Here is a 71,509-nt window from a genome sequence, read left to right as displayed (position 1 = left end):
CAATAGGATGCTGTCAGCTGCTGGGTCAGTTTTTAGGGCACTGAAAAGAAAAGGGCAGCCATCTGCCCATGGCAGCTTTTACATATGCTTCACTGCACAGCTGATGCAATGTTTCTCTTGGGCAAAGTTTCATTGAAGTATGGGATGATTCTTAGAGATAAGTAGATAATAAGATTAAAAGATAAGTGGATATGTTATTTTTATATCCAAAGAAGTAGCTTATTTTCTAGGAGTTGAAAGCTTCATGTTATTTTGGGAGAGAATGTACTTTTACGAATTTCATGAGTTTGAAAGACCAAGTATAGGCAGTGTTAGAAACTTGGCTTTTGAACTTGTATTTAATTATTTTTATCTGCATTTAAATAAGTTAATTTAAATGCCCAAAATGCCTTTTATTTTAAAGTAAGGTTAAGACACTTTAAATTGTGAAAATGACTAAATATAATTGTGGGTAAAAAAAAGTACAGGGATGCAGCTTGTTTGTGTTCTGTCTTAAAAGTAGGGGCATTACTACAGTATTCTTAAGTGTCTGCTTTGCTAAATCAAGTAACAATTGTTAGAAGAAGACTTTTGTTTTTTTGTTTTTCAGGTGAAACCTAAACATTTGTCTTGCATTGGAGTCTGTTGTTTTTTGCTGGCTGCTAGAATAGTTGAAGAAGAATGCAATATTCCATCCACTCATGATGTAATCCGGATTAGTCAATGCAAATGTACTGCCTCTGACATAAAACGGATGGAAAAAATAATTTCAGAAAAATTGCACTATGAATTGGAAGCTACTACTGCCTTAAACTTTTTGCACTTATACCATACTATAGTATTTTGTCAGACTTCAGAAAGGTCAGTGGGATTAAAAATAAAAATTTTATACTTTAGATTGCTATAGCTAACAGTAACGAAGTAGAATGCCAGTGAAGTTTATAGTTTTACTTCCTCCAAACTTTTTAATGGCAAGTCCTTAAAATTGTTTACGTCTTTGGAAGTTTAGTAAATAAATACATTGTTTTTTCTTTTCATTGTATAGGAAAGAAATACTGAATCTTGATAAACTAGAAGCTCAGCTGAAAGCTTGCAACTGCCGGCTTACCTTTTCAAAAGCAAAAGTAAGTCAATTTCTTGCTTACATGATTCACAGTTTCTGTTTTGAATTAAAAAATGTTTATTTTACTTAACACTTTTTTTTTCTTGTAGCCATCTGTATTAGCTTTGTGCCTTCTCAATTTGGAAGTAGAAACTTTGAAATCCATTGAATTATTGGAAATTCTTCTGCTTGTTAAAAAACATTCCAAGGTAAATATATTCAGTTCTTATTATTTAAAGCAAGTTTTCTTCCTAATATTTCACTTTGTTTTTTTTTCCCCTGTGGTGACTTAAACATTAAGTAATACTTTATGGGGCTCTTAACTTTTACACTCATTTTTTAAAACATCTCAAGTGTTGAAGTTCTCAAAATGCAGTTTCGACCCAGACAGTATTAAACTGGAAGGGAATCCTGTCCTTAGCCCAGCTTCTTTCTGCATTCAGATGTCCCTTCTGTAGTATTCTTGCAAATTGGTAATACAGTGGTCTGCTCTAAAATACACACTAGGAAGTAGACTTACTAAATACACTGATGGCATCCCATTACATCTTTAGGGCTGATTCATCCCATTAGTAGCATTTCCAAAATAACATTAGCTTCGTTTTTCTTTTTAAACTCCTTAGGCCAGCCCAGTACATTTTTAGCAGTCATAAAGGTGTAAAACAACTAAAGGCACAGTCCCTTTTCTTAGACTTAGAGTCTAGTTGGAGATATATGGAACTTAACATGTAGTGGTATGTTCTGTCATTTATTCTGTGTCTGAGTGCCAGATAATACTGAACGTAGGGAGTACTTTGGCGTTTTGTTAGCAGAAGAGTAAGGTAAGCCAGGAGAGGCACTATTACTGGGAAGGTGTAGACCAAAAGAATCTTAGTAGTGATAGTTTGGGCAGCAAAGGCTTATTATAGCCAGGAAGCTGATGGACTATAGAAGGTTTGGGAATTACTTTAGGGTAGGCTTGTAGATAGAATGTCTAGGTGATAGTCACAAGAAGCTGTGAGAATATCTAACTTGAGTGGTTTTGGAAGTCAAGCATGGAATATGAGGCAAGGAGCCACAAATGATCAGTATTTGGAACAAATGATAGAATGTTGGTACCATTGGAGGAAATTTGAGAGAAGGTAACTTGTGATCAAAGAAGTATGATTTTTACCTTCCAGGTGGTAGATGTCTAGCAGGTATTTAGCAGTCTGGAATAAAAATTCAAGATAGCCCTGACCGATTTGGCTCAGTGGATAGAGCATCAGCCTGCAGACTGAAAGGTCCCAAGTTTGAGTCTGGTCAAAGGCATGTACCTTGGTTGTGGGCACATCCCCAGTAGGGCGTGTGCAGGAGGCAGCTGATCGATGTTTGTCTCTCATCGATGTTTCTAACTCTCTATCTCTCTCCCTTCCTCTCTGTAAAAAATCAATAAAATATTAAAAAAAAAAAAAACAACCACACAAAAACTCAAGATAAATCATAGTTGGAGATCAAGAGTTGAAATTTCTCATGAAATAATAAAGCCTTAAAGAAACTTGGAGTCTTTTGCTTAGAGGTTGGTTGAAATTATGTTGGTTGGGCTTTCAGTGTTGGCAGTTTCACCATTAGGAGCCAAGTGAAGGAAGGTACACCTGACAGGTAAGAGCACTATCAGGTTGGGAAGAGGTTTTCAAGAAGGAGGTAGCCAAGAGTATTGAATTTTGATGAGAGGCCCATTATAATGGGAATTGAAGGAGGTCATTGGATACCTAGGAGATGATGTTAGTAGAATGAGAAGGGAGTGGTAGAAGCCAGAATGCAGGGGGGTTAAGATGTAGCTGGAATGGTAGCCAAGATGCTATAAAATTGTCTTCTGTTTGTGCTAAAAGTATTTGTGAAGTATTTTGTTTTTAACAGATAACTTCTAGCTTGTGTTTTAGTCAGGAATTTATTAGTTTTAATGTAAACCATTTATAATTTATCTGGAAATATCCTCAGTGAAAATTGATTCCTTGAAATAAAGTGGGGCACTCCCTGGTCGTGGAGAAACTACGCCCTTTTGGGGAAATTCCTCTTCTGTTATACTGCTAACTTCTCCATTAGCATTTATCTGGTATCTTAGTGTAAATGCATATTTTTAGCAATCAAAAAATGCTTTGTTACAGAAACCTAAATTATTAATTTCCTTTGCATTGGGACTGTTAAAGAATATACTTGATAATTGATAGTAACAGATAAGTGTTTTTAGATCAGTGTGTTTTCTTAATAGGCAAAACTTTCTATGTATTGAATCCTATGTAAATTATCTATACCTTTGGTGCTCATCTCCTAAACCAGTGGTTACCCATATTTGACTTCACACTAGTATCACCTGGAGAGCTTTAAACAAATTTTTGATTCCCATGTTACACCCTACATCGATTAAATAAGAACATCTGGGGTGGGAGCCAGGCATCAGTATTCTTTTAAGGAGTGTAGGGTGATTCCAAGGCACAGCAAGGCTTGGGAACCACTATTTAACCTCTTGATTAAAATATTTTTTTCAGGTTAATGACACTGAATTCATTTACTGGAGGGAGTTAGTTTCTAAATGCCTCGCTGAATATTCTTCTCCTGAATGCTGCAAACCAGATCTTAAGAAATTGGTTTGGATTGTTTCAAGGCGCACAGCCCAGAATCTCCACAACAGCTACTATAGTGTCCCTGAGCTGCCAACAATACCAGAGGGGGGTTGTTTTGATGAAAGTGAAAGGTAAGCAGATTCCTTAACTGATTAGACTTGCCAGACAAACTATACTCAAAATGGGACCCGGGAATATTATAAGGCATCAGAGAAAGTCCCTAGTCTAATAGCATCTTTTCTTCAGGTGAGAAAATTAGCCAGAAACAGTTAATTATTAAAATAGGCTAATAATTTAGAAGTGTGCTTCCCCTCCCTCCTTTTTTAATAGTTTACTTACTTTTAGAGAGAGAGGAAGAGAGAAGAGAGTGGAACATCGATGGGCTGCCTCCTGCATACCCCCTACCGGGAATTGAGCCCATATCCTGGGCATGTGCCCTGACCCATGATCGAACCAGCAACCTTTTGGTGCATGGGACAATGCCCAACCGAGCCACACCAGCCAGGGCCCCATTTTTCTTAATAAAAACAAACAAAACACCATGCTGTACATTATATTCCCAAGATTTATAACTGGAAGTTTGTATCTTTTGACCATTTTTACCCACCAGCCCCCTCTTTTTGCCAACTACCAATCTATTCTATTTGTGAATTTATGAGTTCTGTTTTTTTAGGTTCCATGTATTAGGTTAAATAGAATGTTGTCTTTCCACTGACGTTTCGCTCCTCCCCTTTAAAAAACTGGTTGTTTCCCATCTCCTTTGCTCTTTGAAATATAGTTTTAGTTTTTTTAAAAAGTGAAACAGCATTCTGGGCTTTTCAGTGTTAGTATGAATTCCTAATATGGTCTGTGGGAAGAGGCTGTGGTTAAAGTGCCTGGGGGGGGGGGGGGGCGGCAGGGAAGGAACCACCGCCACAAAGGTAGCAGAATTCTGTAGATATTTTTACAGTTTTGTCAAATGCCATTGTCTTCTATTAAGTTAGATTGTTTTACATGGTAGGGATAAAGGACCAGAAGTTCCATTTCATAGTTTATTGGTTTTTTGGTTGGATATTGAAAATATTAGTGATACAATTATTAATGCAAGAAAGATGGCGAAATCATGCCATAGGAGATATGTTGTCCTTAGCCTGCATTTATTGGATCTAACTTACTTAAAATTGTACAATTAATTGATGATAGAGTTATTGGTACAAGAATAATAGCTTGGCAAATAGTAATTTGTTGAAACCTGTTAAGAAAATCTGTATTTTCTAAGGAGATTATAATAGAGTTCAGTTTAGGAAGTCCTTATAAGTTAAATTTTCTCACTGTAAAGCTTAAATTTTGAATATAAAGATTCTGAGACTAGAGATACTTGTTTAGCAGTTTTATTTTGTCTGTAAAACATTTAAGTATATTTAAAATAATGGACTTTGCTTTATCTCTTCTTTTCTCTTTAGTGAGGACTCTTGTGAAGATATGAGTTGTGGAGAAGAGAGTCTCAGTAGCTCTCCTTCCAGTGATCAGGAGTGCACTTTCTTTTTCAACTTCAAAGTGGCACAGACACTGTGCTTTCCATCTTAGAAATCCTGCTGTTCTGTGTCAGAATTTAAAGTGTGTGTACAGGTTTCCAAGCAATAAATGGGGGAGTAGGTAGTTCCCTGGTCCAACCCCCATCTAGGCAGGAACTGCATAGACTGGAATATACCTACTTTCTATTTATTATTCAGATCAGATCTGGCCTATTTTCATATTTAATCCTAAGCCATCAAATGGGTTAGTGCCTCTTGAACAAGTAACAATACTTTAGACATTGGCACTTTATTTTTCTCGTTGATCTTTAGCTACTTGGGGGAGGAGGGAAGGTATTGATACCTTCAATTTTATTACTTTTCAAGAATTTTTGAAGATGAATAGTATAGGTAATCTTAAACTTTTTATAAAGCCTTCAGGTGTCTTTATTTAAACAGATTGGGAGTGGGCCAGTACTTCCTTAGCAGGGAAAATGGATAAACCTTTAATGGTTTATCTTAAATCACTCCCCTACCCCCATTCTCAGAACAGAGAATACTAGTATACTCTTAAATGTCAAACACCTTCTTTGTTTCTTTTTTTAAATAATCACTTACCTGTTGCAGACTCTATAAACTTGGGAATTATAATGTTGCCATATCTAAATTTTAGTATGTAATGTGTTAGTTGAGGTTTCTGCCAAAGCAGAAATAATCAACAGGCTATGGTTATTAGGTAATTGCATTCCTAATGCCTAAGTATTCTGACTGTAGTATTATTTTAATGTTATTAAAACAATCCATAATCTGATAGTTTTGCATGCACCTGTGTTAAAACAGTGCAGAAGGTTGAACAGAACTAGGTAACTGTGGAATTGTTAAATGTTGATCAAGTAGCACATTTTATCTCATTTTCATATATTAAAAAAAGTCTGCATGATTACATTTTACTTCCTTTGTAATTTACATTTCAAAAATAATGGTATTAGTGTATGGGTGCCAAGATTGAATATAAAGTAAAAAAAAAAAAAAAAAGGAAAACTTAAGTGTGTGTAGTGTTACAGTTTTGAGCATATCTGTGTGGTGGTACAGCCATAAGAATAGGGGACTTATAAACTCTGTACACATGGAATTCTGTACAGAGAATTTTTAAATTTTATAAATTGTATATGAAAATGTAAATCTTAAAAAAATGTACATAAAAATACTGTATTTTTTTACCTTGTGTGTGATAGTCTAGTAATTGCATGTAAATATAATTTATTGTGTATTCTGTATTATAAATCAAACATTGATGACCTACTTTTAATGGTAAGTCAACATCCATTGGATGTTTCCTGAAGTGGATCTTAAGTAATAATGGATTACAACTCAAAATAAAAATATTAATGAATTGTACTCCTTGTTTGCAATCATACCTTAATTTTTTGGTAAAAGAAAAAGTGCTTGCCTTATTTCAGTAGGGAGGCTTGAAGTGAGGCTGGTGTGCCTTCAGGATAAGCCCTCTCTCTGTCTGGTAACCAGAAGTCCTCTCGGTAAGACTTCCTTATCACAGTTTGGCCCATAGCCTTGGGAGATACTGAAAGTGAATCTGTCATTTGAGAATTGACCTCTCTCTCAGATGGACTCATATTAAACAAAATGCCTATTACTTTATAGTGAAAGGCAACAGGTATCAAGTAGACCAGAGTACTCAGGTTGGCAGATTAGTATAATCTCTGAAGACAAACCAAATTCTAATCAGGTTTCTTGGTGAATCAGCATGTAGGGGTGGTGGTGGCTGTGACTGAACCCTGCCAGCCTCTGGCTCTGGACATCTTTTTCTAAGCCTTTGGGCTTGGCTTGTGTTGCAAGTGGTGGTTTTGGTTTTGGTTTTGGTTTTGTTTTTGTTTTTGCATAGGTTTCCCATTGAGTTTGACTATAGACCTTTCTTTTCTCTAGTTGATTAGAGAATCATATTCAATGTAGTTTTCCTGTGATACCTCTTCTTTGGAGATATGGGCATGTTTTCCTACTCTGCTAGTGGAGAGTCCCTGCTTACATATTTTGGTAAATAGTAAACAATATATTCTGCTTTCAGGTGTTTTTTTTTAAATTCTCACTTGGAGTTATTTTTCCATTGATTTGTAGAGAGAGTGGAAGAGAGAGGGAAAGACAGAAATATTGATGTGAGAGAAACACATTGATTGGTTGCCCCTAGCATGCACCCTGACCGGGGTTCGGGCCAGGGAGGAGCCTGCAACCAAGGTACATGACCTTGATCGGAATCGAACCCGGGACCTTTGGTCTGCAGGCCGACGCTCTATCCACTGAGCCAAACCAGCTAGGGCTGCTTTCAGATTTTGGTTTGCTGAGATGTAAATGTTATTTGTGACTTTCCAAATTTTGAAACCTTTAGTTCTTCCAGGGTTTTGTTACTTTTCGTACTAAATTCTCTTTCTGTGTGACTCTGTCCACACATAGCTTCATCTGTTCTCCTTTCTGGTTTTTAGTTCATGTTGTCTAGAGCTCTTTACTCTCAACCTGCTTAGTCACAACTGGCCATCCAACTTGGAGGTTCTGATTACTCCCAGACCTGCTCTTCCTGTATAATCTATCTTGGTGGAAATGTATTCTATCTACTCAAGTAGGAAACTTAGATGATATCCTAGTCTCCTCCCACCTGTTTACTGGAGGTCACCATTGGTACGATTTCATTTATACTTTACTGGTATAACTCTGTCTTTTTTCTGCCACAGGTTTGATTTAGACCTGCATACTTTATCAGCAGGGTTGCTACAACTTACTGATCTCAGCCTCCAGGCTTACTCCTGATTCCTTTGCTGCCTGGGTATCATTTAAAAACATGCAAATATGTCTCTCTGAAAAATTGCTCAATAGGTACCTCAGTCAGAATAAAGTCTGTATGATGATAGACAAGTCTTCCTCACCAGAACACTGCACCTGTCTTTGGCCTTTTTGCTTTTCCTCTTCCCATTCCCTTAAATGTGTGTTAAGCAAGGTAACTGAAAGCTCGGTGGAAGATGGATTGGAGCAGGTAGAGGTGAGTAGGAGGGCGACTGGTCAGGAGTTGTGCACAAATCTAAGAGGTGATAAAGGACTGAACTAAGGCAGTGGCAATGGGAATGATGTGAATGATCCCACGTCCCGCGTGGTTCTGGGTTTGGGATCTGGAGAAGGGGCTGCACGCAAATGAAAGAGACAGACAAGAAATAATAATTTAGAAATATTGGGGGCCAGGCGGGGAAGCGCAATGCAAGAGAAAGTACTTCCACTAGTGCCCAGGCCTTGCCAACCTTTTATTCAATTTTGGATACACATCTAGCTCTTAGGTAATTGCGGTAATAGACTATCTGAAAGGTCAGTAAATATTAGAAAGATGTACTCTGAGACTATTTGGTCAGGAAATAGCTTGACCCCCATTGTCTGGACTAAACAATCAGTGCATAGCTTTGGCCCTTGCCATGGGCTCAAGGTTCACCAGCATTCAGGGATCCTTGTTTACACTTCTCTGATAGTGAAGACAGTGGGTGGCTTTCTGCAGAATGAGGAAGAGGAAGGAATTGAGAAGCACTGTCTATTCTCTTGAGGCATTACTGGGAGACTCAGACAAGTCTAGGAGCCTGGTTATGCCCTCCTCGGGCCATTCAACCAAGTGGCTTTCCCATGACTGGTGAATAAAATAGAGATTTCAGACTCCTGCACCATTTAGAGTAGAGAGGGAGCGAAAGCTACCATTTTGGTCTCATGTTTGCTCCTTGACTTGGCAAGAGATTTGGCTTTCCCGGTTTTGATTATGACATTTCCTGGGATGTGGTGTGCACCCTTTGCTGCTTTTGCTCTTGTACACGCCGAAGTATCACTCTGTCTAGTCCAGCCGTGGGCAAACTATGGCCCGCGGGCCGGATGCGGCCCGTTTGAAATGAATAAAACTAAAAAAAAAAGACCGTACCCTTTTATGTAATGATGTTTACTTTGAATTTATATTAGTTCACACAAACACTCCATCCATGCTTTTGTTCCGGCCCTCCGTCCAGTTTAAGAACCCATTGTGGCCCTCGAGTCAAAAAGTTTGCCCACCCCTGGTCTAGTCCTGGTCTCCACCAATTTGACGTTCAGAAAGTGAATTTGGACAAATAATGTGTTTTAATCCCCTGTCACACTCAAGTGAATACTCAGGCGAAGTATAGAGGCATTGGTTGCAGCATACTTCTCACATTTTAAACCATTTTCTTTATCTAGGATCTGACTTTTTCCTTCAATTCCTTTCACTTCAATATTGGGTTTAAAATAGGAAGTTCCCCTCTGCCTTCCACCTTCCCTTGTGCATATGCAAATTGTCAGCTTATTGAGATAACCAACTTATGTGATTCTTATATCGACAAAGACCATGTATTTTTCATTTGTCACTTTTGAACTCAGGTTTTCTAATTATTTGTACCAGAAATGGTCAACAATGTACCATCTTTCTATGTAACAAATCAGGTTGTGTGGTCGTTTTCCCAACCAGTTAATGAGCCTTCCCATCCCAGTGCATGAAGAGTGCGCTTCCCATCAAGAGGCGGAGTCTATTCCCCTTGAGTTTAGTTGGCCCTCTGCCTGCCTTGCCTACTACAGTGCAGTGGAAGACGGTCCGTGCATGCCCAAGCCTCGGCTTTAAGAGGACTGGCAGCTCCCTTTATCCCTCTTGGAAGCCAGCAGAGTTGCTCAGGTTGGATAACTGAGAAGATGAGAGGTCGTGTGGAGAGAGGCTCCTGACATGCGAGGCCATCTCCCATATTAAAGCCTCAGCTAAGCTCCCAGCTGAAGTAACCCGCAGAGCACCCTTAACTACATAACACAGAGCAGAGGAGCCATCAGCTGATCCCAATCAACCCAGAGACTCATGAAAAATAAGTTGTTTTAGGCCACTAGATTTTAGGATGGTTTCTTACACAGCAACAGATAACTGAGACAGGTTGCTTGTTTACAGTCAAATGATGGTCATATCTGAGAGGTAAGATTAACAGGTGATTTTTTTTTCTAATGATGCTCATCTGTGGTCTTCATCCTCCCCTGAAATGGATTTGAATTATTAGTGTATTAACAGAATGTAGAAAGAACTTTTAAAAATACATGATGTCTTTTCCTTAATTAAAATCTTTAATGGCTTCCCAGTGCTCCTAGGCATTAAATTCAAACCCTGTACCATAGCTTACAAGACCCTGTTTGATTTGGTCCCTGCTCCCTTCTCAGGCTCACTCGCATGGCATTCACAGACACACACACTTTCCAGCCTAATTGTATTTTAGCTCCTCCCACTCTCCATGCTTTTGCTCACTACCGGACTTCATGCACACTGTTTCACCTGCCTGGAACATTTTTCCTGTCATCCCCAGTAGGTAAAATCCTACTTATCACCTTAGGAGTTACTTCATTCACTCATTTATTCACTTTTCATTCACTTACCGGATATTTGAGTGCCTTTTCTGTGCCAGGCGCCACACTAAGTGCTTAAAATATAAAACCAAACAGAATGCACAGTGTCCCTGTCCTCATGCAACTTACATTCTGGTGGCAAATAATTAAATTGTCAGGAAATAATAGAATTTGTTAAATCCTCACCCAAGGATATGTTTTTTTTTGGTTTTTTAAAATATATTTTTATTGATTTCAGAGAACAAGGGAGAAGGGAGAGAGAGAGAAACATCAATGATGTGAGAGAATCATTGATTGGCTGCCTCCTGCACGCCCCCTACTGGGGATCAAGCCTGCAACCCAGGCATGTGCCCTGACAGGGAATAGAACCATGACCTCCTGGTTCATAGGTCCACGCTCAACCACTGAGCCATGCCGGTCAGGTGGAAGGATATGTTTTTATTGATTTTAGAGAGAGAGAGAGGAAGGGGGGAGAAAGAAAGAGAAAAAGGGAGAGAAACATTGATCCATTGCCTCTCATGGGAATTGAACCCACAACCTTTTGGTGAACGGGATGACGCTCCAACCAACTGAATCACTTGGCCAGTAAATAATATAATTCTTAAGGTTGTGATGATGTTTTCTTCCAAGAAATCTTCCTGGAACGCCCCAACTTTCCTCTTCTTGTCAGTGCTGCATGTCTTCACATAACTCTATATTTTCCTAGCAGCTAATACCATGTCTGTCTGTCTCCCATGTCTGCTTACCTTACCTGTCTGCTCTGGGAAGGCAGGGGCTGTTTTGTCTTTCTTGTTCATTGTTGAATTCCCAGCTCCCAACATAGTATCTGGCCCAAACTCCTGCAGTTACTGGTAGCAGGTAACTTCACTGACCACTTAATATGTTCCAGGCACCTCACATGAATTGTTTAATTCTCACCACAAGACAAGTACTACTATTAGTTCCATTTCCATATGAAGAAACTAAGAATTAGAGAAACACTTTAACACAGATCTGGTAGGTAACCGGGCTATAATCCAAACCAAGCCTGTCTGCCAAACCCTACACTTAACCACAATGCTAAACTACTACCCGAACTTTGATGGTACTCATTAAACAGTTGTATAATGCATGAAACAGTAAAAGTTCTTATAAAGAACGTCCTACTCATAATACCTGTAAAATAAACCACAGTATTTTCCTGTTCAATTTTCAAGTGCTCTCACTCATAGAAAGAAAAAGTGGCTAAAATTTAGAATTAAATATCTTTAACTACCCAGGAGTCAAATACGCTCATGAGCAAATTCTAGGTAGAGAAGCCCTAACCGGTTTGGCTCAGTGGATAGAGCGTTGGCCTGTGGACTGGGGGGTCCCGGTTTCGATTCTGGTCAAGGGCATGTGCCTTGGTTGTGGGCACATCCCCAGTGGGGGGTGTGCGGGAGGCAGCTGATCGATGTTTCTCACATTGATGTTTCTAACTTTCTGTCCCTCTCCCTTCCTCTGTGTAAAAAATCAATAAAATATATTTTAAAAAAAATTCTAGGTAGAGAAGATGAAGCCTCATCAAAAGCTGGGGATTTTAATTTGCCCTGGGAATGTCTTCGTACTCAGGCTTTTGGGCCCTTCCCAACCCTTGTGTGTCTAATTCCTTTACACTTCGGTAATAGTTTATACTTTATCATTATCTTGGGTCCCAAGGCCCATAGTCATTCAGTGATAAGGAGGGTGGAACTTTGTAACAATAGAGGACTGTTTTGTTGAACCCTTACTTGCCCTTTGCCTGTTTTACTGTTATCCAACATACTCCTTGACTGCTCTGGGATTTTGCCAATAATTATTTCATACGTTTGCAGCTTACCCCTTGTCTAAACTCTGAGCTTCTCATGAGAAGAGACTGTGTCTTCTGCGTCCTCTATATCCTTTAACATGCCTAGCATAATGCTGGGACATATGCCAACATTTTTTTACACGTGTCACGCCTGACTTTCTTTTCCATTCTTGATCTCAGCAATTCATAGTTGGGAAAGGTGAACTTCCATGCATGCAAGGACAAATTCACCCTCTCCAGTGTTAAGATTTCAAATCATTACTAGGGTGTGCAGGGGGACATAACCCACCGCCCCTCTTACGTGTACCTTATTTGAGAGTATGATGTAGAGATCAGGAACACAGGCTCCTAACTGGACTGTCAGGATTTGATCCTGGCTTGGCCACTCACTATCTGACTTGACTGTTAACTAAAGTGTTTCTGCCTCAGTTTCTTCATCTGTAAAAGGGGTCAATAACATTAACAACCTGTGCTGGATACGGAAATGTGCTACCTAAACGCCTGACTACTGGGAATGTGGTTGGCACAGAGCCTTCCACTGACAGCCCCTTTAGAGATGCCCACCTGGGGAGCAGCCTGACCCAAGGTCATGCTCTGTCCAGGAGGGACCACATCTAGTGATCAGTTAAGGTGGGAAGAGGTCTAAAGGCGTGGTCACTTTGATATAACACAGGACCACCTAGATGGGTCATTTTGGTCCCAGAGCTCCCTATGGGGTTGGCTGAGGATGCTTTGTGGCTCAGTTCCCTCCCAACCTTGCTGCCTTCCCCTCCCTGCCATGGCTGTTGATCCTAAAGGCATTTCATAATGAAAATCCTGCACCCTTGCCTTTGTCTCAGAATCTGCTACTCGAAAAACATCAACTGCAGGACTGACTTGTGGGGTCACTGTGTGTATTGAATGACAGGACAATGATTTGGAACAGTGCCTGATATATCACCAATAAATATTAGCTATAATCATTATTACCTCACTTTTGTCTATATCCTCTTACTTCCCTGCTGAGATAAAACTCAATTATTTATTCCACTATTAGTGAGCTACTGTGATATGCTGAGTTTTGTTTGAAGCACTGAGGATGCATCCAGGAATCAAAGCATAGGTCTTACCCTGAGGAAAGGCAGACACATCAATTACCAAGCAGTGGAAGAAGCACAATAATAGAAATACGTCCATGGCCCTGCGCTAGTGTCCTGGCCGTGTTTCTGCACGGATTCTCTGATCTTCCAGGAGGAACTAGAAAACCATTTGGTGTGATGTCGGTCAGTACAGGGAGGTCCTCTTCACAGTGCTCCTCACATCCCTGTCCCCCCTGGTTCATTCTGTCATTCCCATTTCTTTTAGCTAAAGATGTTGAGTCTGGATAAAAGGTAAATATCTCCAACAGGGTTTCAGAAACTGTGGTTTGGGGCTGAGCACCCATTCGCTGTGAATGTAGTTTTTTTGTTTTTTTTGTTTTTGTTTTTTTAAATATATTTTATTGATTTTTTACAGAGAAGAAGGGAGAGGGATAGAGAGCTAGAAACATCGATGAGAGAGAAACATTGATCAGCTGCCTCCCGCACACACCCCACTGGGTATGTGCCCACAACCAAGGTACATGCCCTTGACTGGAATCGAACCCGGGACCCTTGAGTCTGCAGGCCGACGCTCTATCCACAGAGCCAAACCGGTCAGGGCTGTGAATGTAGTTTTGGGCAAGCACATGTGTTATTTTGGATACTCCAGAAAGCAGATGGAGTCAGAGTGCAATAGATGTATCAGGGGTGACACCTGTGAATGAGAAAGGAGGAGGAAGGAGGGTTGGGTAGGGAGAGCCTGGGGCTGTGATGCAGGTCTGACAAGACTCAGCCAATCTGAGCACAAGTCGCCTGTTAGGAGAACCCCATGTGGATGGAAATGGCGAGGCCCACCCGCCCCAGTGCTCAGGCGCTGCCTGCAGATTACTCAGGAAGAGTGTGGCTTCAGCTGGAATGCTGAGGTGGCTCTTGCAGGGCTGCAGCTGGAGGCTGATGGCTGCTGCCCTCTGGTGAAATGGCAGGTTCTCTCTGGAGAGGAATTCCGTGCGGGGATCCTTGTGGTGCACCTCCATAAGCCCTCTGAGAACTCGATTTTTAATCCGAGAAGGGGAGATACTAAGAGCTGCAAAAACTCTTGACAAGAACACTCCATTCAACCCCTTGCACTAATGGACTTGACCAAACGTTTACACGGCTTCTAGCAGCCTAAGGTGTTAACCCTGGGGCAACCCAGCCTCCTTCTGAGTTCCTGTCTGGGAAAGTTCAGGGCTGTCAACAGAATTGACTGTTTGTTCTAGCCAATACCTGATAGCCCTTTCCTAGAGCATTTACAAAAAGGGCTTACAATTGTGAAACCTTTTTCTGTCCCTTACTGATGAACATGCAGTTCCTGTAACTTGGGGTATCTTTCTTGAGGATCTGAAAGCCATGCCTTTGAAATATAATCATCAGGAAGGACAGGGCCTCTGTCTCCTAGTCTCCGTGGGAAGATAGAATTCCAACTTCCATAATTGCCAGCTTGTAGACACAGCTGGCCTATCACATTGACACTCACTGGCGCTGTAATTTTTCATGGAGCCTCCGCTTGCTTCCCCTCCCTTAGCTCTCATTTCATCCTCTTTATGTTCCTTTGAAACACCCAGTCATCTCTGCCCCAAATCTGAAAGGAGCTCAGCTCTCTCCTTTGGTCTTTGACAATTCTAAGACCTGCCTTTCCTACCTCCCGGGGCTAGGAGGACTGAACAAGTTAATGCAGAAGATAAAAGTATTTTGTAAACTGCAAAGCTTTTTACAAATACAAGTGGTTGTCTGTGCAAAGACATTGCATATATTTTCCCGAGAGAGTGTTTTGAAAAATACATCAAAATATTTTTCTGGCCCTGGCTGGTTTGCTTAGTGGTTAGAGAGTTGGTCCGAGGACCCAAGGATCTTGGGTTCAATTCCTGGTCAAGGGCGCATATCTTGGTTGCAGGTTCAATCCCCAACCCCGGTTGTGGCTTGAGCAGGAGGCAACCAATCAATCTCAGTTGATCGCTCGCTCTCTCTCTCTCTCTCTCTCTCTCCTCTTTCTTCCTCTCCCCCCTCCCTTCCATGCTCTCTAAAAATCAATGGAAAAAATATCCTTACTCTGTGAGGATTAAAAAAATTTTTTTGTTAATATATCTTTCCTCTAAAAATGTAAACAATATAGAGAAAGTGGATAAGGCTTACAATGCTACCCCTCAGAGATACTACTCTCAACAAAAGGATATTTATCATTTCATTCTCTTGATGCAAGTATAAACACTTTTTTTTTTTATATAAGTGCAATCCTACTCTATATACTCTTCTATAATCTACTTTCCTCATTTAACAATATATGGGGCATATGTCAGTGTCAATCAATATTATTTTAATGGCTACAGATTGGTTCATTGTATGCTTATGTGATAATTTATTTAAGATCCCCTTCTAATGGATACTTACATTGCTTCCAATTGTTCAGTATTTTTAATCAAAGCAGCAATAAACATTCTTGTACATACACTTCTGCTTACCCATGCAATAATTTCTTTAGGATACATTTCTAGAAGTGAAATTCCTGGGTCTATTCTAAGGGAATAGACATTTAAAATTTATATTTGTTGACCTGTTCTCCTGAAAGGTGATACGGATTTGCTCTCCCATCAGTAATGCATGTCAGTGAGTTTTCTTATTTCTAAATCGGAGGACTTTGCTGGAGATGGGGGAGAAGGGCTCAGAAAAAGTGAATGAGATCATTAGATTCCTAAAGGGTTCAGAGAAAGATGTCATTAAAGGGGATGGGGAGGGGGCGGGGGAGAAGCATAGACCCCAAAAGCTGGACTCAGAAAGTAACCTGCTCAAATATTTGAGTCTGCCTTCTGTCTGGTCCCAGGTCCCAGCTCGCACTCCTAAGCCACCAAAGCGCTGGCGCTCCTTTTCATAGGATGCGGCAGGCAAGCAACAGCAGCGGCATCCCTCGGCCTGGGCAAGCAAAAGCCTTTCTGCACAGCCTTGGAGAAAGCCCTGCCTGCAGCTATGCCTGCCTGGCCCAAGCTCTTGTCCCATCTTGCACATTAAAGAGAAGCAAAGCTGACATGTCCATGAAGGCAAAGCGCTCAAAGGCTAGACAAGCTGCCAACCCTCAGAAGTGGTGCTGTGCCTGAACTTGGGCCTGGCTTCAGGAGCAGACATTTATCTTAGTTGCTCTGGGGAAGCCTTTAATGCTACTTCTGGGTGGGGCATTGGGGAGGAGGATAACAGGGAGCCACATTTTACCCGCCTCTGTTCCTATGTTGCACCAGCTGCCAAGACTCTCCCCTTTCCCTCTCTCTTTTCCCCCCCTTATTAAATTTTCTTAAATTGAAAATATTTGAGTATATAAGTTTTATCCTAAACTTAAAATCCTAATTGAAAGCTCATCCGTCATGTATTCATTCTAATGCCACAAATGTCTTCATGATAGACATTCCCTGTCAGCTGTTGTCACAGGCGTTTCTATTTTTCACATTCCTCCAGAGAGCGAGTTCCCTTTCCCTTCGCATCTCACACTAAGCAGCTTTAGAGCACAATCGCGCAGCTGCTGAACAGCTGTTGTCTGGACTCAGGGCAGGAGCCCTGTCTGAAGTCCAATGACATAGCTCCTTTATGCAGCGTCCAGGGCTCTGAGTTCCAGAATAGACAGGACTGCTCAAGCAAGAAGTGAGGGGGTCCCCCAAGAGGCGCTCTCCTTTGTGTGGGGAGTGGAGAGAACCGTGTGTTTGCTTTCCCAGGGCCAGGCCCAGGCCCAGGCCCAGCAGATTCTCAGAACTGTTTTATCTTTGCTATTAGAACAGTGATGCTATTAGAACAGTGATGGCAAACTCCATGCTATTAGAACAGTGATGGCGAACCTTTTCAGCTCAGTGTGTCAGCATTTTTGAAAAACCCTAACTTAACTCTGGTGCCGTGTCACATAGAAATTTTTTGATATTTGCAACCATAGTAAAACAAAGATTTATATTTTTGATATTTATTTTATATATATTTAAATGCCATTTAACAAAGAAAAATCAACCAAAAAATGAGTTCGCCTGTCAACTCTGACATGCGTGTCATAGGTTCGCCATCACTGTATTAGAGGAACATGAAAAAAGATGGCATTGAGAGAAATAGGTCTCATTACACATTTCCTCAACTCATTGGTACCCACTACTCCTGGTGTGTTTAAATCAGTGATTTTCCACTCTTGAAGGGCAAGTTCCCTACCGTAGTCAAAGCCATGCAGTTATGCTCAATAGATATTTGTGATTTTATCGCTTGCAGAAGCTAGAGAGGGCCCTGAGATGCTAAAGAGGGAAGCTGGCTGGATATTAGGGCAGAGCTCATGGTGACAACACTCTTGTGGGGTCACCAGAGTTTAAGGTTAGAACCTCATCTCTGCAGGCCGAGAGCTAGAATCTAATATAGGGAGTAGAAGAGATTTTAGTGAAAGGAAGTGTGTGGGGGGCCGGATACCAACTAGTTAATTTATATGAAAGGATTCCCCTTCCTTGGATCTAGAATGTTAATGTCTGCCATCAAAAATGCTAACATGATGCCCTTCCTGCTAGAGGAATAGATGAGGAGCTAATCCTATCAGCAAGCCCATGCTTGGAATGGACTGAGAACAAACAGTGGGCTTGGCTCTGTGCATGGTGCCATCCAGACCTGATGAAATACAGTGCACCAAACAGCTTTCTCCAGTTATTCTGATGGGACTTTAAAGAAAAAAAATCTGTTTTTATTGATTTTTTTTAGAGAGGAAGGGAGAGGGAGAGAGAGATAGAAACATCAATGAGAGAGAAACAACGACCAGCTGCCTCCTGCACACCCCCTACTGGGGATTGAACCCACAACTGGGCATGTGCCCTGACCTGGGAATAGAACTGGTGACCTCCAGGTGCGTGGATCAATGCTCAGTCACTGAGCCACACCGGCCGGGCAGGACTTGGTTTGTTTTGTTGTTTATTTGTTTTTTTTTTTTTTTACTCTGTAGTCATTCATTTCCATTGCTACCACAGAGAGTTAATATCATCCCTTACATTTTGATCTGATTGTATTACAGAAGGCTGTAATTCCCCTTCAGAAACTTTATATCTTTTCTCAAAGTCCTGAGGGCCCCCTAAGCCATCATTTCAAAACCTACTCTGCCATTCCACATTCCAGAAGAGCTTTCATATTAAGTCTTGGGAATTTGTAGTATTATGTTTCCAGTAGACTTTAGAGCACATTTATAGAATTGTAATTTTAAAGATAGTTCAGAATTTTCATATACGTGAGCTTTTTTAGAAAAAAAAAAGTACTAAATGTAGAAACAAAGATAGACATACGCATTGGTTTTCTTCTCCTACCGATAGCGAAGACAGAAAAAACAAAGGGCTCAGGAAGAGGGAACACTCAAACACTGACAGAAATGTAAACAAACAAACAAACAAACAAAATGCACGGAGGGAGAAGCAAGAGAGAAAGAAAGGAAGCTGCAGAGGACAGCAGATGATGTAAAGGGGGTGCGGTGGGGATGAAAATATGGAAGGGAGAAGAATTAGCTGTGGAAGCCAGTGAGACCAAGCAGATTCGGTGTGGGACAGCTGTCGGAAAAAGCTTGGGCGGGGAGTGAGGAATCTTGGGTTTTAATCCCCTGTCTGTCAAAGCTGTCCGACCTAAGCACGTTACTTATGCTCTGGAGCTAACTTTCCTCTCTATATGGTGAGGGGGTGAGCCAAGTGACTTCCTGAGGTCCACTGTAGCTTTGCCATTCTCATTCCAAAACTTAGAAGAGAATGCTAAAGCAACTCAAGACTAGTGTCTTCTGGGAAAATGTTTCTTAAATCCTCGACTAGGGGACTGTCATTATTTCTAGTGGTAATCTTTTTTTTTTAAAAAAAAAATATATATTTTTTATTGATTTCAAAGAGGAAGGGAGGTAGAAAAAATAATGATGAGAGAAATCATTGATTGGCTGCTTCCTGCTTGACCCCACTGGGGATGGAGCCCACAACCTGGGCATGTGTCGTGATCGGGAATTGAACCGTAGTCGCCTGGTTCATAGGTCAACACTCAACCACTGAGCCATACCAGCTGGGCTTGTAATCTTTTTTTAAGATTGCATCCAGGCCATAATCCAATCAAGTCTGTCTTAAGCTTTTGGTTTATATGCAGTCCAGTCTGTCCTGAGTTTGGTTACTTTTTACTTATAAATAATTATGGTGGGAAAATATAATAATAAGCATTCATGGATGGGAATGAGCACACTCAACACAAGTACAATCAGAAACCAAGATAAGGATGACGACCTTAATACAGATACATAGGGAGTGTGCTGCAAGTGTGCCTGGTGCAGAAAGAGTCCCTTTTGGGGCAACTCCATTATTTTTCAAGCCCTGGTGAGAGAGAAGCCATCTCAGGCAGGCAGTTCCACCAGTAGATGGGATCTGAGAGTGGCACCAGACAGTGCTAAGCAGCGTAGATTAGTAGAAAATAAGCCACATCCATATTTAATATCCAGTGCATGTAGAGAGGCTGTGCTGGTCTAAAAAGTCTCTGAAGTTGTATTTCATGGAGGATAGGAAGCTTAAAATATTTAAGTTGTAAAAAAGCTCTGATGAATGATTCACTCATCTCTTGGTTTACATCTCACCTCTTCTAACTTTCTCCCTGCATCTTTGTTTAGTTTAAAAACAGCTTCTGTGAGCTTCTTGGGAGAGTGCCTGTGCCTTCTTCATTGTGGTATGCCCAGTGTCTCATGGAGTCCTGTCACAGAGTAGCTGCTTAATAAATGGTTGAATGAACACAGAAACAAATGAAGCTACTTGAGGGTTTCTCAGAGGAAGTTATGCTCTAAAAGTGATGCTATTTTAAGGACCGACAGCAGGATCCTATAATAAGTAAAAGGGAGGGGCAGTGAGACTTCCTCTTTACTCTGAGAATTAACATTGTCAAGTCAACACATATTGGAAGAGAGCAGGTATTTGGAGAATTTCCTTAAAGCAAAAACAAAACAAGCAAACAAATGAAGAAAAAAGAATATAGAATGTCTTCTGGGCCCCACGGTGGGGAAAGCAGGGTGTGGCTATAGCATTCCATGTGGGAATCAACATGGCTAAGAAAGCATAAACCAACAGAACAGGAATGATTTGAATGGAAAGAAAAATACAGGAGTCAGAGAATCAGAGATCAACTTTCCAGCGTGTACCAGTGTAGGCTGGGGGCAGAGATGTCCTGTGTGAAATGAGAGAGACAAGTATCCACATTAGGAACATCCTTACAGTGCAAATGGATCAGTCAGTGTAGCCTAGCTTGTTCTGGTCCTATATTCTTTTAGCACAAATATCTGATTTCCACGGAGACTTCCTTGTAGGGAACAGTTATGCAGACATAGCCCTTTGCTGTAAATTCAGCTCCTCTAGGAAGCAGATGCTGAGATGGAGTTGGAGTACAGAGGTTTATTGTGGGGTGGGGGTGGGTAATGGCCATGTAAGATAAAGGGGGAGGAAAGCAGGGTTGGGCAGGAAAAGTCTTCAGACCACAATGCACCTGTGAAAGTAAATGGGCAGGGAGCAGAATTGGGCAGGGAGAGCTTCAGGCTGTGCCGTGGATCTGAACCAGTCTCTACCAGCTGCATAGGGAGTCTGGACAAAGACAAGAGGAGTCCCACTTTGGGCCCACGCGGCCATCCCTGGTACTCCCAGCTTGGACAGTATTGGCTGAGGGGTACATAGGAGAAACGAGGCCTCAGCTTGAACATGGGGTATACCCTGAAGGCACTGTCGCTAGAAGCTGTCAGCCAAATGCCCTTCTTGAAGCTGAACATGCTGCCACGTTACTCAGAGCTGTTTCCAAATCTCTTATTTTATGAGGGCCTTCTGGTCAGCAGGGCTTCTGGGAAGCTAACCAGGTAAAGGACAAGGCTTTGTAAAGAAAGTATTCTCCCCTCCCCAACCAGCTATTTGTTTTCTGATTTTGAATGCAGCATTGATGTCTGGGGTGGTAGATGTCTTGTTAGCAGGAGGCCATGAGCAAACATGCTGAAGGATATAGTTCCTTGACGATAATGATAAGACTGCTTTTTCTTCTTGTTGAATAAAATATCAATAGTGTTCTGGTTTAATCCATTGTTTTGTTTTCCTGTTATTTGAAATTAACTGATACACCCATTGCCTGGTTCCCATAACTTACAGCATATATATATAAATTTCCATCTAATGTAGCTTAATATAAATTAGTAAGTTGGCATTTTGTTTTATACATCAATTTCTTGTTATTTTGATATCCACTGAGTACACTGAGAAAATAGTGTTAAGGTCTGAAAGGCTAAAGGCTAAACCTGGAAAAGGATGGTATGTATGCCCTCAGTGTCCTTCCTGAGCTCTGGTTTACAATCTTATCAAGAGGTTTTGCATTTATTCAAACCTCAGAGTAAACTAAGGTTGTAAGTCCCAGTTAGCAACAATTAAAAAAACACACCCTGAAGTCTCTAACCTATTTGATTGGTTTTTCTGCAGTGAAATAATGAAGCAACGCCTGTACTTCTTAGGTGAATCTTAAGGTTTGATTAATTATAGTCTGTGGGACAGTATGAGTTCTAAAGACTATGAAAGTCAATGAGCAGTGTCTAGGGAGATGACTAGTGGATGCAACTTTTTCTTATAGAAGACTATTAAACATTGTGTCAGCCTTCTTCATTAATGTACTAGTACCCGTGAGCAAATTTGTTAATTGTCACATTGGGAAATAGAGTCATGGGAAAAGGATACAGAATAGTTAATTTTAAAAAAATGTTTTTATTGTGTTTAGAGAGAGAGGAAGGGAGAGGGAGAGGGAGAGAGAGAGAGAGAGAGAGAGATGTCTATTGGTGTCTCCCGTACATATTCCAATGGGGGAACGAACAATCAAACTGGTGACCTTGTGGTGCATAGGATGATACTTAACCAACTGAGCCACACTATCCAGGCCAGGATAGTTAAGCTTTAAACATGTTTGAAGGAAGTATGGGTGAGAATGGAGACCACGTGGAGAATACTGTATTGCTGGGCTGTGTTAGAGGGAATTCTGGATATCTGTCCCCTCAGTGTGTGAGCCCTGGACACTTGAGAAATCTGAGGAGCAATATTAAGAAGTGAAAATGGACTGTTTTGATTTTCTCATCTGTATCACTCATCATCAGATGACACAGTGAAATTAGGATAATTTAAAGAGGATTTAATAAGAGGACTATTTTCAAAGGCGAAGGTGGGATGTAGGGAAAGTACAGGGATAGTGTAGTGAGTCAGAGCTAGAAACATCAAAGCTGTAACCAAATTAGACCCAAAGAAATAAAAGGAGAATATACTCAATGGAACCCCAAAAAAGAGAGCTGTGTAGAAAACTTGAGAGAGGATTTGTGACTTTGGTTGAGGGGGCATAGCTCACCTGATGGTGGGATCCGGGGGAATAAATATCCCAACATCACACTCCTTCCCTCCAGTCTCTTGAAGGGATCCCCAAGGACAAAGAGAAGATACCCTGTCATTTCCTTTGGTTATACTTTTGTAGAGATGATGCTGAACACCTCTAGGACTGAGATAAGGAAGAGAGATAAGGAAACTGGGTCTGAAAACGGTGTTACTTATTCCTCAAAAAATTGAGAAATTCTGAAAAACACCAATACATAAACCTCCAGTTTTTCAAGTAATACTTGGATTCAGCAGGCTGTGTCAGAAGGTGCTGAGGAGGGTATTTGGAAATGTATCTTTGGTTGGTATTGAAGGAAGAAGAATTCTCATTTCACTAGTCAGTTATTTCACCCAAGAAATGACATCATGGGAACATACGTGGAAATGAGCATTCAAGTGTTGGAGAAAAAGGAAAGTGGGACCAAGTCGGAAGAGGGAGAGCACTTCCAGAGGGAAGCAAAGCTTTGCAGAAAGCCTACTTATGACTCACTGCCCAGAACTCTGCCACACGGGTGGTGGGCACCCCTGCCTGTGAGGGAATCTGGGGAAGCAAGAGTTTCTACTTGGCACACTGATGCTCTGAATCAAGTCAGGTTTCTGGTAGAAAAAAGAAAGGGCAGTAAATATTGGGCCAGCAACTAGCAGCATCTACCATCTTAGAGAAAACTAAGACTCAGGGATGTGAAGGAATAACCCCCCAAATTCATAGTTATTAAGTGATGAGCTGGGATTCAAGGTCTTCTCTTTTAAGATCAAAGCAAATGCTTTTGTCCACTTGTCTATCGAGTTGTAATGGAAGGTTGGTTCTGACCTTTTACCTTAAATTAACATGTAGCATCATGAGAGACCTGGTACTTATTAGATATTTATTAGGTACTTACTAGATACTGGTTCTTATGAAAGGACTGGTATTTATCTGTAGGTAATGGTGGCTTTGGACATATGGAGAAGAAAAACAGGATATTTTTAGGAGATGAATTAATCTCATCTGGAGTCAGAAACACTGGATATTGGTTCCAGTTTTGACACTGACTTATGACTTAGATAAGTCACTTACTTTTCGATGTGGCATTTTCTTACTGTCTATAAAATGGAAGTAATAATACCTTCTCAAAACTTACAGGTGATGTCAAATATAATGACAATGTTAGCAAATGTTTTAATATCTACAGATAAAGTATTTTAAGAAGTCCAAGAAATGTCATAGCAGCATCTTTAACCATGGTGCTCATCAAGAACATTCCAGATAAAGGCAGACCGTCACTCCTATTGAATGAAGTAATATTACCATCAAAATCTAAGTGCCCAGAGATATTACTGTTAGGAACATGCGCCACAGCGAATACCAATGCTTCCTCTTCCTCTTCTCTTTGGAAAGAATCCTCCCCCTTTTCTGAGCTCCAGGACCTGAAGGAGGCCCACAGAGAGGACCAAGTGCAGGAGGAGCTGCTGCCGGGGTCATTGCAGGGGGCCTCTTCTAACATATGGTGTTCTGAGGAAACTCTGTGGGATTCCAGAGCCGCCACTGTTAGTCTCATTTCAGAGAGAAAATGTGAAAAATACCAGTACAACTGGCAGCAGCTATTGTGGTACCCAAGACGGTGGGAATTGGGGCTGAAAATCAAGGGAGACTTGTGATCACAAATCTAGAGTGTTTTGTTGCTGGTAGCAACCCAACTTCAAAAAAATGCCTCAATTTGCAGGTTTTTATTTTAAAAAGGTACAAATGCTCCCTTGTTCAATGCTTAAAATGAGTTAATGTATTCAGACTAGCTGCTGAGATGATCCAGAAATATAGGTTGCCTGAGCTTGAATTCTGAATTCTAACTGTGCACTTTGGGAAAGTTACTTCATCTTTCTAATCTATTTCCTCATCTGTAAAGTAAGAGAGTAATAGAAGCTTTCTTGGGTTAGTTTCGTTAAATAAGTTAACTCACATAAACCCATTGGCACACTACTAGTATATATTCCATAAATTCTAGCTCTTACATTAATATTTATAAGCTACTAGTGGCCCCGTGCACAAAATTTATGCACATTAAAAGGAAATTAATTAAAGGAAATATTTTAATATTGCTATTTGTCCTTTCTCTATAATAGAAATGTCAGAGATGAAAGAAAATTAGTAAAGTATATATGAATATCTTCCTCCTGTCAGAATCTGGGGCGCGCCACGGGACCCAGAGTCAAGTCCCTGCCCATCTGCACGCGCCTCGAAATCACGCAAGACCCAGACCCAGTCAGCCCCACTCCCATTGGATGAGATCCAGACCCAGCCGGCCCCACCGGTCAAGACCTGCTTGGCTGGGGGGGGGGGGGGGAGGGGGGGATGCAGCCTCAGGGCCCCTGGTGCACACTGGATAGGGGGGTGCACCCTCAGGTCTCCCGGCCTGATGCTGTGGCGGGGGGCGCGGCCTCAGGTCCCCCGTCAAGCCCTGCCAGGCGGGAGGCACAACCTGAGGTCCCCTGGCCTGGGCCGGGGCTGTACGCTTTGAGATCCCCGGTCAAGCCCTACTGGGCCGGGGGCGCAACCTCAGGTCCCCCGCCCTGGCACCATGCAGCCTCAGCTCCCTGCTGATCGCTCATTACGGCTTGTTATGGCAACCCCACCTCTGCTGTGGGCGCAGCCATCTTGTGTTATGGGAACCCCACCTCTGCTGTGGGCGCAGCCATCTTGTGTTTTGGGAACCCCACCTCTGCTGTGGGCACAGCCAGCTTGTGATGGCATGAGGGTTAATTTGCATATTACCTCTTTATTATATAGGATAAAAATTATGTAGCATTGTTTCTATATTCAGGGAGGTATGTCCTCTTACATGCCCACCTATCCCTCTGCTATGTCAGAGGCATAATGAAATGAGGCAGCTTGACTAAGTTCTGAATCCTGCCCTGTTTTTTTTTGTTTTAATCCTCACTTGAGAATATTTTTCCATTGCTTTTTAGAGAGAGTGGGAGAGGGAGAGACAGTGAGAAAGAGAAACATTGATATGAGAGAGACACATTGGTTGCCTCCTGCATTGGTTGCCTCTTGACCGGAATTGAACCTGGGACCCTTCAGTCTACAGGCTGATGCTCTATCCACTGAGCCAAACCAGCCCTGTTTCCTATAACACTGTGCCCTTCACTCAGTCACTTTACTTCTCTGAACCCCCGTTTCTTGTCTGTGTAATTAAAACACGCGTCTTTCTTCTCAGACCCTTGTATTTGGCAGCCCAGTTAGTACCCATCTTGAGGTCAACTCAATCCCTTTATTAATTTACACAAGAAATCCACTCACACTGACCTTATCATGATTTATTTTTTTATTCTTACTTGGGATTTGTAATTCAGAGGAAGTTATCTTACCACACAGAATACCCACAATTTCCCTTGAAAAATTTCCATTTGGTTTCTCTCTTCCTCCAAGTCTTTCTTTCTAGTCCTCAGCCTTTGCCTTCCTCTTAAATTTACCCCAATAATGCGTCCCACCCCGTGCTCCTTCCCTTTCCTCCTCTATTATCCAGACGGAGGTGCTTCTTCTACAAGAAACCTGGGGGCCAGTCTTCTGCTCTCTCCCTTATCACAACTGGCTTCTCAAAGCAGTTCTCCCACCAGCTCTGATGTGGTGCTTTAGAGCAGGGGTCATCCTTCTCCATTGTTGTCTTGCTTCTGGGAGGTGAAGAGGAGGCTGGCTGCTCTGCGGTACCTCCAGATCAGTCCTCGTTTTTTCTTTATTTTCTGTGTCTGTGTGTGTTTTGGTGGGTGGTCATCCTCAGAGCCCCCGGGTGAATTCAGGGAAGGGGTGTGCGCCCCACCGCCCTTATCCTGGCCCCCTTGGTCACATACCCACTTCTCCCGAGTCCTTCGGGCCGATTATGCAACACGTGGTCCACTCGGATGGTTCACCCTTTGATCCTGATCCCGTTAAAATTGTCCACGGCCAGAATGGTGCTCCTCTGGTCTTCGTAGCAGAGGAAACAGAATCCCCTGGACCTCCCGGTCTTCTTGTCCCGCACCAGATGGATGCTGACGACCTCGCCATACTGCGAGAACACACAGAGGACACTCCCCTCCGCCAGCCCGTAAGGGAGGCCGTCCAGGAAGACCCAGGCGCTGTCTCTGTACTGGGAGCCCCAGGACCCTGCCAGGGGCGGGGCCTGGCCGAGATGGGCCTCGCGGTTGTTCAGCTTGGTTGTTCAGCTCATGGATCAGCTTGACTTTGGTTAAAGGGTTCATCTCCGCGGGGTGGGGTTTCTGCAACAAACTTTTCTCTTCTGGAGCGGCACCCAGTCCTCTGCTGCCGGCCAGCCCTTGATGGGCGTCCCTGCGCCGAAGCTGAAGGAAATGGGGCCCGCGGAGGGTTTTGGCGCTGCACAACACCCTCTTCGTCCTCCGCCCACTGGCCTCTGTCCCTGGCCAGCGCGCTGCACCCTGGGAAGGTCAGTCTGGGCTCAGTTGGCGGGGCCCATGACCAGCACTGGAACTACTTTCCCATGAAACACTGCGGCGTGAGACGCACGAAGGCAGAAGCGGACCTGGGAGGTGATTGTAGCTCTTTTGCTTCGTAGAAGCTTGTGGAGCCAGGCGCAAAGGGGCCTGTAACTCTTCAGGGAGGCGGGCGTGGGAGGGCGTGGCCTCGTTCCCTCTGGAGACACGATGCCAGGTGTAATACGTGTTGACCTCTGGGTTCAAATATTAATAAACTAGAGGCCTGGTGCACAAAAATTTGTGCACTGGGGGGTGGGGGGGGGAGGGTCCCTCAGCCTGGCCTGTGCCCTCTTGCAGTCTGGGACCCCTCAGGGGATGACCACCTGCTGGCTTAGGCCCGCTCCCTGGGGGATTGGGCCTAAGCTGGCAATCAGACATCCCTCTGGCAGCCCGGCAGCCCTCGGGGGATGTCCACTTGCCAGCGGGGAGCAGACCTAAACTGCAGTCGGAAATCAGCGCTGCTGAGGAGGCAGGAGAGGCTCCCACCACTACTGCTGTACTGGCAGCCATCAGCCTGGCTTGTGGCTGAGCAGAGCTCCTCCCATGTGAGAGCGCCCTGACCACCAGAGGGCAGCTCCTGCATTGAGCATCTGCCCCCTGGTGGTCAGTGTGTGTCATAGTGACCAGTCATTCCCAGTCCTTCTGCTGTTAGGGTCAGTTTGCATATTACCCTTTTACTATATAGGATAGAGGCCTGGTGCACAGGTGGAGGCCGGCTGGTTTGCCCTGAAGGGTGTCCTGGATCAGGGTGGGGGGTCCCGCTTCAGTGCCTGGCCAGCCTGGGTGAGGGGGTGATGGCTGTTTTCTGCTGGTCACACCCCCTTCAGGGTGGGGGTCCCCACTGGAGTGCCTGGCCAGCCTGGATGAGGGGCTGATGGCTGTTTGCAGCTGGTCACACCCCCTTCAGGGTGGGGGTCCTCACTGGGGTGCCTGGCTAGCCTGGATGAGGGGATGATGGCTGTTTGCAGCTGGTCACACCCCCTTCAGGGTGGGGGTCCCCACTGGGGTGCCTGGCCAGTCTGGGTGAGGGACTGGGGGCTGTTTTCAGGCTGGCGGGTGACTGAAGTTCCCAACCTCTCCTTTTTTTCTTTTTTCTTTTTTTATTCTGGGATTTATTTACCTTCTATGGCTGTCACTGGAACTGAGAGCCGGCTTTAGCTCTGAGGTCTGGCTCCAGCTCTGAGACCTCGGCTGCTGAAAGCAGGTATCTGGTTTGTTTGGGTTCTATAATTGAAACACTGTTGCAACTCCAGCTCGGCTGGCTGGCTGAAAGCATGGGGTTTGTTTAGCTTCTTTATTTGCAACATTGTTTCTTAGACTGCAGCTCAGAGGCTGGCAGTGGCAGGCGAGGAACCTTGGCTTCCTCCATCACTGGAGCAAGCAAGCCTCCTGTTCGCTTCAGCTGCCTGGCTGCCGGTCGCCATCTTGGTTGGCAGTTAATTTGCATATCTCGCTGATTAGCCAATGGGAAGGGTAGCGAAGTTATGGTTAATTACCATGTTTCTCTATTATTAGATAGGATAGAGGTCCCCTGCTGCAGAGGCCCCCAGTCCAGTGGGGAACAAAGGCAGGCACCGTCCTTGAGGCACGGGTCTGCACACCAGCTGCACTGAGTCGCGGGGCGCTGGCTGGGAGCGTGGTGGCCTGGCGGCTGGCCAGGAGGCCTGGCTCCAGAGGTCTTCGCAAAACCACGCTGCATCCTTGCCCTGGCTGGTTCGGCCAGCGGGTGGAGCTGGGAACTGCACGGTCCCTGGTTCAGTTCTGGTCAAGGGCGCATGCGCAGGTTGCGGGCTCATCCCCAGTGTGGGGCGTGCAGAAGGCAGCCGACTGATGATTTTCTCTCATCATTGATGTTTCTTTCTCTCTCTCTCTCTCTCTCTCTCTCTCTCTCTCTCTCTTTCTCTCTCTCCTCTGAAATCAATAAAAAAATATATTTAAAAAAGAAAAAAAAAACACCCTGTTTGGGGGTCTCTTTAAAATTCTAATTTCATTTTTGTGTTCACACTGGCTGCTTTTCTTGCCTAATTTTATACCACTTTCCCCTCACCTCTCCTGACCATTTATGTTTGTGTTCTGTTCCCAATCCTTAAGCCATTTTTACCACGTTGCTTTCATCTCTAGTGGATATTGAATATTCTGGTTCCCCCTTTCCTTATGGCATAAGCACTTTATGTCTACATACATGTTCTTGCTCAAATATGTAAGACCATGGTGATGGTTATGTGAACAGTAGATGAGGGTCATGACTATTTAAAATGTGTGGATGTGGAGCAGGAACAGTAGCAACAGTAGCTAAGCCTTCATACCATTGCTCTGAACGCTTTCTATGTCCTGGTTGATTTATTCCTTAGTACTAACTACCTTATGAGGTGGTTTCATCACTTCAGAAAGAAAAGAATTCTGAGGCCAGGAGGTTATGTCAATCTTAACTTTCTCAATCTCTCAACCTAAAACAAATAATTTCCTAAGTTGTCTTTGTGTAAATTCAACTGCCCTTACAATGACTTTTTATAACACAACTATAGAGCAAATGTTTCACCTAATGCTTAATTTGTAGTTAAGGGCTATGTGTCAAACCAAATTTCCAAAATAAACCCAAACCACACATAGTGAGGTAGATGTCATTCCTACCTTGCTGAGCAGGAAACTAAATGTATTAGGGGAACAAGAGTCACTTCCTGTATCACAAAGTCTGATATGTTTACTTGTCTCTTATACACTGACTCAAATGTCAACTGTGGGTAATAGGGAGCTCCTACCATTATGTGAACGGAAGTTTTTGGTGTGGCAAGATGACTGGTTAAGTGTCATAAGCTTAGTCATGCATGTTTGTATCAGACTAAATGACCACATAGACAGAAAAAGGTGGAATAAATGTCATAATAATTTGGAACATATCTTCCTTTTTTAAAGAAATTATTTTGAGAGTACGTTAATTAAAGCTGGAGGCAGTGAAACAAGGAAGGGCTTAGGATAGAAGAAGCAACAGGAGAGATACTACACGGGCTGGTTTGGCTCTCTACAAACGTTATGGGAAAGAAGTGAGCCAAGGTGAGGCTGCTGCCAGCTTACTGGAGAATCAGAGAAAAGGGGGACAGATTTGGGAGGTTAGCCTGGGACAGGCTGCTGCTTCCCATCACTCCCCTGATTGCCAGTCTTGTGGGGTCCTTTAGAATTTAGGAGATTCATGCCTGTGGGGGATTAGAGGGGGGAAGGGAAAAGTGCTCCCAGGGTGCCAATATCTTGCTCTTGTTTCCTCTTTTTGTGGCTTAACTCCATGCAGTAGATCTCTGGGATGTTTGAATAACAACAATAACAACAACACACAGTTAAGGTTTGCTGCTTGTCATGCATGATTAACACATGCATGTACTTAATTCTCTTATTTAATAGTAAAATCTAGGTTCATGTAACACAGCGGTTCTCAACCTGTGGGTCGCGGCCCCTTTGGGGGTGGAAGGACCCTTTCACAGGGGTCACCCAAGACCATCGGAAAACATATATAATTTCATATTGTTTTTGTGATTAATCACTATGCTTTAATTATGTTCAATTTGTAACAATGGAATTGGGGGTCACCACAACATGAGGAACTGTATTAAAGGGTTGAGGCATTAGGAAGGTTGAGAACCACTGACTTTAACAGAATACCTGATTCAGTGAAGCAGTTAGCACCTTTCACCTGATAAACTAGAATTGATGTGGAAATCTTACTCTGAGGTATTACAGCAGTTTCTACTTCCACTGACTAAGAAAGCATTCGAATACTGGCCCAGTGTCAGATAAATTAATCTCAACTAATCAGTCGTAGGTAGCGATCAACTTTTATAGGTGATGCATAGAAGCTGAGTCTATTATAAGTCGCCCTTATAAGAGGCACTGGGATTTTTGAACCCCAGGTCGCCTTGCAAAGCCAGATGCTAGTTCTACTGCAGGCAGATGTGATGGGATGCTTACGGACACGCCTCCCTCACCCCCTGACTCACCTTACTGTTCATGGCTTTTATTCTACTTCCTTATGAAAGGGTGGTTAGCACCTTGCCCTTGGTTTTCCCAAATAACTAACCCAGTTGTTTCACGCAATGCCCTGTCTTCCTTCCTAGCGTGCATTTTCAAGTCCTCCCACTTTAGGCCTATTAAGATTGTTCTGTGTCTTCATATGGACTTCCGGTGTGTTGCCTTCTTTAATTTATCTCAGTATTCCAGTTGCTGGCTCTATTCCTGGTTAGTTTGTCTATTTTCCCAAGTAACAATCTTATAGCTCTCTTTGTAATGCCTTTCTAATAAACCTCAACACAGCATGAATCAAAGTATCTACTCTGCCCTGATATTGGAAAGGTAGAACTTGGGTAAATTAATAATGACATAATAAAGAATTAGGTAACATTAATTAGGTAATTTTTAAAGAATTAATATGGTGGAATAATATGCCTTAAATTTACGAGTGACTTTGGATTCTTCCAATTGCCAAACAGCAGATGGGAGTAAGGGGATAAGCCAGAAAAACAAAGTTTTGGGGCAATCTTAAGCTTAGATTTCTCTTTAAAAACGCACACAACAACACAACACAAAACAAAAAACTCAACAAGTAACCTTTGCTTTTTTCTCATAAACACACAACGCAACACAAAACAACAAACTCAACAAGTAACCTTTGCTTCTTTCCTTGTCCAGACTGATATGTTCCCCTTCACTTCAGAGATTTAAATAAGTTGGTAAAACATGCATTAATAACTACAAATTGATGTAGCATGAGTTGAAATTTGTGTTTTGACTTTATTCTCACCAATTCTGCCTTATTAAACTCACCAATTTAAGTAGCTGCCATATTCTAAGATGGGTCCCTCCCATTGACTCCCTTCTTTCTGAATCAGTCTCTGGTATCTGTTAGAGGCTAAGTCCTGGGACTGGGTGATGAGACAAATAATGCCAAACTCTACAAGGTAGTTTGAGACATTAGGCTCTGAATATGAGCAAGTTCCACAACTATGCTGCGTGACTTGTCCTAACTATTTCTAACGAGCTCAGAAAACAGCCAGGCCTCACCTTCCCTCTGGAAGGCTGTATGAAGTGGAGAACAAGTATCTTCTAGTGTACTCCAACGAAAAATATTTCCCTCTATCTGTCTCACTGTGGTAAAGCAAATCCCTTTTAAAAGTGGCAGTATTCACACTTTCAGCCCCAAACTTCAGGCAAATCAGTAGAAGCAGTCATGGTTTTTTTTTAACTTAAAGCTTTTCTCTTTTTCTATGGTTACTAAGTGCCCTCTGTTGGAAGATGTGTTTAAAGCTCTAATTAGTGGTAGTGCCCAAAAATGCTCAAATAGCCACACCCTGTGTGTTTAATCCCTGAACAGAGACCAAGGCTTCTCAAACATGGGGCCATGACATTAGACCCCCCTAGGTCATCGCCCTGTGGCCTTTCCTTAGATATGTATTTGGCATCGTCTTCATTGTTGGGGCCTTTCCTTGTCCAGACTGATACGTTCCAGATTGTTTCTTATCCCAGGTTGATACTTTTGAGGTTGATATTTATCAACACTATTTATTCCTCCATTCTGCCCGCCAAAGGCTAGTTGCTTTGTTCTCATTTGCTCAAGATATCTGAGAATGGGTAGAACTGGAAATTTCCAGCTGGTTGGGGCCCTGAACACCAGCTTCTGATTGGTCTTCAAAAAAACATATTCTGCCCCCCCCCCCGCCCCCCAAATAATATTTTCCTATTTTTTAGGTGGAAATTTTAGGACCTGGGGCAAATGAGATGACAAGAGTAAAATGGTTAACTTTCTAGGCAATAATTATTTTTATCACATGAGTTTAGTAGGCTGGAGTGGCCCAGACTGGTGCATCTCAGACTACCTGGTGTAGAACCAATTTGTTTCTAAACTGTCATGGGCCAACATCTTATAAAATACTGTAAAATGAACTATCAGGAAAAAAAAAACAGGGTGGTTTGGCTCAGTGGATAGAGGGTCAGCCTGCGGACTGAAGGGTCCCGGTTCGATTCTGGTCAAGGGCATGTACCTTGGTTGTGGCACATTCCCAGTAGGGGGTGTGCAGGAGGCAGCTGATCGATGTTTTTCTCTCATTGATGTTTCTCTTTATCCTTCTCCCTTCCTCTCTGTAAAAAAAACCCAGTAAAATATATTTTTTTAAGAAAAAAGAAAAGCAAAATTCTATTAGACTTAATAGACATAGAACTAAATTTTTATAAACATAATCAGAACAAAAGGGGAAAATACAAATTTTCTATTCATTACAATAATAGGTGACTAATAAAAGAATTACAATTGCAGAATGATAGGTTAGTGTTATCAAGAATTAAAGTATAGTTATTGCACTAAATGTTCTTATGCAGAGTGAGTACTGTGCATTAGTACTTCAAGTACTCAGTTTTTAATGTGACACATTTGCTTCTTAAGTAGTTTATTTTTAAAATATTTTAATATGATTTTTATTGATTTCAGAGAGGGGAAGGGAGGGGGAGAGAGAGAGACATAGAAACATCAATAATGAGAGAGAATCATTGATCAACTGCCTCCTGCAAGCCCCCAACTGGGGCTCAAGGCTGCAACCCAGATATGTGCCCTGACTGGGAATCAGACTGTGACCTCCAGGTTCATGGGTTGACACTCAACCACTGAGCCACAGTGGCTGGGCACTTCTTAATTTATTGAATCTAGGTTGGATTGATAGCAATGCTACTCAAAAGGGGTAATGTAACTAAAGTACGTGTTTTATTTTAGTAATTGTTCTTGTAGGGAGACTAGTTTCATAAGATGTGTTGATCAGAATGGAAGAAGACTTTAAAGCCATCACAGCAGGCTCTGCAGATACTTAGCCAAAATAAATAAAGGAATCCTGTATTTTAAAAACTTATCTTTGTGAATGGATTAGAAAACTGTGGTATATCTACATGATGGAATACTATGCTGCTGTAAAAAAAGAAGTCACTCTTACCATTTGCAATGGCATGGATAGAACTTGAGAGCATTATGCTAAGTGAAATAAGCCAGTCAATGAAGGAAAAATACCACATGATCTCACTCATTCATGGATAATAAAGACCATTATAAACTTATGAACAATAATAGATACAGAGGCAGAGCTGCCTCAAACAGATTATCAAACTGCAGCGGGAAGGCCGGGGAGGGTTGGGGGGCAGGAGGGAGGGGGGTAAGAGATCAACCGAAGGACTTGTATGCATGCATATAAGCATAACCAATGGACATAAGACACTGGGGGGTAGGGGAGGCCAGGGGATTGTCAAGGGTGGGAAAAAAGGAGACATATGTAATACTCTTTGTAATACTTTAAGCAATAAAACAATAAAATAAAATTAAAAGAAATAAAAACTTATCTTTGATCCTTTATTGCTAGCCAGTTACAATTAAATCTATGGTTATCTTTCTGCAAAATAAGTGGACTCCATGTCTGAATTTTTTATGGAAACCAAAATTTAACATGTTTTAATTCATAAGGTCTTTGATTGTCTTATAGATATGCAGTATCAAGACTCCTTACTTCATTGATAATTTGTCATATTATGTAATGTAATAACTTTATTGGTTCAAGAGTGTAACTTTTATTTTTCCTCCTCTATCGTACCCATTTTGATGGTTGGAAGACTGCTGGTAGAGAGCAGGAAGGATGTAGAAGGCCCATTATCTGCTTATCCACTTAGATCATTCTGTCAATTAGGTTATCTCTAAAAACTGGAGGTTATAAATAAATGACATTAACTGTTTGGAGCTATAGCTTTTGGAGTCTTAATGTGGTTGAGGAAGGACTAAAATTTATGACATGAACCTTACAATTTTTGGAGAATTAAAATTGCCAATTTTTCACTATGGAAAGATTCAAAAGAGGCTAAATCCTAGGGATAGCTACGTTTGGGAGGCCATGCCTCCAAAATTCCTTGAGGGACTATGCTAAGGTGTGACTTGAGAAGTTCTAGCCACCTCCTCTTTCTCCCATGATACCCCAAGTCTGTCCTCTGTTCTTGGACAATGCAATTGGTTCTTGTTTAATTACTATGGCTTGATCCATAAACATGGTTTCAAGCCATAAGTCCATTTCCATGTAAACCAGGCTCTCATTCCCTAAACTCATCCTATTTGGAATTCTGGAGATGCTGCTTTCCCATGGAATAGCCTGAGCTTTGCAGGGAGGTGACATGATTTAGACATTAGAACACTGACTTGGCAGCTCAGTCTGAGCTGGCGTTCTAGATCTTCTGACTGTATAACCCGCCTCAGATGTCTGGTTATAAATAGATACTATCCTGAAACACCAATCAGAAAGAATGTATGCATCCCTATGCTCACAGTAGTATTATTTACAATAGCTAAGATCTGGAAATAACCCAAGTGCCCATCAGTAGATGAGTGGATAAAAAAGCTGTGGTACATTTACACAATGGAATACCATGCAGTTCTAAAAGAGAAAGCTTTCTTATACTTTGTGACAGCATGGACGGGCTTGGAAAGTATTATGCTAAGAAAAATAAGCCAGGCAGGGAAAGACAAATATCATATAATCTCACTTATATGTGGAATCTAATGAACAAAATAAACTGATGGAGAAAATAGAACCAGAGGCATGGATACACGGAACAGACTGCCAGAGTTTAGAGGGGAGGAGAATTGGGGAGACTGATGAAAGAAGGTGAAGAGATTTGCCAAAGAATACATATGCATAGCCCATGGACACAGACAAGTGTGATGAAGTCCAGAGATAGGGATGGAGGAGGCTGACTGGAGGTGGGTAAAGGGGGTAAAAATGGGAGACATCTGTAATAGTGTCAACAATAAAAAATACTAATAGTATTTCAGAATAAAACTGTACAAATGGAGAATGATTTGTATAGGTCTCCTAAAGGGAGTTGGAAAGGCTATGTCAAGACCAATAAAAAAAATTATCCCATAGCCAATGGTTGTCATAAATATGTTTACTAGTGTAAGTGCCGTTATTCAAAGTGGTGCTTTGAATATTATGCCTGGTGTTCTAACATAATCCTATATTATGCAAATTGTCCCTTGACTGGGAGTTTGACCACTTGCTATGATGTGTGCTGATCACCAGGCCTAGGGACCGCACCCATTGACAAATTTCGTGCACTGGGCCTCTAGTGAACTAATAAAAACTTAGAGAAGTTAGGAAGCTACCATCACTCACGCAACTTCTGTCTAAGAAATTATAAACATTAAAATAAAGAAAGATGAGTAAAGCAAAATCTGCCAAGTGATGTCATGACTAATGCACCAGCCCTTGTACTAGCAATGGTAGTAGGACTTGTCCAGGCACCAGTCAGCCTGTATCCAGTTAGCCTCCAATCCAGAGACAGATCTGAATCCTGGCCTCCCTCCCTCGGCAGTCTGGGTTCCTTCAGCCCACTTAAATTTTATATACTTGGTGATCAGCCTCTGCTTGAGGTAGGATGAGTACAATGATGGTGGCCACAGGTAGATAGATATATCCAGGATAGTCATGAGTTTGTCTGAGTAAATAGCAGAATGTAATGGCAGATAAAACATGTGAAGACTAGATGAATCTAGTTGGCCCCAAGAAACTGTGGTGGTCATTTGACAAATAGTGAAATATTAGGCTTAGAGGGATGAGGATTAACTTTGGATGCATATACCTCAGACATTACATCAATGTGAGGTAAAGTTAATATACATGTTGTTAAAGTAATTAAAAAGCCCAGTCTAGCTACCACTTCTGACTTCGATAGTATCTTTCTTTCAAATAGGAGAATGTCTACAGGCAAATACAAGTTCGTATTCACAACTGGTTGTATTTTCCTGCTTCAATATCTAGTTGGACACCAAACTTCTATTAGATTGTGTTCCTTGAGAAACAGATATACATTTTGGCAATGTTGATGGCAAGAACAAGAGCCAAAAATCACCCATCAGGAATCCAAAGTCTCCCAGGAATGGGCTCATTCCTCATTATCCCTGCTTCACTCAGGTGTAGGTTGGAAACCAGCCCCTTGTGCTGACAGCTGTACTTTTCTACCTGAGTCCACAGAACAGCAACTCCATGATTCCCACAACTCTCTCTTTCAGAGGGGAAACTTAAAGAGGATGTTAGTGGGATGAGATACAGCTCTTTTTGCTGAAGAGGGTTTTGGATCACAACTTATACCCTTTTCTCCCTCCTTCACCCTTCACTACCATCCCAGTTGAGGATTGGTGGTTTACTTGGTGTTAGAACTCCAGCCTTCTTCATAAAGGGTCTGGACTTTTACTATTCATAAATTTTCTAGCCAGAGCTGTTAAATGTGCCTGAATTATGGGGAAAGAAAGTAGGAGGTAATCAAATGAATCACCTGGGTTCCACACTCTCTTACCTGCTCTCATTTATTTTTTAAAAAATATTTTTATTGATTTCAGAGAGGAAAGGAGAGGGGGAGAAAGAAACACCAATGATGACTGAGAATCATTGATTGGCTGTCTCCTGCACACCCCACATTGGGGATTGAGCCCACAATCTGGGCATGTGCCCTGGCAGGGAATCAAACCATGACCTTCTGGTTCATAGGTTGGCGCTCAACCATGGAGTGATGCTGCTGGGCACCTGCTCTCATTTAGAAGTAGCCCAATCTTCTGATCAGAGTCAGTGATCCCTGCAACAGTGATTACTAACAAAATGACCCAGAATGTCATTTGGAATGACATGGACTGTTCTTGACATCACCTCCTGACTCCTGGACCCAAGTATTTTTTTCCTAGTAGGCCTGTACTACCATATAGTACAGACTGCGTCTTGATGGAAGGTAGCCCAAACATATTGCAAGTTAGTTCATCTGCTATACTTTCTGAAGACTTTTTCAACTTCCTCTGAGGCTAGCTGCTTCAGAATGGAATTATGTGATATGCCCAATGGACCCTCTGATTGGGGGGCCAATCTGCACCTTTTCTGTGAAGTGAGTCCATTGGTCACATTGTTGCTTTGCTCTTGGGTATCCATGCCTATCTATTGTAAAAACCAGTTGAGGTTCTGCAAGTAGAAGAAATGGTGTAGTTGAGGTTCTGCCAGTAGAAGAAATGAACTCATACCAAGATTAGGAATATATCATGTGAAGATGAACTGTTGACTTTTTTCTTACAGAAAGACTTTAGTAAAGTCAAGGCAGTCAACTTGCTACCGAGTGGCAAGTAGGTTTCCTTAACAAATAGTGCTCTAATTGAGATGTAACATTCCATTGTTGAGTTTGGGCTTCCAGAGGCAACCGTGGATTGCCTTTGGAAAGTGGCATTCCATGTAATTGGGTACTTAGAGCCTCCATCTCTGCAATGATGGCCACTGCATTCATTTGCTCGTTGGTTGATGAAGGCTGGCTAATGTCAGCTGGCAGACATTGTTCAATGCCTCTTCTATGGTCAGGGTTTCTAGTGGCTTGTTAACACGTGATATGAAAATCTGCATATCGGTATATCCATATGTCCTTTCCTAGACTGCGTTGTCTAATTTTGTAGTCCTTTTCCATCCATGCCACTGCTAGGGATCAGTATACATTTTCTTCTTGGGCTGCTTATCATTCAATTTATAGTTGACAGCAGGGGGAGCTGTCAATTAATTAGTCTCCCCTAAGTAAGGGGCCAGAGAAGCAAATTTTCAAGACTGCCACAATCCTGGATACAGCTAAGATTAGTATTTTTGTTTAGATAGCATTTGGAACATAACTCTGTTTCCTAATCCCAAAACAGTGTTAGAGATGCTGACAGGGGTTCTTAAATGACTGAAGAATCAAGGTATGTGGCTCGGGAATAGCAGCTTTTGGTATCTGGCTTTTATGACAAGGGTTGAGAGGGAGATCTTTTATTTGATAATGAGGAATGTTTGATGTAAAATTGCAGTTCTCAGTTACTGGCAAATTTGGAAAAAATAAGCTGGCCCTGATCATTGCAGGTTCTGATGAGTACTAGTTGGGCCTGATGGCAGATGTAGGTTAGGAAATGAGGACTGAGTGACATCTGACAGTTTTGGGCAGAGGAGGTGGTGAGGGAGATGGATTTTTTATCCAGTTGGTAGACCCTGACCTCAACCTCTGTTTCTTTTCTGAATAAATGTTACGAGTCATCTATCATTGTTTTTGTCCTTCACAGTGAGAAGGAAATCAGTAGTGACATATGAATGGTCTAATGTCTTATTCTAGGATTCTGTGTAGATTTAGCTAAATTTGAAGGCTTATCTTTCCCCATTTTCTACAGGCAAAAATTCTAGGGCTAAGAAGAACTCTATGAGATGTCTGTACAAACATGTCTGGCCTTAAAGGACATATGTGTGTCCTCTCTAGCCTTTTGGGTCAGTGTGCCAAACTGTACCCATAGTTGTGAACTTCGATGTCAGGGGGAGTCCTAGACCATAGGCAGGCCTATGGTCCTGAGTGATGGAGGGGTCTGGGCCCACTCAATTGCAGGGGCACCTGGCGAGCCACAGGGGAGCTATTATTGAGCCAGTTCTGGTGTTACAAGTTGTGGAATGGTGTATTACTGATGTTACTGCTGGGCTAAAGCCATAATTTTAAGCTACACTTCAAACTGGTCAACTCATGTTTTGTGGGTCAGGCTGATACTTCCCCTTGGTTACAGATCCTTGAGAGAAGATCATTGGTAGAAATGTTGCCTTTTGTTTGTCAGTTTGTCTTTGGGGGAAGCAAAAGTCCATCTCCCCGTGCAGATCGAAACGGGTGTACTTTGCATTTATATGGAGTGTTCTATGAGAAGGTCTGCCTTCCAAATGCTGTCACTCAGAAACCAGAAGCAGTCAAGCAAGGCAAGTCTGCACCTGATAGCTCCATAGCTGTTCTGCAGACCCCAGCTTATTTGACTAGGAGGGTCAGATAACAGGGTAGGCCATGGGAGCTGGTCTTCCTCTGTGAGCAAAGTGCTTGTGGAGTTCAGAAACCATGAGATTTCTGACTCTGTAGGACATTGATATTAACTAATTCTCTAAAATTGATGCCTTAAGTTGTGGGGGTTCTGAATATCTCTCCTATCCTGGCTGGAAGTGCAGGTGAGGGAATCAAATAAGACTCAAGGATGACCTGTCGGGTAGACGTGCTGGGACTGAGTTCAGCGTTTTGGCCAGAAGATGGCAGCATTCAATCAGACAGGATTGAATGTTCTCTGAGCCACGTGAGGTGAGTTTGAGAGGGCTTTCTGGGTAGAGGGAACCAGTAGTGATGGACTTGTTTGTCCTGGAAGGGGGATAGTTTTGGGAAAATAGAATGGGTTAAGTGAAAAAGGAAAATGGATTTCTGCAGACGATGCAAAACATAAGCTTTTTAGGGGAAAGAAGACAGATAACCTCTTGGGGAAATTAACTTAGAAGAGACAGGAGAGCCAAGTGCCTCATAGAAACAGAGTTAGCTCTTGTCATGTCAGTGGCACACACCTAGGTAAGTGGACTGAGTGTGACAATAGCCGAGGATATTGGGTGTTCAGAATTACCTGTGCTTGAGCATCATGTTTCCTAAACTGTAAATACACTTCCCTATGCACAGTTTCTGTCTATACATCACCGAACAGAATAATGTACAGCTAAGTGTGTCTTCTGTGGGCTCATCACCTTCTAGGATACTTCATCACATACCATTCTTTCTTGAACATAGGAGCTTTCTAGATCTCTGGGACATCTAATTTTTCTCATGTGGGGAAGATAAAGGATAGAGCACAGTAAATTGAATAATTGGAATGAACACATGACTCCATTCTGATCTCTCCTGGTGGTTAAAGGGAGCTATTAAGTGAGGCAAAGTTTGTAGATTACCTGGCTCAGAGTAGGGACTAGAAGGGTGGTGACTTGTAATATATGGACAGTAAATCAGGGATGGTGGTGTAGGGACCTTAACCAGAGTATACTGGATGTTAAAGAGTTAGAGGCCCATTTGCCACCCACATGTGCAAAGGCAGTTTTACTGTATACACCGCGCAGGCATACCTTTCTATAACCCCAATAGTCTCTCCTCTATGCCTGTGGCTGCTCATGTCTTTTTCCAACTCCCGGCATCCACAGAGGTCCAGTTCCTGGCAGGGGAACTGTGACCTGGCTGGTGGTCACATTAGTAGTCCAAGCTGGGCCTCTGCTTCTGTGGTAGCCAGCTCCTTATTCTGGGGGACGTGGGTGCCTTTAAGAACAGGGCCTCAGGTTTGTGTTGGCCTTGGTTTTGAAGAATGATTAATTGTGGAATGTTGGCTGGCTTCTGTACAGTGAGGATTATCGTGTGTCTTGTTTTGAACTGCACTGTCTGCTATATAACCTTTCATCCAGGAAATCTGAGAAAACACTGGCATAAGCATGTGGGTGGGAGCTTCTCTAATTTGATAAGCTTTTCTTTTATAATATTATTAGATTGCATCCAAGCAAAGTTATCATTGACTTGGCCAGCAGGAGCAAGTGCTTCCTTTCCATTGGCGCGTAGGCATAATTTGGTGTTGTTCCCAATTCATCTCTCTGTTATTTATGCATTTGAACCACCGCAGGAGTGTTAACCATTTTCCTTCTATGAGGTACCCTTTCTTAGGACCTCCCCACATGGCATATCCCCTTTCTTCTTTCTTCCTTCTTTTCTGATAACAGAAGCAGCAATCTTTGCTGGCTAAAAGCAAAGATTCTAGAGCAGCGGTTCTCAACATGTGGGTCGCGACCCCTTTGGCGGTCGAACGACCCTTTCACAGGGGTCGCCTAAGACCATCCTGCATATCAGATATTTACATTACGAATCATAACAGTAGCAACATTACAGTTATGAAGTAGCAACGAAAATAATTTTATGGTTGGGTCACAATATGAGGAACTGTATTTAAAGGGCCAGAAGGTTGAGAACCACTGTTCTAGAGCCAGACTGCTGTGATTTCAATAAAGCTCTAATACTTAAAGGCTGTGTTACCTTGGGCCAATTATTTATCCTCCTATTGCTTAGATTCCTCCTATGGAACATAAAGACTAATAGGACTGTTGTGAGGATAAAATGAGACTATACGTATAGTATATAGAACAGACATGGGCAATAAGTGGTGTATGAACTATTCTAGATGCTTTTTGGACATATTATCAATCAGCCCTCACAAACAATCATAGGAGTAAGCACTATTCTTACCGTAATTTCACCGACGAGGGAAGTGAAGCTTAGAGAGTTTAAGTATTGTGAGGTCACATATAGGCAGCAAGCAGTAGAGTTGAGAATTAAACCCAGGTTTTTCTGTCTGCCTCCAAAGTACACGTTCTAATTTCGACTTCTGTCTCCCACAGAGAGACACTTCTGTTGATGCTCTCTGGCTACCTGAGAAGAGGACCTCCTTTCTCCTGACTACTGGTGTGTGAATACTCAGGATAAAATGAATGGCTTGAATTAGTAAATTCCCAGAAAGCACTGGTAGCAATCACAGAAATTAAGTCAAGTTGTTCCTAGTTGTATATTGACTTCCTGCCTTAAGACTTGGTTACTTCCCAGTTCGATTTCAACTAGCTTCTCAGCTCTCTGACCTCCACCCTCCAAGCAGTTATGGGATTATCAAGCTAAATATGCTGCTTCTCAACCTTTTGCTCCAAATGACCCCTAGCAATGTAAAACTGCACCCAGCAAGTTGAGGTGGGGGGGGGGGGGGCGGGGGGCGGGGCAAGGAGGATTGGAGAGGGCCTAGTTTAAAGGAGTCTGCTATAAGCTTTCTTGAAAGGCTCACATGGTATCCTAAAGGTTTATGCAGATTTTGAAAATTTTTTCGTGTTATTTTTTCTTTTAAGTAAATGTTTTACTTAGGAATAATTTTAGATTTACCGAAAAGTTACAGAGATAATAAAGAGAGTTCCCCATTGCCTTTACCCAGTTCCCCCTATGTTAACATCTTATATGCCTATGGTACATTTGCCAAAACTAAAATATCAACATTTATACATTACTATTAACTAAACTCCAAACTTCATCTGGATTTTGCCAATTTTCCCACTAACATCTTTTCCAGTTCCAGGATTCCATCTAGGTGCCACACTGCGTTTAGATGTCATATCTCCTCAGTGTCTTGTGGTCTATGGCAGTTTCTCAGTCTTTCCTTATTTTTCATGACATTGATTAACTTCTCAGGATTTTGTAGAATGTCCCTCAATCTTCTTTTGTCTAATGCTTTTCCCATGGTTAGATTGTGGCACTGGGTTTTGAGGTGAAGTGCTTTTCTCCTCACATCATATCAGGGGGTACATAACAGCAACAGGAATTAGCACTGGTGATGCTAACCTGGGTCACTTGGCCAGGGCAGTGTTGCCACGTTTCTTCACTGTAATAGTATCATCTTCCCTTTTTCCTACTCTGTTCTTTAGAACTGTGAGTCACTAAGTCCAGACCACACTCAAGGGGAGGTGAATTACACTATACTTCCTGGATGGAGGAGTATGGATTATACTATTTTTAAATTCTTTTGTGAAGAATCTTCTTTATTTATTAAATAAATCATTTATTTATATCAGTTTGGATTGCTATTATCCTAACATAAAACAGCACCTTTTACCTTCACATTCACAGGTGGAATTGACTTTACAGAGACATGTGCATCCTGAAGAGTCCCATACACCTCGCCTGCAGTTTGAGAAACAGAGACAAAACCCAAAGCCACACTAGGTCACTTCCTTGCTTTCCCTGAATCATAGGCTTTAACACTTGTGAATTAAAGAATAAAAGAATGACACATGCTAGTGAGCAATAAAGTAGTGTTATCTGAGGGTAAAGATGTTTGACTCAAACACTAGTGTCTGACCAAATAAGGGCATACCTTAGTGATAATGGGGTTTTGATTCTAGACCACCATAATAAAGTGAGTTGTAATCTTTCTGCTGGTGGAGGGCCTTGCCTTCATTCAGTTTGTAAGAAAAGCTACACCTGTGAAGCACAATAAAATGAAGTGCAATAAAATGTATACCTGCAGGCACTCATTTCTGATTTTGAAATTCCTTAGGCCATGCTAAAAATCTTCCCTATTAAGACGCAGTGCTAGCCCCTGGCCAGGGTGGCTCGGTGGGGCATCATCCCGGGCACCAGGAGTTTGCCAGATGATTACATGCCCAGGGCTGCTGCTTGGTCCTCGGGGGTGTGTAGGAGGCAGCCAGTTGATGTTCTGCTCTCACATCATGTTTTTTCCCTTCTCCCACTCCCTTCCTCTCTCTTTAAAATCAATAGAAATATATTTTTTTAAAAGGACAAAGTGCTAGAGGGGCAGTTGCTTCAGCCTTTCTTTGCAGATGACTCCACTCCCTCAAAATCTGTCTTTAACAACTCAGAAGCTTTTACAACCTTGTATAGAAGCAGGCAGGGGAAGCAGAGCCTCTTTAAAGAGAAGGCCCTGGGCAGCCAAGCATCCTGATACTTGTTTTCACTTGCCAGAAGTCAGGGACCAATTGTAGAGCTGAAGTAGATCCTTGGCATTCTCTTTGGTCCACACCCAAGGAGAAGGTGGGGCTTTGAGTATAAAAAAAGACCAAGTCTGTTAGGAGGGAGTGTTGCTTGCTCTGGTGTTGCTGGGTGTGGCGTGGGGCATGGGTGATGTAGTCCAAAGTTTTCTAGGCTTAAAAACTTATCTGATGGTTAGGAGGGGTCAGTGGAAATGAAATGAACCAAACTTTTCACAGATCTCAAGGGAAATTTTGGTTAGGTTTCTTTAGAAGTGAAAGATGAATAAAGAAAAAGGAAAAGAGAATCTAAGCAGACAGATTGAGGAACTGGAAAGAAGGGAAGCCAGTGTGTGCGCAGACAGAAAATAGGTGGTCACTGTAACTGCCTGAAGTCATTTTATCAGGCATGTCTTCTCTTCCTGGAAATAAAAAGGGGAAACTTTTCTAACTATTGGAGTTTCTAAAAGGGATTCACTTCTTAAAGCTTCAAATTGAATCTTGAATTTTGAAATTTCTTCTCTTGTGCTCAAATCTTTCTAGAAGTCAGCTGCTTTTTGACTTCTGTTCAATTTCTTGCATAAAAGATACTTCAGCCCTAGCCAGTTTGGCTCAGGGACTAAACGGTCCCAAGTTTGATTCTGGTCAAACCTCAGTTGCAGGCTGGATCCCTGGCTCTGGTCAGGGCACATATGGGAAGCAAGGAATCAATGTATCTCACATCAATGTCTCTCTTTCTCTCCCCCTCCCTTCCACTCTCTCTAAAAATTAATGGACAAATATCCTCAGATGAGGATCAACAACAACAAAAAAGTTCAGCAAAATCACTCTTCCAGATATCATACTGCAGTTTGATAAACCCCCTTTAGAAGAAATACATAGGTTTGGAACTTCTATGCTTAAAGGAAACTCAGTAATCTTATCTCACTTTTTTTTTTCATGAAAAGTTTCTAAATGCCTTCTTTCTTCTAGCCTTCAGTTGTATCCTAAAATATCTATTGGAGAGAAACTCCTCTTTAGACTTGGCAGAAAGTGAGGAAAAGCTAGCTCCCCTCCTCCTTGCTTTAGAGACTAAAGGTTGGTTCAGTTTGGATGAAAACCATGGGGAAAAAACAAGACTATTTTTGAATTAGACTTGTTTGAGAGAAGAAAGTGTCCTTTGAGTTGTTAGTGAAGAACAGAACTAAAGTGAACTTCAGCCATCATGCAGCTATTGAACCCTCTTACCCGGGAGTTAAGATCTTCACCTTATTCCTTTTGAAAACAGCCATCTAATCTGAAAATAATCTAAAACCTGTGGGCTGAAGCTTACCTTCCACCTGAATGTGGAGGTGGGGAAGGGGGAATGTATTACATCATCTTAGGCTCTTCGTTCAGTCTCATACTTGCTCACCTGAGAGCACTCTTCTGTTAGGTAAATGGTCAGTTGGGACAGGGAAGAAACTTCATCTGGTTAGACGGTGGTTACCCAGAGCACTGAGAATTGTGAGGCTTTCTTGAGGTTATCCGGAGAAAAATGTCATAGGGAAAGGGGATGATGTGGCATCTTTGTGACATTCATCAAGAGCATGCTATGTGATGGATACATTTATTATCCTGATGGATGATTTTATGGCTGCTATACAGCAAATTGTATTGCTATTTCTCTGTCAACTATATGAACAAAGGTGTTTCTTTTAAAAATCGCACTATACCAAACACCTAGGTCTTCCTGCTTTTAGAAAAAACCTGGACAAATGGAGAAGAAGTAAAAGAGTAAGACTGTGTACCTGTGTCCACTGTATGAGTGGAGAGTTACATTGCTTACACTGTATGTGTGAAAGAAGCAGAGTTTAAGGGGAAGAGCAGAGACCTTGCCTTCACGTAGATTCCTTGCTTAAGAGAAGTGTAGTTCTGGGTGGAAAAGCGTAGTTGGACAAATAATTACTTGGCATATGAGATCTAGGGTCTTGAAAGTCCCAGCCTTTCCAAACAACAGTGCTAGTTAATGGTGATGACTAGAACTGGGGTGTCAGGACAGGTGGTGTGGTAGGGTTCTACAGGAAGAGGCCCAAGGGCAGTGCTGCCTGATGCTGCTTCTCCTAGCTGCCTAATATCACCGAAAACCAATTTCTGACTACTCACCCTGTAGAGTTCTCACCTGTAATTGTGTCCCTTTACTGACAGCAACGTTTCTCTGCTTCCAGGAATTCCAAAAGTGAGTGGACTAGTGATTTAATTCTGTCAACCAAGAATCTGGTTAAATTTAAGTGTGAATTCTAAGATACTAAATGCATGTATGGCATGCGTCGTCTACTAAACCCCTCTCCATTTCTGTAAATTTATTCAACCACTATGGAAACAAAGTAAAAAAACAAGCCAAAAAGTTAACCTATATATACAAAATTGCTTTAAATATACAAAATCCCCCAATGGATTATTGGGCAAAGAGAACAGTACTGACTTCCCAGTACAATATTAACAGTGGAGACACTGAAAAGTTCACCTTTCCCACCTTAGAAATGCAGAGCAAAACAATTGCCATCCACTTTTACCCAACTAATCCATTAAGGGCCTCCCAACTGCAGGTGAGTTCTATAAAACTATATGTGGTTGGTGTTTAAGGGTTCTGGAGAGCCATGTGGCTCTATATATTAAACTATGGTACGAGGGTTAGGAGGAGACAAGTTTATAACCGTAATTGGAGAAGAAGTAGAATAAGAAGCTTCTTAATTGTAGCTTTCTTTTAGAACAAGACATGGGCTAGGACAGGATTCCCCGCCTAGGCCATAGAAATTTGGCTGTGCCTTGGGCCATTTCTTCTGTGTGGACACCTCTCTGAACTTGGGTCTGAAGTGCTTTCTGCCTTCTTTCTATCTACTGGGCACAGTACAGCCTGAACCTTTTATATGTTCTCTTAAAACTTGTTTGACTAACTCTTAACTCAGAACCCTGACTAATCCTTAGGGGGTGGCCTTAACTGAAATTCCAAGGCTAGTCTGGGTTCAGCTTTCTGTAGGTTACTGCTTAGAACCCAGGGTTCACCTAGAGCAGCTCAACACCAGTGGCTACTTGCCCAGAGACTGGTATAGCCATGTGTCATATTTCTTAGCACCAAATCTACCTGAAATTGTTTATGGTCAAAGATAGCTATTGCTATCTGAATTGTACTATGCTATTCAGACAAGACTAAGCCATGAAAAGGGGTAGCAGGAAAACTCAAAGGTGAGGGAATTTAATGATAGAAACTGCAAACAGGTGAAGCAAAACCTGTGCCTCTGGGAGAAGCTATTACGTTTCCTTGGAGGGATTTGTTGAAGGCAGCTGTCTGTGATTGTAATTATCATGACCTTCAACCCCGTATACCTATATGGAGGTGAGACCATATTAGATGTTGTAACTCAAGCCACTGGCTTTTGAACCTCCTTTTGTGTGGAATAGTATCACATGGCGAAGTAAGAGAAAGTTGCTGTAGGAGCAGCAGGAGAATGTACAGAACCCTTTCTCTAGCCTACTTCCCCAGCGGGCTCAGAATATACAGGGCACTGGCGAACACAATTTGAAAGTGCTTCAATAAAATACTTCATCTTATGAAAGATGCTCACCCATTTTTTATTAAAAACTAAAGCCAGTCTCTATTAAGAAAGACACCTAAAATAAGTGTTACTGGAAATAGATCAAATAAACTGCTTGTCATTCCATTCATAGTTGGCTTGTAGTGCAGCTGGAAGAGCTGTCAGTTAACTAGTCTCCCCTAAATAGGAGGTCAGAGAAGCAAATTTTCAAGACCGCCGCAGTCCTGGAATACAGCGAAGATGCTTTGAAGTTGGGATTCTTGTTTAGATAGCATTTGGAACCTAACTCTGTTTCCTAATCCCAAAACAGTGTTAGAAATGCTGACAGGGTTCCTTAAATGCCTGAAGAATCGAGGCATATGGCTCAGGAATATACCTGCTTTTGGAATCTGGCTTTTATGACAATGGTTGTGAGGGAGATATTTTATTCGATAATGAGGAATGTTTGATGTAAAATTGTGATTCTCATTTACGGGCAAATTTGGAAAAAATAAGCTGGCCCTGAGCATTGCAGGTTCTGATCAGTATTAACTAGCTGGGCCTGCTGGTTCTTACCTCTATTCTGGGACGCCAGGCAATATTCAACCCCTACAGCTACCACAAATGCAGCAAATCCCCATTTAAACCCTTTTAGTAATTCATCAACATAGGACACATTGTTTGTTTGCAAAGCCACCCATGTATCTCCCAGCTTCACTGTGGCCCCACAGATCCCTTAGCCTGGGTGTAGCCAGCTTCTCCTGTACTGTACCTTCTATCTTCCATTGTTTATAATCTGGAAGTAGCATTCTATTATGACCATGTCCATGTCCATGTTGGGCCATGTTTGACAGCAATCTGACCTCTCAGGACATTCAGTATTCAACCTGGATATTAATAAAGGAACTCAGATATTAACCATAATCAACTAGGGAGCTGAATCAAATATTAAGCCTAATAAACGAGGGAAGTGGAATCTGCTTCATTAGAAAGCTCGTTCTATTAAGCCTGATTTACCAGGAAGCTATAGCATTTACGGACTCATTTACACACCCCAGGAGACCCTGCCCCAGAGATTTAATCCTTGGAGCGAACAGGGAAAGCCTCCATGCAGCACAAGGGCAGTCTCAGGATTATGGGGGAGGAAGAGGGGAAGTTCCCCTGCTGGGGACACCTGCCATAGAAACCAGATGGTGCAATGGCACTTGCAATAGCCGTGAGCAATAGCCTTCAAGATGGTGCAGGGGGAGGTGCTGCTGCTCTTGGACATGCCCAATAGGAGCCAAGCTGGCACCATCAGTCTCGCCTGGGGAAACATTGGATTGGTTAAGGGGTGGACCCAGCAAAGCCCTAGAAGCTTGGGAAGTTGATTGGTTATTTTGAAAATGTGCCTGGCCCAGTCGTGGGCAAACTATGGCCCGTGGGCCGGATCCGGCCCATTTGAAATGAATAAAACTAAAAAAAAAAAAAGACCGTACCCTTTTATGTAATGATGTTTACTTTGAATTTATATTAGTTCACACAAACACTCCATCCATGCTTTTGTTCCGGCCCTCCGGTCCAGGTTAAGAACCCATTGTGGCCCTTGAGTCAAAAAGTTTGCCCACCCCTGGCTGGCCTTTCCTAAACCCAAGATGATATAATCCTACCTAACAAAGCTTTCTCTCCCGCCGGCCTGGTAACCTGCCCTCCACCCATTGGTTAGCCCCTGCTCTTTCCTTAGCAGCCATGTGGCCTTAGCAGCTGCATGGCCTCCAAACGCAGCTTTCAAGGGGGAGCCTGGGTACAGCTGCCCAGCAAGGAATCCCAGGCACAGCCCAAAAAACGCTGCCTGGACGGGGACTGGGATGGCTTAGTAGCTGCCTGAGGCCCTGACAGCCCTGGTGCTCCAAACAGGCCCCAGCCAAGGCGCAGCGGGAAAAACAAGCTAAGGGAGCATGATGGTGATAAAGAGGATGTGACGTCAGAAGTGTTAAATCACACTTATGCCACTACAATGTTTAGTACTAGTAATCTTTTTTTAGATGATAAAAAGAAAATAACTAATGGACATAAAAACGGTCAAAAGATTTTTTCCGCAAGTTAATGCTCTCCTCCCGCCCCCCCCCCCCCCCCCGCCCCAATAATACAAAATGAACATATGATTGGGATGGAAACTCCATTGGATATTCCAATTCACCCCATTGCTTGCTCCCCATAGAAGGGGAACAGGCATTAAGTTTTATTAGTAACGTTATAGTAACCAGATGTGTCAATGGCAGCTTATTTGAGGTCCATCAATCAAAGCATGGCTATTGTTTTCTGACTGCCCACATCTGAACACATTCAGCTACTATGGAAACTACAAAGGAAGGAAGAATATATTTATTTCAAGATTCGTTTACTGGGATTTTTAAGCGCCCTGTCTTCTGTAGAGCCCCAGAATGGTGATAATGTGCTAGGGGCTGCTGTGTTTCCCAGCATGAGCTCCCATTCTCTGAGGGTCCTGAGAAGGATAGTGGATTGGTCCTGGAGCCCTCATGAAAGGAGGAGGTGGTCCCATTGGGTGGAACATATGTGGCCCAAAACCTGGGAGTGGGAGTGGGGCAATTCCAGGGGGTGGCAGCAGGGCGATGTTCACCACAGCTGGAGGGCCACTGGAGGGCAGGTTGAAGTAGTTGGCAGAGGCTTCTTCCTCTGCTGCAGGAGGAGGGGGAAGAGCTCCTGGCAGTCCTGGAACAGGCTCCAGCTTAATGCCAGGGTCTGTGGTTCCGTCTTTCTCTTTTTCTTTTCCTCGGGCTGCTTGGGACCTTCCCCATTGCACATTAAGTCGACGGCCATTGACAATTAGCTTATTAAAGGACTTCTCCGCAGCCACCTCAGCAGCCTGCCTTGTGGCAAACTGGATGAAAGCACATTGCTGTCTCTGCACCATGGTGATCGTCCGAACCTCTCCAAACTGGTAGAAATGATTTCTTAGATCTGTCTCAGTAATGGTATCGCTCAGACCACCAACATATAGTGTGGTGATAGTCTTGTCCTCTGGCGGGTCCAAACGAGGCATTGTTGAAGCCCGCTTTAGAAGCTTATCTGCCACAGGGTCATTGATTCCATAATATCGGTCTTTAATGTTCTGATTGGCAAGGGGGTCATCTGGATCTGTAGGCTTCTCATGTCTGTATGGACATTCGTCTCCTCTCCTACATTCTCCTTTCACCCAGAAGGAGCAAATGTGGGGTCGATTCCTTTTGTAGTAGGGTGTGGTCCGGGCCAGTTTGAGCAGCATGTCACTGGTGGATGTGGCTTTCCCCAGCATGCCAACTGGCCGTGTTCCATCAGAGTTAGAAATCTCCCTCTCCATATTCTGTGTGTAGTACTCTTTGTTGACATCTGATTTTGGCATGTCATCCTTAAAAGACAGCCCTGCATCACGAACCTGGATGGGCAGGCCATACTCCAGATCCAAGAGGCAAGTCTGACAGACATTCTTCAATTTACTACAGGTTTGGCACACTTCAGTCTTCTTGAAACGCATTCGGACTCCGGGGCACCAGCGAAACACTGTGAATGGCCTGGCACAGGTTTTGCATTCCTTCCCGTACTTTTCTTTGGTCATTCTGATATACGGGTTTTCTCCAAGACACGTCTGGCACAGGATGGGGAAGTCCGCATCCTCCCAGTTCTGCCTGTTGTAGGTGTTGGAACCCAGAGAGGTCGCCATCTTGGGAGCGTTCGGAGGCAGCCGCCGCTTCCGAGTTGGCAGATAGGACCATCACAATCCCGTCAGGTCCCTATACCAGTTGATTTTAATTCTGTCAATTTCTATTCCAAAGGTTGACACGGAGACAGCATTCAGTTGATCAGCATAGCAAGTTTCTCTAGTCAGGTTCTCCAGCCAGGTTCTGTGTTTTATTGTCCTGTTACATTTGTATTTATACCAGTTGATTTTAATCCTATCAATCTCTATTCCAAAGGTTAGGGCGTTTCTTATCTCCATTCCAGGGAGAAAAGATTATGTAGCTTAAGCGTGATTGTTCGTAGTTAAAGTGATTAACTACCCACCTGGCACTTAGTTAAGGGGTTTTATTCCCTCCCTAACTTCAGGGAAAAATCCCTACATGGGGAAACAACCTTTCTCGGAGAGGTGACCTTGGTTAAAACACATAGCGCCAAGAAGGGGAGCAAACATATTAAGAACAGTATGCCATATAGGCCAGGTCCCTTGAAACATATGCTGTGCAGATGTTTCTTCCCTGCAGCGACTGTGTCAAGCAGCAAGGATGGACCGGCTTCCGGCATAAGTGGGTATAAGAGAGCCTTCTATGGAGCAGACCAGAATGACTAAGTAGCAGGTATGCCAAGCTCTTGCCAGAGCATTAATATCCAGAGATGGCCAATCTCTGTACCACCTCACAGTGACCATCCTTCTGATGCTTGGGAATTGTCCTTCTCTTAGTATGGGTGCTACCTCCTAATTGCCACGAGGGCATTGCTGTCCAATAGAGATACAGTGTGAGCCACATATCTTATTTTAAATAGTTTATGAGCCATAATAAAAAAAAATAAAGAACTGGATGAAAATTTAAAATTCTTGTTTGTTTTAGACCATTCCCTGATGCTGTCTGCCCTAAGAGGCTTCGGACCATTTGAGCCTTCAAGTCTCAGCTATTCCCACTTCCTAGTTGTAATTGTATTTTCATTTAGAAACTTCTGGCCTGGTTAGAAATTCCCAGCATACTTAGGGAACTGCCCCAAAGACTTTCTGAGGATCATCTGATAAACTATTCATGTTTCCTACAAGTTTCCAACTCTTAGGGAACTTGTAAATGTTCTAAAAGGCACAGTGAACTCAGTGCACCCATTTTTCAGTGGCTAACGGTTTTTTTGGTTGCGAAGAGGTAGCATTTGTCTTAGATTGGCTGAGAGTTAACAATTGTAGATTCTTATGCCAGTTGGTTGAAGAATAATAGAGAATCTAGAGAAAATGCATTTTCGATGTGGCAGCAGGGGCTGGATCAGCTGTGATGCCAGCCAGTGCCCAAACAGTCAACAGAGCCAGAATATTGGCAGCCTTCATAGATGTGAGGGTATCCTACAGGCTGTTGCACTGCTATGCGGGGTCTTCTTACAGGCACAGGGAGAGATAATCCTATAGGGAGAGATTATTCAAGGCAGCTGTTCACCTTGACTGTTCACCTCCAAGGGAAGGTGAGAAAAGCCAGCTTGCAGAGGATGAATGTAGATGTGTCTGCATGAAGAAGTACCAGTCTTCACCACAGGTGGGGTCTGTGCAGAATGTAATCAGGGAAGTCTTATTGTTTAATTCTGGGTCTGGAGTTCTTCAGTTCTTTGGAATAGAATGGAAGTATATTTGACTAATGGTTAATTGCTCGGTGACCCAGAAGAAAGCTTATTCTCTGCCTCACACTGGCAGGAAGATTTTGAGTGAGGCCTAATCTTGAGTTGTAGATTAGTGGACTGTCTTAAAGTGGACCCACCCCACAAGTCCTGAACTCCCTTCCCCCATGTCAGGTGTGAGCTTATAGACATGAAGGTTATAGATCTGTGTGCTTGCAACGAGATAATTCTAGAAGCTTAGGTTCTTGTACTAACTCACAACTCGTGTTTTACTGCTAGAACTACTTCCCGCCTTTGCTGAAGTAGAGCTATTCTGCCTGACAGTTTTATTTTCAAATTTAATTTTTACCTTTTTGTTGTTGTTGTTTGCTTGTTTAAAGACTGCTAGACTTAGTAGCAACAGATCAGGGTGATGCGGTCCCAGTGGAGTGGGAGAAGCATAAGTACTAGCTCTTTGACCATTCCCTGATGCTGTCTGCCCCAAGGGGCTTTGGTCCATTTGAGCCATATGTCCTTCTGGGCCCTAGAGGCCATCTGTGAAGAAGACAAGAGTCTGCTTACTGGGTATTGGATGAAGGGCACAGCTAAATTTGAAGTCTTGCTTTTGCCTCCCAGTTCCCACTCCTCCCAGTTCCCACTAAGAGATGTCTTAGAGTTGGACACTTGGGTGATAGTCCAATATTTATCACTACCTTATGCTAAGTCTTGGTGAACTATATACACTGGATAATTAACAAATTGGAAAAGACTGCTCTGGCTTAGATACTTCTTTTTTTTTTCTTTGTGTCCAGAATTTTAGAGTTGACTCTTGCTGGTGAAGGACACCTTCAGTTTTGTCCATTCTCCCACCAAAGCCTAAAGGCAAAACTCTTAAACACCTAATTCTTTGTGAAAAAATTACCAAATAACTTGGCAGACTATAGAAGAAAGATTGGCATTTTTTCCTTTGGTCCTGGGGTCAGGGCTGCTTATATTTAACACTGATCAGGTAAAGAGGGGAGGCTGTACCTCAGATCCGAGGAGATGCTTGCTCTGGGCAGTCTGTGGTGGGCACAGGATGACCAGGGCTGGCAGAGAACAGGCTGGCCTGCCCTCATTCAAGCAGCCATCTGAGCACTGGCATCTAGAAAGCCCCACAGTGGCTACCCCCATAGACTCAGGGAAGGGCTGGGTGCTGCCTGTTGAACATGTGCCGCAAGGTTACATAATGCTCTGAGTTGGGATTTTGGAGACTTCCAGTTTGTGTGGGCAGGTACTGGAAAAGGGGAGGACAGAAGTCAGCCGCTCTTCCCCCACTGCCTTATGCCAACACAAGCTGCAGATTAGTAAGCAGCACCTTCATGCCTGTGGTGACTGTTACAGTGGAAGTGGCAGGATCCAGCTTGTAGGTGTTGGCATCCGCCTTTTTATATCGATCCCGAAAAACATGAATGCTCCCATTACAGCTGGCAATCTTCCAGAGGGGTGGGGCTGAGCTCCAGGCCTCAGGAAGGGAAAGTCGGGTACAGCTGTCTAGCAGGGGATTGTAGCATACCAGGGAGTCCCCTTCAGCCACGATGAACACCAGATCCTTATGCACAGCGGCATGCACGTGGCTGGCAAAGGGCAGCACACAGGGCTTCATGTAGCACTTGTCTGTCTCCGTGTCAAAGCACTGGATGAGTCGGGAAGGTTTGGTAAGGAAGTCCAGGTCATTCTCCTCCCCGGCCAGTAAGTAGATGATCCTATTGAGATTGGCTCCAGCAGCCCCTCACACAGCCACCTCTAGCTGTGTTGTCTCTATCCAGTTGTTATAATCTACCTGGTAATAGATAACTGCATTGGAGAGGGTATCCTGCAGTGTCTTGCCACCCAGTGAATATATAGCATTTCTCCCGGGCACAGACACCATGGTGTGCTGGAGCCGGTCCCGGGGAAAGGGCGCACACCATTCCCAGTCCACAATGGCGTTGTTATACTGCCACATGCGCCGTGGGATGGACCCTCCTACCACGTACAAGTCTCCACCATGCTTGCAGGCTGCAGTGATCTGGTGGCACAAACTGTTTTGGCCACATCCACTGATGGAGTCATCTTCAGCCCAATGAGTGGGTACGAGATGACTCTTTCCCGATCAGGTAAAATGTGCACGTTCTCCCCAATTTCCTTCAAGCTACTCTTGAGTGACTCTGCAAAAGACTCTCTTTCCTCTTTATTAAAATCGATCCAGGCTTCTATTGCCTCTGTTGGATTCTGTGAGCATGGAACTCCATCGGAGATGATATCAGTGAGTCGGTGGTGGGGCAAGTGGAGAAACTCCTCTGTGTCCTGCAGCTGGGCGAGGTGGGCCTTAGCACAGTGCTTGGCAGCAGGGTAGAGCTCAGGGTCACTTGTGCGATCTGCCAGCCACATCACCTGAAGGCAGTTCCCCACCTGCACGGTGGGGGCCAAAAGCCGAGAACATTCCTCAAAGAGAGATGTCACTGACACATATCTGACACCTCATAAATTCCCTGCAGCTCATCAGCTCTAAGTTTCACACCCCATGGTAGAGATAATCAACCAGGAGCTGGAAAACAGGCTCACTGACACCCTGCAGCACAATCACCGGTTGTGGGCCTCCTTCAGGTTGGAAGTGAACATGGACCGGAAGAAGCAGCTTTGAGCTGAGAGGACCAGTCGGTGGAGCTGAAACTCCCGGCCTTCCACTGAAATGGTGACGTCAGCAAACAGCTCTTCCTCCAGACACAGTTTCATGATGCCCTGAGCCACATGGCCTGAGTGTGACCGATCTTTGAAAGTGTAGTTCATGAAGTAGTTTTCATCCATGAATGCTCCAGGCTCCTCTGGTGATTCCGTGGTAGCCAACTTCTCTCTCTGCCAGTTGTCGTTCCGATTCTTTAGGGTCCTCGCCTTCTTTCCAGATTCTGCCACACCAAGCTAGGGCCACGTTCACTTCATGGTTTTCCCACCAGCTTGCCTTGTTTTCTCACCTGCTTCCCTTCCTATCATTCTGAAACCCGGATCCCAGAACCTCTGCTTTTTAGGTACTTCTTTATGTCCCCCCACCTTCTCTGTCCTTCGGGGGACTTCTCTAGACCACTGTTGCCCTTGCCCCTGGGCTTGGCAAATCTTCCTCAACTTACTTTATTCATACTGGGCCAAAAGCAAAAAAAAAAAAAAAAAAAAAAGGCCATTCTGGACATTTATAGATGTAGTTCCTGTGTATCTTCATCCTTCCTTACCTGAAGGTTGAGACTTCTTATTATACTTTAGATATCTGCTGAAGTGCTGCTGTCTCAGCTTTGTGCCTTATTTCATTTCTTGCTTACCACTCTCTGTGCTACCCCCCACTTACATGCTCTATTTGTGACCATATATTCATTTATTAGTTCACTTTCCCCCACCAGACTGAGCTGTGTCATGAAGACAGATCACATCTCTCAATGACATTCAATATTATAATGTACTAGAGGCCCGGTGCACAAAAATTTGTGCACTGGGGGGAGGGGGGTCCCTCAGCCCGGACTGTGCCCTCTCGCAGTCTGGGAACCCTCGGGAGATAATGACCTGCTGGCTTAGGCCTGCTCCCAGGTGGCAGAGGGCAGGCCCAATCCCTAGGTGCAGCCCCTGGTCGGGCTCAGAGCAGGGCCGATTGGGGAGTTGGGGCGCCGCCCCCTGTCATGCACAGAGCAAGGCGATCGGGAGGTTGTGATGCCACCCTCAGTCACTCTCAGGGTAGGGCCGATTGGGGGGTTGGGGAACCGTCCCCTATCACACTCAAGGCAGGGTCGATGGGAGGTTGCGGCGCCACCCCCTGTCATGCACAGAGCAGGGCCAATCAGGGGGTTGGGGCACTGCCCCCTGTCACACACAGAGCAGGGCCCATCAGGGGGTTGGGGCACCGCCACTCTCACACTCAGGGCAGGGCTGATGGGGAGGTTATGGCTCTACCCCGTCACACACAGAGCAGGGCCCGTGTGTGTGTGTGTGTGTGTGTGTGTGTGTGTGTGTGGGGAGGGATTGGGGTGCCGCACCCTGTCACACACAGAGCAGGGCCGATCAGGGGGTTGGGGTGCCACACCCTCTCACACACAGAGCCGCAGGGTGATCAGGGGGTTGGGGAGCTCCCCCCTATCAGGCACAGAGCAGGGCTGATCAGGGGGTTGGGACACCTTCCCCTGTCACGAACAGAGCAGGGTGGATAGGGAGGTTGTGGCCCCACCCCTTGTCACACACAGAGCCGCAGGGTGATCAGGGGGTTTGGGCGCTGCCCCCTGTCACGCTGATCCCGGTGCTGGGAGGCCTCGCAGCTCCACTGATCCCGGTGCTGTGAGGCATATTACCCTTTTACTATATAGGGTAGAGGCCTGGTGCACGGGTGGGTGCCGGCTTGTTTGCCCTGAAGGGTGTCCTGGATCAGGGTGGGGGTCCCCACTGGGGTGCCTGGCCAGTCTGAGTGAGGGGCTGAGGGCTGTTTTCAGGGTGGGGGTGACTGAAGCTCCCAACCGCTCCTTGTTTTCTTTCTTTCTTTTTTTTTATTCTGGGCCAGCTTTAGCTTTGAGGCTTGGCTCCAGCTCTTAGGCCTCCGCTGCTGAAAGTAGGTTTCTGGCCTTTGCTTACAATGTTGCGATCATGCTGGCTGAAGCCCGGCAGACTAAAGCAGGTTTCTGGGGTTTTGTTTAGCTTCTATATTTGTTACATAGTTGCAGCTCAGAGGCCTGCAGTGGCAGGTGGGGAACGTTGGAGTCCTCCGTCACTGAAGCAAGCAAGCCTCATGTTAGTTTCAAGCTGCCTGGCTGCCGGCTGCCATCTTGGCTGGCAGTTAATTTGTATATCTCCCTGATTAGCCAATGGGAAGGGTAGCGGTCGTACGCTAATTACCATGTTTCTCTTTTATTAGATAGGATAGTTCCATGTTTGAAACATTCATTTGCTGAACTAGCAGAGAGGAAGCTGTGCATTAGATGATATCCTTGCTGGTCTTGCTAGAGATTTTGGACATTATCTTATACATAATAGGGAAGCTATTAAAATAATTTAAGTGTAGTTGTGTAACTGGACAATCAGTGGGTCCTGGCTGCCTGTTACTACTTGAACCAATTCAGCAGAGACAGGGTTGAATCACATATGAGTGTTTATTCCAATAATGCCGGCTATACGGAAGAGCAGCAGGTCATCTGCTGAGTGTGACTGATCTTTGAAAGTGTAGTTCACAAAGTAGTTTTCATCCATTAATGCTCCACCATAAACCAGTTGCTTATATTGGGTAGAAGATTGGGGTGAAGATTACATGGAGAAGTAGGCAAAAGGGCATGCCACATGGACAGTTTAGAGGTAATGCGGGCTAGGAATTTGCAAAGGGCTAGGGGTCTTCAAAGGGCTGGCAGCTCTGGTTTCTGCAATAAGGTTGTTAATCTTTCCATGATAATAGGCAGCTCCAGGATAGGGAGGATGGGCTGCAATTCCAGGTGAGCTCCCAGGTCCTGCGTGCAACTCCCAGCCAGGTTAGAATGGGCTTTTCTTAATCAGAACAAAACAATCATGGTTAACAGAGCATGGTTAATATTTCTTAAAATTATAGCTGCCCCCAGTATTCTATTTCTGCCCCTAACAGTTGGTTGACAGAAGGTATTTGATATGCTCAAACTTCATTTTAAAAATTATTGTTGGCATTTCATAAGAAAGGGAAAATGGAGTGAGCTGTGAGTCCTGCTTGGACCAGTGTGGCAGGATTGAGAAGGGAGGAGATAGACTAGTTAGAAGAATGTTAAAAGGCATAATCAACTGGATTTGATGGCTAAGTGTGTGAAAAGTCATTTCACAGGACTCCTGGGATTGTGAGCAGGGATTCTGTGTGAATAGTGGTGTCATTTACTAGGATAGGGCATCTGATCTCTATGTCCAGAGACTCATATTCTCAAAAGTGAAATCACATGAGAATGGAGACTGTAGAGGGTGAGAGAGTACCTCTGTGGTATTTTATTGAATGTCATAAACTTAACTTCTCTCCTTTTGGTTAATTCACTAATATTTAATTCAATTCCTCAAGGAAGCCTTCCCCAATTCTTTTTTTTTTTAATTGAATTTAATTGGGGGTGACATTGGTTAACAAAATTATGTAGGTTTCAGGGATATAATTTTATAATACATCATTTGTGTATTGTATTGGGTTTTTTTTTCTTAATTAAATCTTTATTGTTAAGATTATTACATTTGTTTCTCTTCCCCCCTCCCATAACTCCCCTCCTCCCAGTTCCCACCCCACCATCCACCCTCACTCCCCACCCACTGTCCTCATCCATAGGTGCACGATCTTTGTCCAGTCTCTTCCCGCATCTCCCACACCCCTTTCCCCCCCAAGAATAGTCAGTCCATTCCCTTTCTATGTCCCTGATTCTATTATGATCACCAGATTATTTATTCACTTGATTCTTAGATTCACTTGTTGATAGATGCATGTCTGTTGTTCATAATTTGTATCTTTACCTTTTTCTTCTTCTTCTTCTTCTTAAAGGATACCTTTCAGCATTTCATATAATACTGGTTTGGTGGTGATGAACTCCTTTAGCTTTTCCTTATCTGTGAAGTTCTTTATCTGACCTTCAGTTCTGAATGATAGCTTTGCTGGATAAAGTAATCTTGGTTGTAGGTTCTTGGTATTCATCACTTTGAATATTTCTTGCCATTCCCTTCTGGCCTGCAAAGTTTCTGTTGAGAAATCAGCTGACAGTCGTATGGGTACTCCCTTGTAGGTAACTGAGTTTCTTTCTCTTGCTGCTCTTAAGAGTCTCTCTTTGTCTTTTGCTCTTGGCATTTTAATTATGATGTGTCTTGGTGTGGTCCTCTTTGGATTCCTTTTGTTTGGGGTTCTCCGCGCTTCTTGGACCTGTAAGTCCATTTCTTTCACCAGGTGGGGAAGTTTTCTGTCATTATTTCTTCAAGTAGGTTTTCAATATCTTGCTCTCTCTCATCTTCTGGCACCCCTATAATTCGGATGTTGGTGTGCTTGAAGCTGCCCCAGAGGCTCCTTACACTATCTTCATATTTTCGGATTCTTTTTTCATTTTGCTTTTCCGGTTGGGTGTTTTAGCTTCTTCGCATTTCAAATCTTTGCCTTGATTCTTGCGGTCCTCTGGTCTGCTGTTGGGAGTCTGTATAATATTCTTTATTTCAGTCCGTGTATGCTTAATTTCTAGTTGGTTCTTTATCACAACATCGAGGGTCTCATTAGATTTGTTGAGGATCTCAATAACTTTATCGGCGGCTTCTAGACAGTTCTTGAGAGACCTTAAAAGTGTGGTTCTGAACTCAATATCCTCCATTGACAGTTTTGTCCTGTTTCTTTGTCTCCGCATTTTTTTATGCTTTCTTGGTGCACCCCCTAGTGGTCTTTGTGTGCAGTCCTCCTGTAGTTAAGCCTTGATTGCTGTAGTTAACACTGGGGGGATTTGACCTCCAGGTCAGCTGGCTGTGAGAATCAGCTGTGTCTGCAGTGGGATAACTTCTGTCCTCTAGGGAGGTGCTAATCTAGCCTTTGCCTGAGGCTATCTGGCAAATGGCTCTGCGCAGGGCTTGGGCGGGGCGGGTGGCACGGGATCAACAGGGCGGGTGGAGGGAGCAGTTATGGCTGCTCTCAGTCCCGTCACCAGAGGCTCTGCCTCTCAGAGTCCCAGCAACCGCTGCAGACCCCAGAGAGAAAGCTGCCCTCGCGTTCCGACCGATGCCAGACAGTCCTGCTTCTCCCGTTTGAGCCTGGGTCCCTAGAGACTCGCCCAGAACTGGAGCTCAGAATCTGAGACTCCCTCCCGATTGAAAACGACAACCGCGCCCTCAGCTACCAGCCCGCTCCGCGCGTACCTCCGCACCTTTGTATTTTCCGCACTGTGCCTCCTCTGAGTCTCGTATGCTGTTCTCTTTCCTTCTAGTTGAAGAATTTCCCCTCAGCCAGTCTTCCTGTGGTTCTGGGCGATATCTGTTCCGTCTTTTAGTTGTATTTGTGAAGTGGTTGTTTGAGGCAGCTCGTATTGTGCAAATTTTGAATGCCTTGTACTTGTCCACTTCTGGGAAATTATTCTAAGGAATTAGAGTGGCAGAGTAAAAATTTTGATATACTTTCCACCCCTATTATGCTAATTACCATTATAAAACTACATTAGAAACAGGAATGCCTATCTCCCAGCATCCCATCAATTTGACATGGCATTCCCTAATCTTTGCTTTCCTGAAAGTTGAAAAATGAGAGTATATATATAATTTTAATAATTTTTTAATTTTTCAGTTATAGTTGATCTGCATTATATTCATTTTAGGTGAACACCTGTGAGCAGACATGTAACTAAGTGATCATCTCAATAAATCTCATTTTATCCCCATGATTTTTCTGTAACAACCAATTTGTACTCCTTAATTCCTTCATCTTTTTCACCTATCCCCCAACAGCCCTCCCATCTGGCAACTGTTAAAATATTCTCTGTATCTATGAGTCTGTTTATGTCCTGCTTCTTGATTTGTTTTGATTTTTAAATTCAGTTGTTGATAGGTTTGTATTTATTACCATTTTATTCATATTTTTTATTCTTATTCTTAAAGAAGACCCTTTAACATTTCATTGAATACCAGTTTTGTGATGATGAACTCCCTTAGCTTTTTCTTGTCTGTAAAGGTCTTTATCTGACCTTCAATTCTAAATGATAGCTTTGCTGGGTCGAGTAATCTTGGTTGTAGGTCCTTGCTTTTCATCACTTTGAATATTTCTTGCTGCTCCCTTCTGGCTAGCAAAGTTTCTATTGAGAAATCAGCTGACAGTTTTATGGAAGCTCCCCTGTAGGCAACTAACTGCTTTTCTCTTCTTGCTTTTAAGATTCTCTTTGTCTTTAACTTTTGGAATTTAATTATGACATGTCTTGGTGTGGGCCACTTTGGGTTCATCTTGTTTTGGACTCTGCACTTCCAGGACCTGAATGTCTATTTTTTTTTCTTTACCAAGTTAGGGAAGCTTTGTCATTATTTCTTCAAATAGTTTCTTGATCCCTTGCTCTCACTCTTCTCCTTTTGGTACCCCCATAATGTTGGTATGCTTGAAGTTGTCCCAGAGATTCCTTACACTATCCTCATTTTTTTTGGCTTGTTTTTTTTTCTTTTTACTGTTCTGATTGGGTGTTTTTTGCTTCCTTACATTCCAAATCACTGTTTTGATTCTCAGCTTTATCTACAGTACTGTAAATTATTCTTCCTGTAAATTATTCTTTATTTCAGTTAGTGATTCTTCATTTCTGACTGGTCCTTTTTTATGCTGTTGACTAGTCCCTTTTTTATGCTTTTGAAGTTCTCATTAAGTTCATTGAGCATCCTTATAACTAGTGTTTGAACTCTGTATCTAGTACAGGGGTGGGCAAACTTTTTGACTCGAGGGCCACAATGGGTTCTTAAACTGGACTGGAGGGCCAGAACAAAAGCATGGATGGAGTGTTTGTGTGAACTAATATAAATTCAAAGTAAACATCATTACATAAAAGGGTATGGTCTTTTTTTTTTTAGTTTTATTCATTTCAAACGGGCCGGATCCGGCCCGCGGGCCGTAGTTTGCCCATGGCTGATCTAGTAGATTGCTTCTCTCCATTTTTTAAGTTCTTTTTTTTTAGTTTTATTTTGCTCTTTCATTTGGGATATTTTTCTTTGTCTCATCATTTTGGCACTCTCTTTGTGTTTGTTTCTATGTACTAGGTAGAGCTGCTACATCTCCCAGGCTTGGTAGAGTGGCCTAATGTAATAGGTGTTCTGTAGGGTCCAGTGGCACAGCCTCCCCAATCACCCAAGCTGGGCACTCAAGGTGCACCCCCCCCTCCCCCCCGCCCCATATAGGCTGTATACACCCTCCTTTTGTAGTTGAGCCTTGATTGCTGTTGGCATGTCAATGGGAGGGATTTACCCCAGGCCGGTCAACTGCAAAGACTGGCTTTGAACACTGAGGAGGATGAGCTGTGCATAGGCCCACCCACTGTGGGGCTCTGGTGCCCACTGCGTCTGGCTCTTGAGTATGCTGCTTGTGGAGATGGTTGGGCGGTGCTTTGATGTGCTCTGAAGCTGTCCACTATGTATGCTGGCGCTGGGTCCCCCTGAGAGGTGCAGGCCAAGGTCAGCCACAACCTGTGTTCTGCCCTGGGCCGCCTGGCAAGAGCCACAGAGTGATCTGCAGATGGCTGCTACTTGTTCTTGACTTAGAGGTGTCCAGGTGAAACCAGGCTGTGAACCAAGGCCAGCTGCTGCTAGTGCCAGGCCTGGGGTCACTTAGCAAGAGGTATGGGGCACAGAGTCCAGATGCTGCTTGTCTGAGCGATTTTAGGAAAGTCTGAAGAATGAGCCAAGAGAGACCATTTGTATGAAACAAACCAACAAACACTGGAAACAGCTTGGGTAGATCCAAAATTTGGGTGAGGTGGGGTCCAGCACTGAAGCTCAGAAGAAGTGAGTCTGAGTAAGTCTGTGTGTGGGCCCTTTAAGAGGAACAGCCTGGGATTCCAGCAGTCCACTGTCTTCCTCAGCCTCAATCCCCGCTGGTTTTTATATCCAGAACTTATAGGGTCTTTTTTCTTCTTGGTACTGGAACCATGGGCTGAGGGGGCCTGGTGTGGGCCTGGGACCCCTCACTCCTCAGGGGTAACCTTTACAGCTGAGATATTCCTTCAAATTTTTACTTGCTACACGTGAGTGTGGGACCAGTCCCTTCTGAGTCTCTGCCCCTCCTACTAGTCTCGGTGTGGCATTTTAATTCCCTAGTTGTAGGACTTTCATTCAGCCATATTTCAGTTGGTTCTGAATGATGGTTGTTCTGTAATTTTGATGTGGTTGTGGGAGGAGGCGAGTACCATGTTTTGTTCTAGGATTTTTCAATGAGAAAGTCTGAGAGGGCATATTTCTTTGCTTACTTGGGAATTTCAGTAAGCAATGGCTACTTATTTTTCTGTAAATTACCTATGCCTGTCTTGTACAATTTACCTTTAAGTGTTTTGTTTGTAAAATTTTTGAATATTGGAAATATTAGACCTCAGTCTGCTCCCTCATTCTTTTCTTTACCAGCTTGACTTGAACTCCTGATTTTTACTGTATTGAATTTTGTGTTATTTACATGTATCACTCACTGGAAAAAAAAAATTTGGTCTTTTCCCTGTCCTTTACCCTAGAAATCGTGATTCCTCTTTCTAAAAAGAAAGCATTTTTGTTACCTCCAGACTTTCTACACATATGCTTAATTTTCCACAAAGTAGAATGATAGTACAAACATTATTTTATGCCATAACACTTTCAAAATAACTTACAATTCTTTCTAATATATCTTGGAGATATTTTCCCATCAGTTACAAATAGAGCTACCTGTCTCACTTTGGGTTCTCTAAAAGTGGAATGTGAGATCAGGGGGTTAGTATCTTTTCCATGGTGGGGTTTTTTTTATAGTTGATAATGTGTAATATTGTCCTGGGTATCTCATTGACAAAACAAATTATCTAGCCTGCTGGCTATAGCCCACATCTGCAGAAAAATCTCTACACTGTCACAAGAAGAGTTGAGCCCACTGGGCCAAATATTTCTACACAAGTAAATCTTAGCTGTATCTGTCCAGATCTAGCCCTTCAGAGTTAATCGGGTGTTCTTATTGTCAAACCAAGCTCAATCTCATGTCTGAAGTTAAGGACTTGTTTGGGCATTTGCTTAAACATCTCAAAGTCTTAAACTGCCTGTTGTAATAGTATGATATAAATTAAAATAATTATATACCCTTGTTAAGTCAATGATCCAAATAAAAAAACACAAGCAACTGATTTTGGAATTTATAAAACTTATGTTGACTAAGAAAATTATCACTTTAAAAATATTCTTATTGATTTCAGAGAGGAGGGGAGAGGGAGAGATAGAAACATCAATGATGAGAGAGAATCATTGATCAGCTGCCTCCTACGTGCCCCCTACTGGAGATTGAGCCCGCAACCTGGGAATATGCCCTGACCAGGAATCGAACCGTGACCTCCTGGTTCATAGGTCAATGCTCAACCACTGAGTCATGCAGGCTGGGTGAAAATGATCACTCTTATAGATAAACTAAAGCTATGGCAATTCAGAACAGAGAGAGGGGGAACTATCTTTGGGGTTTTTTCTCCTAGTTTCGCAAGAGCTGCTCCTTTCTGGAGCTGCCGTGACTTTCCTGGTGGAATCCTGGTTTGTGTTTCTCTAACAAATTGTTTATTAGTTCTGTCTTTTTCAGAAGAGCACGATTCAAAGAACTTTTACCCAAGGCTTGTTCAGGGGCCAAACTGCTCTTGGTTGGATTATAAGAACTAGTCTTCGGTTCATTTTTGGTCCATAATTGAGGATGTGGTGACTTCTCAGAGTCCAGTACAGTTTGGGACAAGTTCTTTGTTCACCTCTTTTAGAAAGTAGTGTAAGGACTCACCCGCACCATGGACATGTCCACAGAGCCTGTGCAGTATTTCCTTGACCTGTCACCCCCCAGTTCTCCTCGACAGCTCTCCAGAGGATGATCCAGCTTGTGCTGTTGCTGACGGTTGCTGGAAGGCTGACAGTTTGGGAGAGAAGAAACACATCCTGAAGTCAGCCTTTTGCCCAAAAGTTTTGGTGGCTCGAACTTTGGCAGCTGGGACCCTTAATGGCAGGGCTGGGCTGATGCTTAATGCTGATAGGTCTTGTAGCTTTAACAGGCAAAGCAACATGGTTGGCAACATCCTTTTGGGGTCTAATATTAGATTTAGAAGATGGAGGATTGGGGCAATTCTTGGCTTTTAGATAAGGCTTGCTGTTTTGGCACTTCAGTTTTCCCTTGGCTGCTCGGTATTCCTGGAGCTTTCTCTTCTGCTCGTCCGCAGCGGTGGAGATCCCAGATTGCACCGTTCATGTTGGCTCCTTAAAGTCACAAATTAAATAAAGAAAAGTTACTTGGAAAATCATTTTTCCCCCCCAAAGAATTTCCTTGATATATAATGACACTCAAAACTGGCTGCAGGAATTAATCTACATCCTCAGTTGTGTCAAATTTCAGTGAATGCTGTGTGATTGGTATTGATTATTTACTATTAAGCAACGATCCCAGGGCAGAAAATGTGAAGGAAGGGAATTTTAAATTATTTATCTCCAAAGGGAGATCTTTTGATGCTACATGTATCTCATCTTTCCCTTCTAGCTGATAGGAGGAAGAGGCAAGGGACATTGGTGTGTGTGTGTGTGTGTGTGTGTGTGTGTGTTGGGAGGGGGTGGGGCAAACTGTGCTGTCTAAGGCTGCATTCTTACTGATCCAGCTGGCTTCCTTTGTTTTCCAAACAAAATTTAGCCAGCATACTCTAGAATTGCCCCTCTATTTCTGCCAATTACTTCCTTATCAACATGCATCTCTGGTTACCTAAGATCTCAGCACTAAAATGCCCAAAACCCTGATGTTGCAAGTATCAACCAAGACATGCTTCAGTTATCTCTGTCTAGCTTGTTGCGTTAGGAATGAATTTCCTACCTAGACTTTGAATTATATGTGCCAGACAGATTGACGGGAAACACAATGTTGGGAGAAGCGATATGCGATGAGCCTGAGAGGCATGCCCGTAGAAACGTGTACTCTTCGGGTATACTAAGAGGGCAAGGCTCTGGTCATTCTTGAGCTGGGCCAATTCTCAGGGTTGTTTTCATTGAGCAACTCTGAAGGATGACGTAATGTCTCCCTCTAGGTAAAAGGGCAGGTTTATTTACTGCTTGCTATAAAATGGTGGGTGCTGCAAGTTAAGTATTCCTTTGTTGCATGCAAACCCACTGCCTGTAACATCTATCTAGGCCAGTGATGGCGAACCTATGACACGCGTGTCAGAGGTGACAGGCGAACTCATTTTTTTGGTTGATTTTTCTTTGTTAAATGGCATTTAAATATATAACATAAATATCAAAAATATAAATCTTTGTTTTACTATGGTTGCAAATATAAAAAAATTTCTATATGTGACACGGCACCAGAGTTAAGCTAGGGTTTTTCAAAATGCTGACACGCCGAGCTCAAAAGATTCGCCATCACTGATCTAGGCCCTGCCACATCTTTCCCATGGGACTTAGGGAGGTATGGGGACCTGGCACCTACATGCTCATGCTACTTGTTGTGCTATGAGTAACGAAGTCCTTTCACCTAGGAGTCTTTGTTTCTTGCCAGCATTCATGAAACAGTGACAGGCTAGCCTATTAGCTTGCAAGTCGGGTAAAATTCCAAACCCTGATGGGAACTCAAGGAGGTATGATGTCAAACATAGAATAGGCAATACGTTGTAAGATAAGTACTAACATGAGAAAGTGGTATATCTGAGAAACTGATAAGACATTAGAAAAGAAAATGCTTCTCGTGGAAATGAGATGAGAATGGTACAAAAATGAACCTTGGAATTTAAAAGCATTGTGCTTTGTGAAAGGGGAACCCAACGGCTGTTTCTTGGCCCTAAGTAAGTTAAGTGGTCGTAATTTAAGAGGCCATCAGGTCAGGATTACCTTCCACTTTTGAGGTTTGTGGTGGCATCAGAAGTCTGGTTGGAATGTCTATGACAGAAGTCCTTGAACTTTGGATACTGGTTCCTAACTAAGGGTTTTAGAACTTTTGGGGGACTGGAAAGGTAATGGACTTTGTGAGCCACGTTTTTAGCATTTCAAAGTAGCTAACTGTACTTGTTTCCTTGTATAGCTTTTTGACATAAATTCAAATGCCATGTTTCGTTGCTTTGTATTTGAATAGATGTGAGAACACTGATTCTCTAGTGTTGATCAGAAGTTCTAATTGGCAGTAAAAGCGTTTCAGTCTTTTCCCACTTTAATGTTTAAATGTTGATGGCATATATAGAGAAGCTTATTGTCTAAATGGATCATGAATTAATAACGGGGTCCCTAAATTGTGGGGCACTTCTTGGGAGCTTTGGAATTGGTCTGGCAGTGTGATGTGACATGGCTGATCCAAGCTTGATTTCACTCTGTTTTTGTGGGGAAGGCTAGTGCAGCTGTGCGGGTAATCAATGCTTTCTGTCTCTCTACTAAGAATAATCTCTTGCTTTCATGATTCATGGTTTCATGGTTTCAAAAGCCCTTGCTTTTGGCCTCTTTATGTTGCAAGGCACTAACTTAGTCAAGTAACTTCAAATTATAGACTTAGTGTGTGAATAGGGCATAGCCATAAGAACTATGATGAAAAGGCAGGGGCTATCATAGCTCTCTACCTCGGGGGTTGTCAATCTTATTCTGAAAGGGCTGGGGGGGGGGGGGGGAGAGGCGCGGTACACACTTCAGGCTTTGCAGGTTGTACAGTCTTTGTCTTAACTACTCAACTTTGTTGTAGTGTGAAGCTGCCATAGTCAACACATAATCAAATGGGTGTGCCTGTATAAAACTTAAACTGGGAGTGGGTTGGATTTGGTCTAGGGGTATTAATTTGCTAACCCTGCTATAGATAGCTCCCCTTCATGATCTTGCAGATCTTTAACTGCTTCCTTCTCTTGGTATTTCTCAATATTCCTTTTTGTGCCAGGATGTATTAGTTTACTGATCATTCTGTAAATCAATCACCCTAGGTTTAGTTTCAGACAAGATTTAATGCAGTAAATACCAAACGCTCCAGGTAATTCAAGCAGGAATGTAATACAAGGAATTAGGTCTTTACCTGGTACATAGTATTTAGAAGGGTCCGAAGGAGCTCAAACTCGGGGGGAGGGGGGACAGTACTGGACGATTTTCAAAACCGTACCAGTGGAGCAGTGATCCAGAGGCCAGAAGCAGGCGCCATGCCAACTACCACTGCCCCCGAGTATCTACCAGATCTCCCCCTTTAGTTTTTTAATATCTACTCACAACCTATTTACACATAACATTCCCAACAGCAGCAATAACTTGTTTCTGTCTATCAAAATGGGAACCCAAAAGTATCCTTTCTTTCCCCAAAAAGGGAGATATATAGTCTCATTGTGTTATAGAAGCCCTGTTTTTTCTTCATAATCAGGAATATTGGGTCATGTGGCAAAGAAACTCATTTAAAAACTATAATGCAATATTGTATCATATCCCATATTTGGAGGGGCCCAGTCAAAAAACAGAAACCATTTGAACAGAATTTAATCACAGGAATTGGTTTAACAGATACTGGTGGACTTAAAAGATAAAATAAAAACATGAAATTAATATATATATATTCACAGGAAATAGCTTTTGCCTCTAGGGAAGGCTTCTGAATATGTATTTTGATTACATAGGTCTAGTAATACTCTTATTGTCTTATCTATTTCACCTTTGGAAACATGGTGGTTGTATTAGCCATTGCTCTGTGGGTCAGGGCCAGTTAGCCATTGCAGCTCTGCTGCCTCGCACAGTAATTACGTCCACCTTGCTTCCGCCAGTTAAATGCTGACCTATTGCTGCTGCTGTTTGAGAACTCTGTTACCCACTGATGACAGCCAGCCCGTTCTAAAGCAGTGCTCCCTTCTGTCATCAACCGTGGCCTACAAAGGACAGCCAACACTGAGTTTATTGAAGACTCCACAGCTCCTCTTGCTAGCATAATTCTTATTTTTTCAGTTAAGGGTGTATCTTCCAGGCCCTCCTGGGGAAAAGAAGCCCTTTTTTGATTCCCTGGTCTTATCTAACTCTATTGTAGCTTACCCAAATCTGAACCCTTGACTATTTCCTCAGTACTCAGCCTGCAGGCAATAAGGGGGAAATACCAGATATCCTTCGGCAATCTTTTTTCATGCCTATATAGGACCCTATTAGGATGGCTCCTTTATCTTTAATAGGATGTTCAGAGTCCTCTTTATGGAATGACTAGTCCCAGCTACTAGGGGGCTGTTAGTAGTCTCCAGCTCTCTGCTTTTTCAGGTTTGCCCTAGCTGCAGAGACAGGCCACTCTAAGGTATAACCTTCCACATCTAAGCACCTACTGTATTGCAAGTATAAAGGCCCAGCCATTTGGGTCCACTGTGGGACAACTCTGAGTTGTATATCCTCCAGAACTCTCTATGGGACTGGCTGAGTTTTTGTTTTTGTTTTTCTTTTCCCTGATATGCACTTTATTTCCAATTTAAAAGAATAAGAAACAAAATTTTAACTAGAATGGCATAAAAAGGATGGCCAATTTATAGTCTTCATGTTTACCGATACCATATAATACAAAACTTCATTTAATTCTGGTAAGGACACTTTTGATAGCAATCTAGAAGCATTATGGTTTTGGTTAAATAGTGGTTTAACTTCATTAATTTAAATCAGATGATGAAAACCTAACCCCTTTCTGAAATTTCCTTTTCGATACAATGCTGATCATTGGATCTGGTCTGACACGGTTTAGGAAGAACTTAGAACGCAGTGCCTCAGAAATTTAGTCAAACCCTAGTATGTGGTGAGCACTGAGCTAGATACTTTATAGAGAAAACCGTAGTTATGTTACAGCTGCTGAGGTACAAAGGCCACCTCCGAGAGGAAAAACACAAAATATATTTTCTGAAGGAATACTTACCAATGAAGGAAAATCACAATTCCCTGCTTAGCTAGTCTCTTCCTAATTTTTTTTCCTTTTTAAATTGCTCCTCCATCCACAGCTTTTCAAGAAGTGTCCGGTTCTGATTATACCGTTTCACTGCTGGATAAGACGGATTCTTAAATGGAAGATGCCACTCTCTAAAAAGTTCTTCGTGTACTTTCTCAGGTGGCATAAAATGACACTTCAAGAGTCTTTTACCAAAAAGGGAGTTGTTCATTGTTTCACTAACTATCTTGGCAACATCTTCAGATTCAAATTCCACAAAGGCATAGCATCGCCTCTGCTATTTCAATGAGCTCGTAATGTGTCCAGTCCTTTTACTTCTGGACAGCCTGAATCTCATAACAGTGCCAAACTGGGAGAAATATGCTCGGATCTGGGTTTCATAAGGTGCTGGAGGTAG

At 43.0% G+C, this 71,509-nt stretch overlaps 2 protein-coding genes and 3 pseudogenes across 5 annotated transcripts in view; 1 reads left to right on the top strand and 4 right to left on the bottom strand.

The window, feature by feature from the left end:
- The window catches only part of CCNG2 (cyclin G2), a 9,315-nt gene extending 2,762 nt beyond the window's left edge, over positions 1 to 6,553 (top strand). The window contains exons 4-8 of the mRNA XM_081100861.1: positions 590 to 840; positions 1,025 to 1,103; positions 1,192 to 1,290; positions 3,589 to 3,794; positions 5,106 to 6,553. Of these exons, the coding sequence (XP_080956987.1) occupies positions 590 to 840; positions 1,025 to 1,103; positions 1,192 to 1,290; positions 3,589 to 3,794; positions 5,106 to 5,229 (759 nt within the window). The 3' untranslated portion in view covers positions 5,230 to 6,553. The remainder of the gene's footprint in view (positions 1 to 589; positions 841 to 1,024; positions 1,104 to 1,191; positions 1,291 to 3,588; positions 3,795 to 5,105) is intronic.
- A 19,817-nt stretch (positions 6,554 to 26,370) lies between these two features.
- LOC308534489 (RNA-binding motif protein, X-linked 2-like) lies at positions 26,371 to 27,067 on the bottom strand (annotated as a pseudogene). Its single transcript has one exon. The product of its transcript is annotated as an RNA-binding motif protein, X-linked 2-like (transcript).
- Positions 27,068 to 50,676: 23,609 nt separating this feature from the next.
- Positions 50,677 to 51,939, bottom strand: LOC308516283 (pre-mRNA-splicing factor RBM22-like; the record flags this gene model as incomplete). The annotated part of the gene is made up of 1 exon (XM_081087190.1): positions 50,677 to 51,939. The coding sequence occupies one exon, from the start codon at positions 51,937 to 51,939 to the stop codon at positions 50,677 to 50,679; it is 1,263 nt and encodes a 420-aa protein (XP_080943316.1).
- Positions 51,940 to 54,876: 2,937 nt separating this feature from the next.
- Positions 54,877 to 56,427, bottom strand: LOC308513022 (kelch repeat and BTB domain-containing protein 4-like; annotated as a pseudogene). Its single transcript has one exon. The product of its transcript is annotated as a kelch repeat and BTB domain-containing protein 4-like (transcript).
- A 13,482-nt stretch (positions 56,428 to 69,909) lies between these two features.
- Positions 69,910 to 71,509, bottom strand: part of LOC308534400 (MKI67 FHA domain-interacting nucleolar phosphoprotein-like) — a 1,758-nt pseudogene continuing 158 nt past the window's right edge. The window contains exons 1-2 of the transcript in view: positions 71,083 to 71,509; positions 69,910 to 70,069 (exon numbers count right to left, since the gene is read on the bottom strand). The exon at positions 71,083 to 71,509 is cut by the window's right edge and continues 158 nt beyond it. The product of the transcript in view is annotated as an MKI67 FHA domain-interacting nucleolar phosphoprotein-like (transcript). The remainder of the gene's footprint in view (positions 70,070 to 71,082) is intronic.

The sequence above is a fragment of the Myotis nattereri genome, assembly GCF_964212035.1.
Source record: "Myotis nattereri genome assembly, chromosome: 1".
NCBI lineage: Eukaryota > Metazoa > Chordata > Mammalia > Chiroptera > Vespertilionidae > Myotis > Myotis nattereri.
The sequence above is the reverse complement of the archived record's forward strand: the minus strand, read 5'-3'. Positions and strand labels throughout refer to the sequence as shown.